At 26.5% G+C, this 66,388-nt stretch overlaps 3 protein-coding genes and 1 pseudogene across 16 annotated transcripts in view; 2 read left to right on the forward strand and 2 right to left on the reverse strand.

Moving 5' to 3' along the window:
- Positions 1–7,477, forward strand: part of LOC112599396 (zinc finger protein OZF-like) — an 11,166-nt gene extending 3,689 nt beyond the window's left edge. For 3 of the 8 annotated variants that reach the window (XM_025346294.1, XM_025346295.1, XM_025346296.1), the window contains exons 2-5: positions 1–106; positions 210–623; positions 3,249–3,500; positions 6,448–7,477. The exon at positions 1–106 is cut by the window's left edge. In XM_025346294.1, the coding sequence (XP_025202079.1) occupies positions 1–106; positions 210–623; positions 3,249–3,500; positions 6,448–7,376 (1,701 nt within the window). In that variant the 3' untranslated portion in view covers positions 7,377–7,477. Of the gene's footprint in view, positions 107–209; positions 624–2,530; positions 2,591–3,248; positions 3,501–6,447 lie in introns of all 8 variants that reach the window. The other 5 variants (XM_025346297.1, XM_025346299.1, XM_025346300.1 and 2 more) reach the window with 5 other exon arrangements.
- Positions 7,478–17,202: 9,725 nt separating this feature from the next.
- LOC112599337 lies at positions 17,203–27,450 on the reverse strand. Of its 5 annotated transcripts, none has more exons than XM_025346199.1 (6): positions 27,263–27,450; positions 25,946–26,134; positions 25,727–25,872; positions 24,236–24,571; positions 23,637–23,966; positions 17,203–17,724 (listed from the first exon to the last, which is right to left on the reverse strand). In XM_025346199.1, the coding sequence occupies exons 2-6, from the start codon at positions 25,950–25,952 to the stop codon at positions 17,524–17,526; spliced, it is 1,020 nt and encodes a 339-aa protein (XP_025201984.1). In that variant the 5' UTR covers positions 25,953–26,134; positions 27,263–27,450; the 3' UTR covers positions 17,203–17,523. The 5 variants fall into 5 exon arrangements, with proteins under 5 accessions (XP_025201984.1, XP_025201985.1, XP_025201987.1 ...); XM_025346200.1 differs by having other exon boundaries at positions 27,256–27,450; XM_025346202.1 differs by lacking the exon at positions 25,946–26,134.
- Positions 27,451–32,140: 4,690 nt separating this feature from the next.
- Positions 32,141–41,657, reverse strand: LOC112599401 (annotated as a pseudogene).
- A 3,448-nt stretch (positions 41,658–45,105) lies between these two features.
- On the forward strand, positions 45,106–58,543 carry LOC112599341 (protein yellow-like). 3 transcript variants are annotated; one of them, XM_025346211.1, is made up of 8 exons: positions 45,106–45,221; positions 53,628–53,856; positions 55,575–55,810; positions 55,876–56,002; positions 56,099–56,362; positions 56,444–56,727; positions 56,972–57,150; positions 57,789–58,543. In XM_025346211.1, the coding sequence occupies exons 2-8, from the start codon at positions 53,643–53,645 to the stop codon at positions 58,117–58,119; spliced, it is 1,635 nt and encodes a 544-aa protein (XP_025201996.1). In that variant the 5' UTR covers positions 45,106–45,221; positions 53,628–53,642; the 3' UTR covers positions 58,120–58,543. The 3 variants fall into 3 exon arrangements, with proteins under 3 accessions (XP_025201996.1, XP_025201995.1, XP_025201994.1); XM_025346210.1 differs by lacking the exons at positions 45,106–45,221; positions 57,789–58,543 and adding an exon at positions 50,682–50,787 and having other exon boundaries at positions 56,972–57,425; XM_025346209.1 differs by lacking the exons at positions 45,106–45,221; positions 57,789–58,543 and adding an exon at positions 52,957–53,108 and having other exon boundaries at positions 56,972–57,425.
- The last annotated feature ends 7,845 nt before the right edge of the window (positions 58,544–66,388 follow it).

A 66,388-nucleotide genomic window follows, 5' to 3' on the forward strand; every position in this document is an offset into this window, starting at 1 on the left:
CAAAATATGGATGGTCCACCACAGCCTGCACATGCTCATTTCACACCTCCAACTTCAGTGTCTGATTTAGAATTACTGCAGCATAGAGTTAATTGGGGTACATTCAGTAAGTTATTTTATAAAAAAAAAAAGTATATATTATTACTAAGCAAATATCTTTTCTATAAATTAAAGAACTATTTTTAATAAAGATAATTTACTTTTTTAAGGTGATCCCACAAAAGTATGCTCTAGTCTTATGCTTCAACTTGGAGGAGCTGCTGCTGCTGTTGGTTCAGGTCAAGGAGGTTCGTCTGGTAATAATCAGACTAATGGTAATAATGAACGCCGTACACACATCACAGGCTCTAGTCTCATGTTACAATTGGGAGGAGCAGCGGTAGCAACCGCACCGAGTAGTGCATCAGGTGGTACCCAAATATCGGGTTCAAGCGGTGAACGCAGAACTCATATCACGGATTCACCATTTCATTGTGACATATGTGGAAAATATTTCTCCAGAAAAGATCATTTCAAAAATCATGTAATGTGGCACACTGGTGAAACACCACATAGATGTGACTATTGTGCCAAAACATTTACACGCAAAGAACATTTGGTTAATCATGTGAGACAACATACTGGTATGTATAATTTAGAAATTCACATTTTAATTTTTTTTGCTTAAACATAATTTAGACACTAAGACCGTCCATTATCTAAATATATATATTTAATTATTTTTTTTATACAATTTTACTTAAAAGATAGAGTGTAAGAAACATGTTCACTTCAATGTTTTTCATCTTCGGATTCATGCAATTGGTCCAAAAACTTAAAAATTATACCTACCTACCATCTTATAACTCTTCAATATTTGTACTAAATCATTGATTTAATTATTTGTAGGTAATTTGATTAGCTAATAGTCTTCCAACCAATTGTTTTGTTTTTGTTTATAATTTTTGTGTGCGCATGTGTGTATACATATACATTACAGAAGTACTAATGTACATGTATATGAATTCGAGGTAAATGATGATATTGATATGTTATTTCATTAATTGTTGGTTCTAATTGATAATATTTTATTCTGTGATGAGTTAGGTAGGTGTATATAGATTTGTTGAATTGTTTTGATCTTCAATATTTGATATTTTTTTTTGATTATTCATCGATGCGGTATTTTTTTTTATTTAATCTTTTGAATTTTGTCATCCTTGTCAATTTATATTTGAAATTCAAGTGTAACAAATTAGAATTGCACAACCCTTGGTACTTATTATAAGGTATTTTCCTTAATTATGGTTTATATGTCCATTTGATTAGTTTCAAATATTTATATAATATATATATTTTAAATATGTTTTGCTCAGAGCAATTAAAGTTACCAATGCTTATATATAGTACAATAAAACTACAACATGTTCATTACAACAACAAAAAAAAAAAATACATGGAGACATTAATTAATAATATACTGTGAAGATGCTACATTTTGATATTGTTATCAAAAGTTGTTTAAAGTTTTAAAAAATATTTCATGAATAGTTATTATTTATAGTATTTATTAATAGACTTATAGTAATGCAAGATTATACTGTAGTTAACATAGACATGTAGAGTAATTAAATTTTTTAAGTCATACAATTTATCATACTTTCTGTTAAATATATATTTTTTATCCATTTTATGCAAAATCAATAAAATTATAGTATAATTGATGCATAAAAAATTTTTTCTGTTGAACTTGGTTATTTAATTATTGAAAAATTTGTTTAATTTTAAATTAAGTCTCATCAGTTAGTTATTTTCTTGAATTTTTATTATTTTGAGTAATAATAACTAAGGTATTTTTCATTGATGTTTATCTCAATTTTTTTTATAATTTTGGGAATCAGTATATATATTATAAGAATTGAAGACAAAAAGAACTTGATGTGCGTGATTTTCATTATTCTTACACTTAATCTGAATAATAATTGATTAAATATATATAATTAGTTTGTAGTTTTCAATTGCACTAGAGCGCTATATTTTGTTTGTTTTGTTAGTTCTTAAAGGATATTATGTTTGAATTTATTTCCTATGGTAATTTTAAGCATTATTCTGTCCTTTCAGTTCAATCAAATGATTGCACGTTATAAACAACATTGATCATTTATGTGATTTAGGATGATTACTTAAATTCTATGATATAAAAACATTTTTAAGATGAGATATATATTTCTTTTGCATGATTTTGTGTTAGTAAATTAGTTTTTTTTTTATTAATTTAATTATAAATATTGATTGATGAGATTATAATTTCATGACTATAAAATTAATCATATCAATTTTTTAACTTAGTGATATTGCAGAGTAACTATATATTTTCAAATTTCTATTTATTTGGTGCGTAGGTTTTAATATCATGTATAAAATAATTAAATTTACCCATAATAGTTCCAAGGGTTGTGTGTCACCGAGATACAAAATTTGTTTACAATTTTGATGTTTGATGTACTTACTGCAGTAGTCTAGTTCTTTGAAAAATATGAACGGTTTATAGGTGGTATACAAAACGCTGCCGAATATTCTATGAACATGGAGCCTGGTCCTTCTACTTATCGTAAGTTGTATTGCTCTTTAAGATAACATTCTTCCCGTTTTTTTTTTTATTATTGTTTTTTTTTGTTTTTTTCGTTCCATTGAGTTTTCTTTTCCGTTTTTTTTTTAAAAAAAATTTTTTTTATATTTTTATTGGTTGATAGTTTTTAATTGTTTCATTTTCGTTCAGGTGCCTGTTTGTTTTAATTTTGTTTATTTTAAGCGTATCCGACAAAAATAATGAACCAAAACATATGATGGTATTTTATTTGAGTTCATTTATTTTGTCTCACAAAAGCCTTATTTTATTAGGAAATATTGGTTAGTAACCTAATCAATAATGTTGTGTGCGTGTCAATAATATTTGTCTATGTCCTGATTTCTGAATTAGAATAAAACAAGCAAAATAGGTTTTTACAGCTCTTTGGTATTGTATTTTAAAAAAATATATAGGAAGTATTAAGATTTAAGTATTGATATAATTAGCGCTCTAGTGTAATTGGTATATAGTGGACCAATAAAAATTCATTAGTCTAAGTCTTCTATTTTTTATATTATTTTGAAGACTTATTAAATTTACATGAGGAATAAACATTTTTTTTTATGAGGTAACTTAAACTAAAAAAAGAGTTTTTTGTCTTTTGACATTTAGCTAATATGTTTATTGGTCCACTGTATAGGTGAAACTCCTCACCACTGCAATTACTGCCCAAAATCGTTCACGCGTAAAGATCACATGGTTTACCACGAGCGTCAACACACAGGAGAAACGCCGTTCCCGTGCCAGTACTGTCCAAAGGCTTTCACACGCAAGGATCATTTGGTGAACCACGTCAGACGACATACAGGCGAGTCACCACACAAATGCACTTATTGTTTAAAAGTGTTTACGAGAAAGGAGCATCTGACCAATCACATCCGCCAACATACGGGTGAGTCACCACACCGATGTCACTTTTGTCCTAAAACCTTCACGCGTAAAGAACACCTTACTTGTCATATTCGTATTCATACAGGCGAGTCTCCACACGCTTGTGAATTCTGTAATCGTACTTTTACACGTAAAGAACATTTAAAGCGCCACATGCGCCAGCATATTCCCGGTTCTGAGTATAATTGTCTCATATGTGATGAAACTATGCCCACCAAAGAGCAATTGCTTGAACATATGGCGTCCCATCCACAAGATTATCCTTATGTATGTACAGATTGTGGGAAATCATTCAGGCTTAAAGGAAATCTTTTGTTTCACTTACGTTCCCACCAAAAAGGTATGCCTATGGATCGTCCATTTCAGTGTGATCTGTGTCCTAAAGATTTCATGTTTAAAGGCCATCTAGTTTCACATCGTCGTAGCCATACAAACCCAAAAGTTCAATCTTCATTCCCAGCCACAATTCAAATAATTGGAAATAATTCATTTGTTATTAAGAATGGTAAAGAAGAAGGAGAATTAGTTAACATACATCAATTAACTAATCAAGCAGAACGATCCATACAATATGATATGTCTAATAGGCGTAATTCAGAAAAAAACTCTCATTTCCCTGCCACTATTCAGATTAGTAATGGTTCATTTGTACTCAAAGGTTTGGTTAAACAAGAGGGTGATGGACCTGAGTTAATAACTTTACATCAACAACAGCAAGATGGAACTAGCATTCAGTCTGCTCAGTTAGTTAGTGTGGGAACACAGGTTACTTTACCATCACCTCAGAATAATGAACACATAACTCCTCATTCTAGAGCTAGTTTACTAGCAGCTGTAACATAAATAAATTAGTGAACAATTAAACCTCATAAATAAGAATAAAATATAATTCTTAATTTCGGTAGGTCAAGTTTGGTGTTCTTGTTCGCTAAGGTAAGGTGTTAAAAGGAATAGGAAATTTCACATTATAAATATAAAAATATTTAATAAAAAATTAATGAAATGGATTTAATTATCTATTATAATTCTTTGATAATAAAGTTATCAATATATATTATAAATATATATTTTGTATCTATTTAATGAATATATTATTATCTATTTAACAACAAATATTATAGAATAAGCTAACATTAATATGAAATCTACTGCATTGAGTTAATGTTAGAAATTTTTCTTTATGTATAAGTTACAGAAAATTATGTATAATTTTTTTTAATAATTTCATGATTATTAACAGTTAAATATCTTTTTAGTCTTAAATTTTAAACTGTAAGTCCTTAATGTATATGTTAATTTATATTTTATCTTAGACTATTATTAATTGGTAAAGGTAACAATATTTAACATTGATTTATTATTTAGAATTATATTACCTTAAACATTTTTCAGTCTTATGTAAATATTAATAAATTATTAATTTTACTATGTAGAAATCATAATTTCTTTGGTTTTTATTTTTTAACTTTTTTATATTTTAGGTTTTATTTATTTAATTATTCCATTTTACACATTATTGTGAATCTTAGATATAATTAAGCATCAAGGATTATCTATTAGTTAATAAGTTTTTCATTTATTTTGTGATCGCACACAACATATATATTAACTGTGATTTTTTCCCCATATTTTTATGCCAGTTATACATTTTTATTGCACTTGCACACAAAATGTGTTTGATTTGTATATATATATTTTGTATTTATATATGTATACATATATATATATACACACAAAATTACATAAGATATATTATTTAAAACATGCTATTTATAGTTTTAAGTTAAATATATGATTTATTATTGAAAATCTCTCTCTCAAAAAAAAAAAAAAAAAATGTTCTTATTTTATGTGCCCATTTATGTCATGAAATTCTTACCAAGATTAGTGAAAAGAACTTAACAGTTAATATCTATCAATTCTCTATTTTAACTAGGGGGTTCCAAATTGTCGGTTACGCCTATAGGCAACAAATGGTACGCCTAACCAAATAGAAAATTAATTTAGTATTTTAGAGTGAAAATAGTATGTCATTCTAGGGGGCTAAAGATGATATATAAAGAGCATCAAATTTTTTATGAGTACTGTCTACTATTATCTTTATTTGAGTACAATAATTTACTTTTTAATTGTGTTGTGAATATATTATTTCTAAATCAGTATAAAGAAACTTAATCTCAAGTCTTGCATAATTTTATTAAACCATATAATATATTTAACTGATATTATGTGTATAAAATATTAGTTGTATTAAGTCACATTACCAAGGGGAAATAACTATTTTATATTAATTTTGTGGTTCTGTATCTCTCCCAAAGCTTGAAGTTTTTGTGTCTATTACAAATAAGATTTAACAGCCTGATTTTTGAAAAAGTGATTTGCAGGTGTACCATTGTTGTCTGAATAAACATGTTTTTTTTTTTAAACGGTTTCAATTGCTTTGCAAAATTATTAAGGCCCTTGCATATAAAATTTCTTAAACATTAACTAGTAGATCTTCTGCACAAAACCGTGCTAAATGTTAGTGTGGACCAAATCAAAACCCATTTAACTTAACAATATTCAAAAATATTTATACATATATATATATATACAAATTTATGTATGTATGTATCCATGTATGTAGGTATATATAATATTACACATACATAAGTGTATATATGTATATATATATTTATAATGATTATATTTATTTACAAATTTGGTGATAAAAAAAATAATAATAAAAAAGATAGAAGAGGAATGAGAGAGCCTTTTAATGTGACCTTTTGCAATTGGGTTGGTGATGTTAGTCTTAAGTGGGCACCAAAATAAGTTAAATTTTTTAAATAAATATATATATATATATACATATACATATATACTTACTTAAATGTTCAGTGTGTGTTTGCGTGTGTGTGCGTGTGTTCGATTGATTGACATGGGTTTTTGTTTGGTCCACTGTGTAGGTGAAACACCTCACCACTGCAATTACTGCTCGAAATCGTTCACGCGTAAAGACCACATGGTTTACCACGAGCGTCAACACACAGGAGAAACGCCGTTCCCGTGCCAATACTGTCCGAAGGCGTTCACGCGTAAAGATCATCTGGTTAACCATATCAGGCGGCACACCGGCGAATCGCCACACAAGTGCACATTCTGCATGAAGTCGTTCACCAGAAAAGAGAACCTGACCAACCACATTCGTCAGCACACTGGTGAGTCACCACACCGATGTCATTTTTGTCCTAAAACGTTTACGCGCAAAGAACATCTTACTTGTCATATTCGTATTCACACAGGCGAGTCGCCACACGCTTGCGAATTCTGTAATCGAACCTTTGCACGCAAAGAACATCTGAAACGTCACGTGCGCCAGCACGCGCCGGGGGCAGAGTACAATTGTATCATCTGCTCCGAGGTGTTCTCTGCCAAGGAACCGTTGCTCGAACACATGTTGACCCATCCCCGCGATTGTCCGTACGTGTGCACCGACTGCGGCAAGGCGTTCCGCCTCAAGGGCAACCTCCTGTTCCATCAGAGGTCCCATCAGAAGGGCATGCCGGCCGATCGTCCGTTTCGGTGTGATTTGTGCCCCAAGGATTTCATGTGCAAAGGACACTTAGTGTCGCACCGGCGCAGTCACACCAATACTAAACAACAATTTCAGTCTGGACAATTTACAAAAGACCATGGCACCAATGCCTCGTTCATGTTGAAACACTTGATGAAGCAAGAGAACGTGTCGGAAATGATCGGCCTGCATCAGCCCCATCCAATGCCTCAGCACTCTGTCAGTGTGGGCACACAAGTTGGACTGCCTGTTCTTCCTCCGCCTCCAAACCTCCATCTTCCCCCGCCAACCGCCGCTAGCCTATTAGCCGCAGTCACGTAAACTTCTTGCAGTTCGGACATGACGACTTATTTTATTTCCAATTTCGTTCTGTTTATTTTCGCTGAAATTTTTTATTTATTATTTTTCATATGAAATCGTCATTCATTTTTATTTATTTTGTTTTTTTTATTTCATAGATTAATAATGTTTGGATATTTTTTGTCAGAAAAATATGATTTTCGTTGGTTTTGTTTTATTTAATCATTTTATTTATTACTACATTTACAATTTCGTTTGTTTGATTTTATTCAAAATATGACCACCTCTGAGCAACGAACCTGTCTTGTTTGTGATCATTATATACTCATATATATATATATAATATATAATATATTCACGGTTATAATGGCTTAACTTGTATTGCGCGCAAAACTTGATAACATTATCAATATATTGATGATATGTGTCAGAACCGATGATGATCTCATTAAATTTTCAAACTTTGTTTTGAAATGATTGGAATTAATATTATTTTGGTGTATAATTACCATGATTTTTTACTTGGACAGTGATACTATTGTACTTTGGGTTTTTGGACTGTGCCTTTGAAGCATAATGGCACTATAATTAATAAATTTAAAAATATTGATTTATTATTCTATACTTTATTGGTAATACAAATAAATAAGTAACATTTTGAAGTCAAAATTAAAAGTTAATATTAATATTCTGTATAGTGTTCACATTTTTTTTAAACAGCATACATTATATTATATCTTATAAGTTAATTAATATTAATAAGTCTTTTTAAAATGAAAATTATTAAACATTTTGTAACTTAAAATTCTTATTTGAAGATAAATTTATCTTACGAAAATTAAACAGTATAAATTATAAAATATATAATTGAATATATTATTTACTTTATACATTTTAACTTATTATTATTATTAATAAATCCATTTAATTTAATGGGTCTCACAACAACATTGATATAGATTATACACTTTATATAATAATGTATTACCTAATATAACCTTATTTAACCCAAGTTAAAAAAAAAAAATAAGAAAATATTGAAACACTTTTTGTTTAAAATCATTTAATATGATTTATTTACAATTAAATGTAGGCTGATGTTATATTTAATTTACTTTAATACCTTAGTATTTATACTACTAAATAAATTCTTATAATAAAAAATTATGTGCCATTAATATAAATATGCTTCTTAGGCCCAGGTAAGTATGATTGATGGAAGTATGTCTGGTATTCATTGTAATTAATATTCTTGTGTAATTAAGATCAATTCAATTTTTAAATCTTAAAACATTAAAAATTTAATGAATGTCCATTGAAGGTTGAATGATTTTACATTAAACAATAAAAAACATTATTTTAATTTTACACTTTTTGTTGTAAATGTAGTAATGTTTTAGCGACATTTAAGAATTTTATTTTATTTGATTTGAATATATGATTTATCATGATTTTTCGCGTGTATTGGAAATTATACTTATTACTTTATTATCTTAAACAAAGTGTTGTCATAATTTTTTTAGCCATTTGAAATATAAAATTATATAAATCAACATAATGTTTATAAATGCTTAAGTGTGTGAGCGTGCCCTATGTATAGAGATAACTATTATTTTTAATCTATTCTAGAATTAGATTAGGATATTAAATTAAATATGTATTACACAAGTAATTTTAGTATATTTTTTTATGCTGAAACATTGTTACCAGTGTAGTTGTAATTCATTACCTACACTGGACAAATATGTTATAATAATGTAAATAACATTAAGCGTAAAAATATTGCCATTATATTATATTGTATATATTTTACATTAACTAATAAAATATTAACTTAAGTTAGTTATATTATATAAATTTTAGATTTTTAAATAATCACATCATAAAATGGTGCAATATTAACTAACAATTCTTAATAGATTTAATTTCAATTTTCATATTTATTTTGCTTTGTAAAATATTGCTTAAATAATCTTTTTCCTTACTTTTTTATTTCAAATGAATTCAAAACTTTTGAAAACCAACTTGCCATATAAAAATATTGTGGTCTTCCTCATTGTCAAAAAAAAAACCCAATTATAGCTTTTAGAATAATTCAAATTAGAAGATAGACTGATTACTTTTTTCTTAGTTTGAATAAAATATTTACCCATAAAAAATAAATTAATAATAAATTGTGTGTGTTTTTAAGTATTTTAAATTATTTTATTATGTTCATAAATTATAGCATAAACTTATAGTACATATGTGCTATGTCATATGTACATAATATATAACTATTTTAATGTTATTGTTAATCATAATGGAGAACTAGTTTTAAGTACATATTTCTTGTAGTCTTAGGGCATGTGGCTACCGAGTAATCTAGGCTATGATTTACAATTTTAATGCAAAAATTAAAATAACTACCAGCTAATTTAGAAGAGACTTGGTTTACCAAATTTTTTACCCAAGTTTTGTGGCCACTTGCACTATAAGTAGGTTTTAGTTATGAATTAATTATTTTTACAATTTATATTCCGTTTTTGTAATGAATATTGTATTGACGAAATATAGAACTTGTGTGAAGATTTACTATATAAAATAAATATTTATATTCTATTCCTTCTATTTTCATTATTCAAATACAAAGGATACAATCAATACATTTATCTAATCGTACTATTTGTATTTGGATAAAAGATTATTATTGAAATTAACAAATTATTTTTATAGGTGGTACATCGATATAAACTTCCTTTTTTTTTTAATAATTATTAGTATATAACTGGTAAGTAGAATCTCCCGTAAAAAGATAAATAAATCCATATTTTAAAGCCAGTTTATGTCTATTGGAATTCATGTTTTACCTTGGATTCTTTGGAGTTTTTTTATTTTTGTTAAAAATTTTAAATTAAGTTTTGTAAATAATGTACACCACTCTTATTTAGATCATATTGTCACTGCATAAAATAAAATATTAAAAAGATAAAAGAAATGAATAATTTTACTTATAACTTTGATGTAATATATAATAATGAAAAATATGCTAAAATATAAGTAAAGAATGTTTACTATTTATGAGTTAAATATTTTTGTGGTAAAGAAATTTATATAATATTTTATAGCTTGGAAGTAGTTAATTTTTCGATTGTGAACTATTTTAATTTAAGTCTTGATAAGCGTAAGTATAAAATACTTGTACTCTTGAAGCAAACATTGAAAATTTTATGTAACAAGAAAATAATTAGATACTATATATTATATCAAACAGATTTAATTTGATCTTAAAAATAGATTATATATCTTTAATTGACTTTGAGTTTCTAGTTTATTTAGTCGTACTCTTGATGTACGTCGAAATCATTATTTCTGAAATGAAATAAATTAAATCACAGGCTTTCTAATATTTATAGTAAAATTACGGAAACAAAATGATTTGGTAATTCAATTTAATTTTTAAATTAATAAATTTAGAATACAAACTTAATAATATCGCGAAATCTTGATTGACGACCCCTGGTCTATATGAATAGTCTTCTAGTGTTCCTATGGCAAAATTAATATTATATTTAATGTTTTTATATCTATAAATCATTATGTTATAATATCTATTTTTTAAATAACAAAATGCGTGTAGGTAATAGCATTACTTTATATTGTTTAACCGGAAATATGATAGTTATTTGTGTTATGTTTTTAATACTTCCGAATTTATTTTGTGCTCCATTAAATCGACGAAGTTATATACAGCGGTTGAAAAGAAATAAAATTATTCACTCTCCGGAAAAGTGTGCCGAAGAGATAACTGTGGCTCAAGTCGAGGTAAGTAATTTTTAATACAGATACATATAATTCACAAACTTGGTAAGGTATTATAAAAAAAAAATGGTATCACTTGCTTAGTTTTTGTGATGAGAATTGGTCACTTGACTTGCAGTGTAAAACATAGGATTTTAGTATGTTCTTGGATAGATGTATGAAAACACGCATACCTACACATGTCCATTTGATTCATTCGTGATGGGTACTGCTTAATGACGTCAAAAATTCGGATTTCGGATACTCGAATACAAAATTTAATAACCGCATATTCCAATTTTTCAGAGATGTAAAATTAAAACAGTCTAAAATTCATAAATTGATAACTAAAATTTAAAGTTTAAAATGTCCGGATTATTCTAACCCTAATTGGAATCTGTTGGCATCATTAGTACTGATAACTTACTTTTTTTGGTGGAGCCTTTGTGATGGCTAAAAAAAGAAGTAAGAAACTAGATCTGCTGTATAGGTTTCGAGAGAACCTTGTCATTATTGAAAAATTAAAAATTATGTTATTAATTAATTATATAGGTATTATATTTTATAAAAATATTGAATTATTGTTGTATAAATGATTTATTGAATTAAATACCTTCTTAACAAAAATCGATTCTATAGAAATGAGATATGCGTTTTTTAACTTTAAATATTTTTCTAATTGTTCTACTATACTTATAGGCTTATTATTAATAGGGAGGTAGGTACTTCATTTATGTTTTTATTAATAATATGGTTATGGGAAGGTTGAAGTAATTTTGACAAAATCATTAAGCAAGTACTTATTAAGTTTAAATTTATTTTTTATGATATTGTTACTAACAATTCTGACGTATATAATATTATCCTAAAAATTTTGAATTTTTTTTAAAACCGTACAAAATATTAATAGCAAAAACTTAGAAATTAGCGATTAATATTCTTGAATTACAACAAAAGTAGTTTTTAAGAGAGTACTACACAGGAATTTGTTGTCTCCGTCTTACAAGTGCGTAACATGGTAAATTTACGCTCAGAAGATGATCAGGTTTAACTTTGTTAGTTTAAAAAGAGTGAATTAACGTATAATAAAACTTAATGGTAAGATCATTTTCTGTATTTGTATGTGGTTTTTGTGATAATCAATTTTTAAATGAGTTTTGAGCATTTTTAATTTTCTATATTTTACATTCGCTTAACTTGCAAAAACATTGAATTATCGTAAAAACCCACGTAGAAACACAGAAATTGTTCTTACTATCAAGTTTCATTATAAGTCGATTCACTCTCATTAGTCTAATTTTTAAGCTAACGAAGCTAAATTTAATCTGCTGAACGTAAATTTGTTGTTATGCACTTGGAAGGCGGAGACAACAAATGTCTGTGTAGCATTCTCTTAAAGGGAAAAATTGTTATTTTATCAAATTTTGCTACTTAAATGTTTGTTTTTTAAAAAGTATTGATTTGAATAATTTTTTTTTAATTGGAAAATATTTATGTATTTATATAAAGATAAAAAAGATTGATAAGTTCATTAGACTATTTTAAATTGTCTTATTATCTAAAAATGAGTTAAAATATTTTTTGATGAATATTATATATAGATAATATAATGCTGGACTTAAGTATAAATATTTTGTAAAAACCAAATGTCTTAATGTTATTTGTTTATCGATGAATTACAAAAACAAATATTTATAATGATTTTATATAAAAAATGGTTTTGGACGACTATATCCTGTTTTTTTAAAAATAAGTTTCGTTTTCTCAGTTATCTAAAATAGTATTTTGAAATTTATTTTTTTGCCTCGCTCAGCTGAGCATTAAAACTTTACGATTCTATACTTCTAAAGTGATTGTAGATACGTATAAAAAAGACAATTCACTCCATGCATTTTATATTTTGATGTGTACATTATTTCTATTTCTAATAGGTATATTTAATTAAATTTTTATTATGGTTTAAGGAAGCAAAATCAGTTTATAATTCAGATAAAAACACTATCAATGTTCAAAACAACCAACCTGATAAATCTAATATTGCAGATGACTACTCTGAATTAAATGATAATACAAAATATAAAGATGATAATCAAGTTTGTGTAGTAAGTTTCATATATATATATATATAATTAATATACTTACATAGATACATATTCTAACTATCGATGTGGTGGTAAAATTCTATTGTCCTCTACAGTTGGAGTGAGTGTAGGCCTAAAGTCCTAATGTAGCTATAACCCATGCAGAAAGGGGAATTATTGATTCCTCCGTCACTGTTTATCCCCCCTCTATATTGTATATCTATGTATTTAAAATATGTTGCAGCGATTCTCAAACTATTTTAATCACCCAAAAAATAAAAAAATGAATTGCACCTTCTATGAATGAATAATTAACAATAAATATTATTAAATTTCAATTTAAAGTATTATAAAAATTTTAATTTTTATGAAAAAAATAATAACTATTTAATCTTAATGCAAACAATGTGGTCAAACGTTGGCTGGATGTAGTAACTTTTCGAACATTTCCGAATTATATGTAATACATTTACAATGCAGGGATAAACAGTAGCTGGCGGAATAAATATGTAGATATTATTAAAGGTAGTCGGCAAAATCGATATATGTCCTGCAGAACTACACACTTATAGTTGGATCCTATAACTATGTTGATGAATAGATGATACGTAGGAAAATGATTTATTAGAATTTGTTATGTTATCTAAATTTGTTGGGCAGGTGCTAGGTAGACTAAAATTAACAGCTACTTTTATGATAATTTTTAAATTGTTTGACCTATTTTCCTAATATTTTACGTCATACTTATTGAATTCATGATTTTTCATGAAGTAATTAATAAATATGTATGTTTATGTATCATAGTTACCTATATATCATTTTTTCAATCTTATTAATTTTACTCATATATTTTTTCCGCACTTGCTATGTATATGTGTATATTGAAACAGTATTAAATACAATACTTCCACCTATTTTTAGTGTGCAAACTGGTAGTCTATATATTATTATTATATATTTTTGATTATGCAATTTTGTACTTTTTTTTTTTAAAGAGAAGTATTAAAAGATATGTACGTTATCTTCTTAAATTTGTTTCTTAATAAATCTTAGTTTTTATCTACTTACTAATTAAATATGGATTTAAAAACTTGAAGTAGGTAGTAGGAACTAAATTTTTTAAAGTATCTGTATTAGACTATTTTAAGCCACTGAACTACTAGAGTTAGTAAAATGTAATAAGTCATAACTCTAAATAGTTTTTTTTTTTTTTATATACTTTTTACTACGAAGACATGAAGTATCAAGGTAATTTTTTTATTTTGTAATTCTTTTTCTTTGTAATTTTTAGACGAACAATAAATGGATTGATTCTCGATTAATTGCTAAGAATATTCGAAAAACTACTATTCATGACCAACTGGAAAGTAGCAGTAACATTTATATATATATAAATGGGAATTTGATTCAAAAACGAAATGTGTGGCGTTGGTCCTGTTTATCCTTGTTTGTGTCGATCATAGTTATGATAATTTTGTTGAAATTTTTTTATTACTATTTTGATTTGGGATTCTATCACGCAAATCCCGAAAGAACTGAACTTATGTCAAGTAATTGAACTATAGAACCCATAGTGATTAATATTAAAGGTTTGAATATTACACTTAAAAATTATAATAAGTTGGTTGAAGTAATATGATGAGTAACATTCGATTTATATTTTAATGAATCGTATGATATTTAAGTACATATAGTATTATATGAATCATACAATTGAAATTTTGTATATAGAATTTGATCGCAGTAATGCTGAGAAGATACATGTAAACCACTTTTTTTGCTATAATGGTGTTTCAAAAATTATTTTCAAATAATAGCAAATTCATTAGATTTTGGTTGTTTAATTTGAGACTATTATTCAGATTACATTGAGATATTCAGATTACAAATGTTCCTGTTATGTATAATATTATTTTCATTTAAAATATATTGCTTAACGTTTATTGTTTTTACTATTCATAGAATAAGTTTTTTTTTAAATGTGTACTATCAATTATCAAACTATACTCTTACCTAAACTAAAAAGTTCAAAGTATATACTTAAGTTCAAAAAGGTAGTACATGGTATCTATTGTGTTATTTATTAATTTTGATTAAGTAACTCATTTTTATAGTATTGCTTGTTAATTAACATAAATAAATAATCTAATTATAGTTGATAATTTTTGGATTTATCGAATTAGACAATGCAGTTTCCAACTTTTAGTTTTATTTAGTATGTCGATTATTTATTTTCGGCAAGAATGTATGATAATTATGGCATTAATTTCTGTTTTTGTTAACACGTCATGGCGTCATGCTATAGATGAAAAAACTATATTTCCAATATAGCTTCAGATGTCAGCTAAAATTAATTTTTTACTTTTAAAATAATATTATGTAATTCATTAAAATATTTTTGGGCTGTATACATATTTCTTAACCAATTTTGTATGTGATCAATTTTATTAAATTTAAATTATTTGTGCTGTTTTTATTATTATTGCAGTTTTTTAACCGGAATTTTCGTGATGATACTCCCAGCTACTTACATTGAATTTAATAACGGTCACCTCGTTGAAACGTTTTTTTAAATTATAATATTAAAATCAAATATATGATTTAATGTTTTTCTGTGTAGTAGAGAAAATATTTTGTGTTACATTTCTTTCATTACAAAATACTAGATTTCACTGAGGATACATTCGATTTTGTCCCACGTAATTAAATTTGTACATTTAGAATTAGAATACAATTAAGTCATTGGCTTTTGAGTGAAAAATTGAACTATATATAATTTGGTGTAAGTAAGAATAAAAAAATTAGGCTGTATTACGTATTCGCCAATCTAATATTATAATATACCTACCTGTTATACTCAACGTATGACATGAGCACTAAAGGTATGGTTTGATGTTTTGATTTTATAAAAAATTTTCAATAATATACATACAAATAAATAGAATTTTAATTGATTGGTTGATTTTTTTTAATCCATTTTTTTTTTTTTTTACATATTCCATTCGATTTATTTCACTATCTTGGTATTTCTTTCATTGTACAATTATTATTTTTATTTTGGTACACCTCAATGACACATTACTGCTGGCCATTTCTCGTAAAAATCTATATTTTTGATCTTAAAATAAAATGCACGCAACATCTTTATTAGTTACAGTTTTTGTAAAATTCATTTTAAGGAATGACGCTTACACGAATGCTTACGATATAGATAGTAACAATTAGTTGTGTAACATAAAACTGCTCACACACTGTCTATGCCAAAATCTATCGTAATCAGAGAATAAATTTGTTGATTAAGATTAAACATTGGAGTTTTTGAATTATATACTTAGTTCTAAATTTAAATAGCCTACCTAAGCTACCTAGGATTTTGGCACATTTGTATGATATAATTTTGGTGCTTTTGTACTATACGACTTATTTTGTTCTTGTTTCATTTTAGCGCTTATGTCATCCACTGAAAAATTATACACCTACATTTTTACTTTTTATTGATGTTTTCAAATATAAATTAAATAAATATTTATTTTAAAAATTTCTAGTAGCTAGAATTAGGTAATCCTGATCCCAAATTCTATTTTTATTTTTTATTATTTGGTGTTATCTCTTACTAAATATTAAATTATTATAATTCATTTTATAAGATTAGGTATTGCAATAATCTTAACAGTGTGAATATATTAAATAATTTGTTAAATTTGTTCAAAAATTAATTATTTGTGCATAATATGTTTTATATTATTATAATAGATAATAATTAACAATCACATTTATATTTCGTGACAAGTTTATAATTAGATGCTAAATTGTATTCTTTAAAGCTGAACTAATATTATGTGTACCAATCTGTAAATGATGCATGTAGGTTATATTGTCATATTGGTAATTGATTTGGCAATATTTGTAATATCACTGTTATTACTTGTGTAATACAAAAATTATAAGCTAACATTACAGAATTAAAATATTGTTTAATTTTTTAATTCAAATCTAATTTAAACGGTATTATAATATCTCACACAAAGTGTACAGTGTTAATATTCTGTATATAATATGTGTTATTATATATAGACGTAGAGGTACACATGTACAATTCATACATTTGCTATAGATGTACTTTCGTATAGTATTTTAAAAATACGTTTTTTAAATGAACACTTAAGAGGTTTTCTTGTTTGAATAAACATTTCCATCGGAAATATAGTAGGCAAATGCGTTTCAAAAAGATGATACGCCTTTTTAATTGTATACCTAATAAAATGTTCAACCCGCTTATACTATTAATACATATAAAATACACAATATCAGCTGTAATGTTTTGGGTCCATAGTGACAGAAATGAATTCTTCAACAATCTCTCTGTCCATACCCGTGTATGCCCTGTGCACGTCCGCGGCGTCGTTTGACGGTCTCCTTTCCCTTCTGTCTGGTCTTGACGGTTTCAGCTTTGGCGCCGTTCGGTGACTTTTCCACTTGGGTAAGGTTCTCGTTTCGTCGTGAACACCCTTTGAACAAGACAATTGTATTGTGTTTATTATAATATTATACAAGAGCAAATTCTACAACGTAGAATAGGTAATTTAACTGTGAACTCAATTTATTATTTAGTATATAATAAAGTCAAGCGCCAAAGCGTGATGATGTAACATTTAAGGCATTAAAACGGGAAAAGTAACGTAATTTATAGCGGTCAGCAGATAATCATTTTTGTTAAGTATTTAAAATGTATTAGAATACCAATTTACTTAGTATTTTATATTAAATAAAACCGAGGTCGCTCTGCAGTTTACCTTAAGTAAATTTTGATTTTTTGTGAGTACTTTCCTCGTAGTAATTGAAATTGGATACCAAAATAGATGTGTAATGTGTTAAACTAAAATTCAATGATAAAATTATTGTATGCAAAAAATAATTCTGAGTGAAGATGGACACGCCGAATTTTTATATTACTATTAGTGATATGGTAGGTTAAACTAATTTTTGTCAGAAATATCAAATATACCTATATTTTATATTAATAAAAATATTATTTCTTGAAAATTGTTTTTTTACGGTTATTCATTTTTGATTTATAAGAAAAACATAAAATTGATTTAAGTTAAATGTTACAGTTTTTCTGTAATTTTGTTTTGGTTAACCAAAAAAAAAAATAAATAAAATGACCTCAAATTTCAAAATAAAAAAATACACCTAATTTTCTACCAGAAATCACTTTCAATTTTTTGATAAAACAATTTTCTTAGGACAGAAAAAAAAGAATTTCAAAACCAATATTGTTTCATTCAGAATCTAAAATACAATATTTTAAAATCTTGGGTATAAGTAATAATTATACTAGCTGTTATGCTAAATATTATGTTTTACTGTTGTCTTTGTACTTAAATTAAAAAAAAAAAAAATACTAATTATGTTAATTTATGTTGATAATTTTATAACTGTAACTTACTTAGTTAAATTCATGTCCTAAAGAATCTCATATATAATCTAAGTCTAATAAGAGTTTAAGAGTATATAATAATTAAATACCTTTTCAAAAAATAATTTTAAAAATAAAAGTTTTATATGTATAACACATTTACATAATTCCTTTTACGAATTCAGCTTAGGTATGTATTTTATCTACCTATTTTAATTATTTTTTACTCTTACATCACGACTCAATTCTTATGATGTGCTTATTTGTTATACATTTTTTTTACTAAAACTTGTTTTTCTATTAGGTTTTTAAAATTATTCACAAGTTAATTATACATAAATTATTTCTCATCGATGTTACTGTTTTTCATATAAATTTTAATAAAAGTTACATTTAAAAAAGAGTTTTTTAAAATAAAATATTAATAAGTAAGTATTAGTAAGTATTAATTTATTTGAACCAATTATTTCACAATAATTTAAATTTGTGAATGTACGTCATCAATATTACATAATTTTATTTAAAAAAAAAAAATAAATATTTTTACTATACAAATATAATATATGTATAACATGTATTTTTTTTAAATAGGTACCTACCTAGATGTATTTTTCTTATTTATTTACATACAAATATAATGTGGGAAATGGCAAGCACTACTTTTTTTTTGTAAATGATTTTCTATTTTTGAATTAGTGACACCTAGATATTTTATATTGATAAATTATGTATAGCTACTGTCTATTATTCAAACGTACAAGATACATACAAATCATATTAGGTTTTATGTTATACCTACTGTTTTTTTGTTTGTTGCTTTGTTAGGAGTGTGTGTATGATAATTGTAATTTTTTAGTTGTTACAATATTATTATATTAATAGATTTACATTAAATGTTTTTTAAGTTACACTAAATAATGTTAGTCATTTTAATAATAAGAATTTGGTGAGATATTTATTACTGATTTACATGTAAAACACTTAGCTATGGTATTATTTTGAAAACAAGTAGATACTTTTACATGGGAGGAAGAATATTTATTTTTTAAATAATAATAGTGTACCGGATAACAGATCTGAATCAAAAATTTTAAATTTTGATCAAATTTGAAATTATGCAAAAAACGTTTGAAGAATTACGTTATAAATATTGTTAACTAAAAATTTAATTGGCCTTATTTATACAAAGTTCATCTGTTTACATTAGGTAGCTTGTAGCTAGGCACAATTTTGAGTTTGAGAAAATGTCTAATTTTGCATGCAGTAAAATTCATTAAGTGTAAGAAATATTTAATATCACTAAATGAGTTATTTATTTATGACTGAAATATAATATAAGTCATAACACTCATAACAGAGCTAAATTTTTATTTCTTTAGAAATTACAAAAACTATTAACAAAGGGGATAACAAAGAGTAGGTAGATAAAGATAATTAAAAAATTTAATAAGTTTTTTTTTTAAATTTTTTAGTGTTTTAAAATTAATCACTATTAATAATTTCAATGATGTATGTTATGATTAAAAAAAAATCTATGTTCGTTTTAAATGAAATTACATTTATTAGGAATTGAAAAAAAAACCTAATAAGTAATATTCCTAAGTGTATGATATCGGATATAACAAGTTTTAAGTGTCGTTCATCTATATAATATATTTTATATATATATGTTTACCGTAGTAATATATACGTATGATTAGACTACGAATTTGTATAGTCGTATAAAGTTTAATATTTATATAATCTGTTACCATTGGATAACACAATTTCATTTTGAACCATATAAGAAATAAACAAACAATGATAAATACAATATATTATACGCCTAAATATTTTATACGAAATAATAATAACAAAATTAACAACCGTGCGATCGTAAACTTGAATACCTACCTAACGGTTTCAAATTGCGCGACCAAAACGCCGCGTATATTTATACTGCACAACACACGTCAGAATATAACTACGACGACATACATGTGTGACAGTTTTTTCCCGAACGGCAATTATTATTTCATACTGTCATTACACATTGTTCGCTTCGTACACGTCTACACGATATGTACAATATACATGCACGCACATACGTTTATGTTCTTAGTGCTTACACTATAAGCCATAGTCTATAAACGTTATAGACAATATAATATGATATATTTGTCGGGTATTTATTGTGGTCTACAATGACTTCAACGTTCGTTTTAACATACGCACGTCAAGGACATATTATCTATGATGATCTATGCTTCGGATCCTATCTGATTCGACGACAGACGATGAACAGGTCTCAAGAGTGGTGTCAACGTCGACTACTCGCGGTCTCTAGATCGATCTGAACTCATGGTTTTCATTGTCCACTTGCGAGTGGTACAGGACCTAAGGGCTAAGACATTCGGCGTCAGGGAATGGGGGCTGGTAAAAAATAAATCGGCGTCCTTTATTCATAATTTTTTTTTTTTTTTAATTCGATTTATTTTATGCTTAAATGTCGAGGTATCCTTGAGCACATACCGTTTTGTGGGCAAGTAATCCCTCCTGCCCCATAAGATTTGGTAATACTTGTGACCATTGTGCTACCGTCGTCAGAGGTAAATACCATATAAAATAATTTTTCTCTTATTTGATATGTCACTCCAAGTGTTCATTTCTCCTTAATAAAATTTTTACCGGCCTACATTGCATACAAGTATAGTGTTGCAGTATTGTACTGACGCGACAACTGTGTTTTTTTTCTTTATATTAATTTGTGGGGTACCTACGGGCTACGGCTAACGCTGACCATACATAGACGGACGCGTAGGAGAGAATAATGCCTGTGTGTGTTAAGGAGAATGAAAAGAAAGAGATATTTCCATCCAAGCCACTAACTGGGCTGGAACTAATTCCTCCATCTTTATTTCGTTCCATACCAGCTTATATACATAATATATTTATTATCGTAGTTATTTATATTGTGTATATACGCACGCTGTTAATGTTGTTATTCTGCTGCTGTTGCCGCCGCAGAATAATAGTACTATCTATAATATAGTGTGATGTATGTGTTAGTGTGTAGGGATACTTTGAAGGAAAAAAAGATCCAATTATATAGATGAGCCCGCAACGGAACCACAGCCATATAGTTGCTGATGGTTTTTATAAGAATAAAAGTATGTAAAAAAAAACCACGGAATAAAAGCGTAATGCAAAAAAATGTTGTATAAAAAAAAATAATAATAGTAAATAAATAACTATTTTCATCATTAATATTTATTTATCTAAAGAATTATCTATACCAGCGGTTCTCAAACTTTTTATTTCGCGTACCACTTAAGTATATTATCAATCAGTCGCGTACCACTGAAGATTAAAAATCCTACTACCATGCGGCCTTCCGCAGTTCCGCGTACCATCATGTAGTCTTTCGCGTACCACTAGTGGTACGCGTACCACAGTTTGAGAACCGCTGATCTATACGATTACACTATTATGTTTTTCACCGTTGTTCGGCAATGACAAAAAACTGTTTAAATATGGGTTCCACGTTTGTTATATATTATTATAGCTTATAAATATTATATACAAGATGGTTCTTTTATTTCAAAATCTTTTAACGTTTTTGAAAATATTTTTTTTTTCAACAAAATTTATAGTCTAAATAAAACGACAATTTTTTTAAAAAAAAATTATTTTTCAAGTTTTTACTTTTATGAATGAAAACTTATTTAATTTAATATTTTGAAACAGAATGTTTTTCGGAGTATTTCGATATTAAAAAATCGAAATTCTGACGGGTGACGAGTAATTTATGAATTATTATACCTAAGTTGTGATGAGCGGAGTGGAGAGTTACTGCTGAGATAATCCGCAAAATTTTGGTCTGCTACTTCGCTTGCCTAAATTTTAATTACTATTATAGCTACAACTCGTTTGAATTTTGTCAATAGATTTTGAAATAATGAGTGTTTATCGTAAAAGAAACACTCAGTATACCGTTTGTCGGCATAAAAAAAGTTATTGAAATATCTTATGTTTCCTACCACGAATATTTAATCTTAAAGAAATGTTGCCATACTGTATCATAGTGTATCTGTGTATGTGTTAAATAGTTGTAAATGTATTGTTAATTGTTATTTTCTATAATTTGGGAAAGTGCGTCTTAAACGTTTATAACTGTCATAAACTGCTGTGATAAATGGACACAGTCTATATTGGAGTTTAGGTACTCTAGTTGGATTAAAATTAATTACAGTCACTTATTTTTGAAATATTATTTGGATCAATGAACACGACAGAGAAATATTTTTTGAGTTTTCAACTATATAATATCGAGTACATTTTTACATGTTTTGCTATCATAGAATAAAATAAACTTTTCATTTTGGAAAATATTAATACTTAAAGTATTATATTTTGGTAGTACGTATCATAATAATTATAGTTAAAATAAATAATAAAATATTATATTATACTAACAAAAACATATCAAATACTATCTTAAATTTTTTAAAGAACTTTGTTTTTCGTGTGTCGGGTTTGTCCTATAATTGCAAGCTCATTTCCAATCTTTTTTTATCCAATTTCTTTTTAAACACGATAACTACAAAATTATTATTATTGTTTGTTGAAAATATAATAAAATATGTACACACTTTGATTTGAAAACATTTATTTAGGTTTGTCATCGTGACACGAGAATTATTATTGTTGTTACTAACGGTTAGGTATTATTCTGGCATTGAAGGTAATAACTAATATGTTTATCCACTAGTCACAGCTGATACAGGTATGTTTATATTTCTAATGTAACTAACTATAACATGTGTAAAAAAAAAATTAATCTATAGGTAACTGTACCATATGTATTTAGTGGTTAATGATTATATTGATGTGTAGAAAATTAAATATAATAAATAATATTATTTGACAACCTTATTTAAAATAATTGATTTCTATTTTTTTTAAATTTAAGTTGATTATAATTTTAAGTTGTTAAAAATTAATTTTGAAAAAGTTACTTACCATTTTATTACCGTAAACTTTTCCAGAATAGTTTGTATGTTGACGAGGTAGGTCTAGTTGAGATGGTGTTTGTTGCACTAACCATTTTTGTACAAGTTTCTGTTTGCTTCCAACGCTTGAACTGCAACACGACGAACTCCTATATCTTGAATTTGACCATGAAGTTTGTTGTTCGCCGGCCACAATCAATTTAACGAGTCGGTAAAAACGGAATGCGGCTAACATTGTGGTTAGACATTGTACAGACGTGGCTAGCAGTAAACCTAAATTCGCCAACACGGGAGCCCAATTTGTCTGTAATTGATCAGCTGTCAAAGTTTTATAATGCGTCTGCAACAAACGTATATAATTCTTACCAACCGTCCTCAAACTTTTTTATTACTAAAAATTAATCTACGGATTCTTAAAAAACCAATTTTTTTAATCTATTTAATAATATAGTATAATCACTATTAACTTTAAGTATTGTTATTTCCAAACGTTACGGTCCAAATAACATCGTATTTAACTATGTAAAACAATGTTTTGATCGGATTGACAAACCATGAATATTTGTAGTATTTGTACACATCTTTATATAATTTTAGTTTGAACCTAACCTTGTCTTTTGGAATGATGTAGTATGGTTTCTGTGAGTCCTTCAGGAGTCCAATAGCTGTAAGTATGATGGCCAGATTACTAACACCCACAGACACTAAACACAGAGCAAGATAAATTGTAACGGAGAGTGGAGACAGTGTCCTGTCTGGCGAAAGACATCCGTTTAAGCTAGCCATCAGTCCAACTACTCCGTTGCCCATGGCCATTGCACCGCTCCAAAGGCCGGCGCCCACACTGGACAAGGACGCCTCGTGTAACATCGACATCACTCCAAAAACGACCATCAGACATCCAGTAACTACTTGCATCAGTCCAATCAGGCTAATGTATTGTATCTAAAATCAATGATTATTTTTCTAGTAAATAAACAATTATAATTTAAGTAATTCAATATTTAAATGTATACTATTATTAGGTAAGTATATGATGAGTGAGTCAATATAAAAACCAAGTTTAAACAAAATTGAAAAACGAATATATTTATAAAGTTATAATTAATTGTAGGTATGTATGAATGTATATATTGACATGTATTGAAAAAACTTATATTTATAAACCAAAAACGTAATTTATTATTTGACGGTATATTTTATTAAAAAAAAAAAAAAAAACATATCCATGATAAAATATAACATTGGTTAATAAAATGTTGATTATATTCCTGTACTTTTTGTTTTTTTATTTATAGTAAGTATAACCGAGTATCTAGTATATTTAATTTCTAATCTAATTATTTTTGATTTGAACACTATATAAAACAATTATAGATTGGTAGTAGGTACAATGTACATAATACATTGAACATTTGGTAAGGTGTTTTAAATTAAGTTATACACTTTATTATTTTGTTTTAAATTAATTCAATTATATGTGAGATAGTATTTTTTTTATATCAGAATAAAAAACAACTCTATCTTTTATATTCTTAAGTTCTTAAACAGAATTAATGTATTAAGCAACTATCTACATATTCTTAAATACATAAGAAAAAAAATTTAAATGCTTAAATATTTTAATAATAATAATTAATACATGTTTTTAAAACATTCTTATCGCGGTAATTGTGTAATAAATAATAATTAAAATTTGATGTAAATATAGGAATTATTTTGCTTAATTGCTTATTAATTATTGTAAACTAAGAAAGAAAAATGTATTTTTAATAAACTTTGTTAAAATTATTTAATAATTATGATTTAGTTTTATTTTAAAATGTCATCCACATTGTATCTGACTTTGACCTATAATATAAATTGGATGGATTAAAATAACTATAGTTGAATTGTTTCTTAGTTATCGACGGCTTAACCTAAACTCGTTTTTAAACAATGGGAGGTACAGCTAATTGATCGCTTTATATGTATATTTTTTTTGAAAATAAGAAACTATTTGATTATACAATTAGATATACGATTTTAAATAAGCATTATACTGCGTTATAATTTTTGTATAAATAAAAATTAATTATCTAATAAATTGTAGATTCTTACTTGATCGGAATGGTGGCGAGGTTTACAGGCATCAACTGGCTTCTGAGGCGTCTTGACTACGAAATCGGCCTCGGATGGGTAATATGAAGGAGTCGAAGCTCCCATTTTCCTGGACATATTGTCACTGAACCATGTGCTCGCTGCTACTATAAGAGAAACAGTAATGTGAGTCTTCTCCTTTGGGTGTTAGTGGTGTTACCCCTTCCGGAATACACGCACAGTGCATCTGACTATGTATATGTTGCAGTAACGATAATGCTGAAGACGCGACGCCACCGGACGTACTTCCGTCGTGTTAGCGATAATAATTATTTATTTGTTTCAATGAGCGTGAAAATTACATTTTTCCAATACGGTATCGTTGATGGTTTATGTTCTAGTCTGCAGAGCTAATTAAAGTCACCTAAACTGTTTATAATCAAACTTCAAGATAATAGACATAATTCTAATAAATTATATTTCAACTAAGGAGTACATGTATATTTGTTAGAACTTTATAGTAATCACTATTAATTACATATTATTATTTATTCAGTGAAATCTATACAGTTTTTCATCAGTACAATGTTCATTTATGTACTTAATTTAATCATCAATTTTTAATAACTATTTTACCATGCAAGCATTAAAATAATTATTTGTGTATATTTGAGCACCTATCCAAATAAGGGAATATAATGTATTGAGACATTTATTTCATTTTATATTCATTTCTTAATAATTGTTTGTTGTGTTCTTTTTTTAAAATGTTTGCGTATAAAATACAAAGTGATTACAAAATGTGTTTATGGCTTACCCATTTTTATCCTTAAATATTGCACTTATTATAATTTTGATTTTGGGAACTTTTTTCTTTAAAGATTATAGAATGTATTCTCAAATATTTAGATTTGATATCTAATTTAAGAAGTTACTATAGCATAACAAACTTATTTTTCCTGTAAATTGTGAAACACAACATTTTTTGGACATTTTGATGCATTTAAATCAAATTTTAAACGAGTTCTTTCTCTGCGAACTATTTAATATAAAGATAATAAGTAGTTATTAATTATTGATTTCTATAAATGTAAAATATGCGTAATTTTAAGTATTTAATACCGACCTACTTACTCATTAAGTATAGGTGTAGGTACTTGAAAATTTCAAAAATTAGAATTAAAATAAATGCATGATAAATGAACAAATCAAGGATTAGTGAATCATCCAATTTATCCGGAATAATTTAATATAGTTGACATAGTTTTTTCTTTATTAATAAGAAATTACAAATTTAAATTCAGAATGGATTAGTTGAATAAATATTTCTTTTGTGGGGTAACTACCCCTTTAAATTTTATTCCACTTAACAATATTGTGTTATTACAGTTTTATATTCATACTTGATAAAAATACTTAACTCGTTTAAGTGTGGTTTTATACTTTATTTTTAGTTTCCATGCAATAAGTTATAGACTACAAATTTCCCAAAGACCTTTGATAAAGTTTATCTATGAACTTTATACGCAGTTGATATATATTATACGTACAACTTACTGTATTTGCTAAATTTCTGACTTCGACTTCGAACGAATCTTAACGTCTAACGAGCAGCGTTGATGCATAGGATTTCTATAACAATTTAGATTTTATCTGTGCACTGTGGGAGCTATTTTCGTACGGTTGAAAACACGATTGAATTAAAATGAGCTATGTAATGATGGACGTTCGTGACTGATCGTCAATCGGCGCCGCGGTGTAAACGACAACGGAGAATTTCCTTAGTGGCTATTACCGGCGACGGCTGTGGAGCCATTGACATTGACCACGTCCCCCACTTCTCTGTATAGTCCTAAAGCTATTATTTCATTTCCGTTATATATCTTTCCTATTTTTTTTTTTATTTTTTCCTCTTCCTCAGAATTTTTAAACGGTATCCTCTTAGGTATTTTTTTATTCGTAACGCACCATAAATACCCTTGTGATACAGTTTTGTAATTTTATTTTTTTCAGACCGATTAGCGATTATATACTCATTCATAGTTATGCGATTCTATTATTTTTACACATATCAGGATAAAATTGTATAGTCTTATAGTATATAATTATTATTATTGTTCAAATAAAATGGTATTCGTATATTTTGTATACTTCTTATTTTTTAGTTGTAGCCTGTAGGTATATGTATGTTATATTATTAAATTATAAGTTATTACTTATTACTTATTACTTATTACTTATATTAATTGTATATATAACATATTATATTACATTATTGCAGAGATCTAGAACATAATTAGTAATAGGTATAGACTGGCCATTGCTATTTTATACATAATATAAAACTAGTAGAAAAACGATTTGGTATGTCTAATTTTCATAGGAACGTTAAAGTCACGCAGCCGTATTCGTACAGAGCAAAGTTAAAAATATATTACTACTGTCAACTGATAAATTATTATAGGAAATATATGATTGTCGTTTTGGTATAACATTCATAAAGTATCAGCCCAAAATTTTTGCAATGTCAGGTTTTAAGATTTAAGTTCGTATTTTTAAAGATTGCAGGGATTATATATTTACTTTTAATTAAGGAAAGTTAGAATCACATTTTAAATTTATAGAGAAAGTACTCAGTTGTATAGTGACTTTTGAGTGAACCTCGTTTTGAGTTTATCGCTGTAACGGGTATCTTAAATTTGAATTAAATGATAAACATGAATGTAGGGTAAATTACTGTATACTAAAAACAATTTTCAATGTAGCTGCAGATATGCAGCCTGTTCGAACGCGGTTCAATTGCCGCCTAATAAGCTTTGCTGAGAATCTACAAGTGTGGCGGATTGATAAATTAAGTCCTAGTAAGCTCTCCACTCTAATATCCGGCGAGACCAGGCCGTTGACGTTCGTGTCGGCCGACAAACTTTGTTAGCTTACATACGTGTGTTTGTATTTTGCCAATGATCGAATTTGGCGGTTCACGTGAATCGCCCGTTCACCCTTTTGTATTTTTATTTATCCGGGCTGACCTCGTGGTCAACTGTACCACCGTTTTTTTTCTTTGGTGTATATCGTTTTATATGCACGCTGTCGTAAGTCCCAAGATATTTTAGACTTGACGCGTGTTATTGACGCCGTGCCTCTTTTCTGTATTGTCATCGAAGACTTACCAGCTGAAGAACTTGATGTCTTCCTGAATGCCGATCAGGTCTTATATTATTATTATTATTAACTGACCTGATGCATTTATTATTATTGTGATATATTCTTTTGTTATTTGTGTAAAATATAGACGTAATATATATGTCTGGCGCACAGCGCCATATTATTATAAACATTTTGTTTATATTTGTATAGTACATAATATAGTACTGCTAGTGACCCTCCTCCTGTCCACAGCATTACGCGAGTCGTTGTCGCTAACCGCGATATAAAAAAAGTAGGAGCTACACGGCGCACACAGCCTCTAATTCTATAAAGATAATTTATAATATATAGGTACTAATATAAATTATTTTTTTTAGCAGTTCTGCAGTACATTGATCTTTATTTTCCAAAAACAGCGCATTCAAATGTATCATATAATGAATTATTATAATATTAGTCATTATCTACTGTGTACGGCGATGTATCATAGAACTGTATAAATAGATTATCATTGGTTCATAGTATAATAAATAAAACACAATTTAAAAGTTTAAATATTTTGAAAATCATTGTTATGTAAAATAAAAATTTATAATAAAGTAACAAATTTCAAATATCTATGAAACATATGAATATTTATATGATTTACAACATGATAACTAAAATTCAGTACACGTTTGGCAGTCGACTAAGCCGACGTATTCTGTATAGTTTTTATCGCGTTAATTTAACTACAAACAAAATAATCGTCACTACATAACAACATATCACATGATACGCCTTTGAACAAAACTTTTATTGAACAGCATACTATACATTGTCTCACGATTCCCCTACCGGCTACCACCAATACAAATAAAAGCCCTGTCCCCGACGACATACCTTTCAGTTTTATGAAGAATCTTCCCAAAGAAGCCATGAACTCTCTCCTTGCAATCTGAAATATAATTCGGAACAAGAGATTCTTTTCCAATCAATGGGACAAGCACTCGTGGTACCAATCTCAATACCAGAAAAAGATAAATGTAATATCCTTAACTACCGATCAATTTGACCTATCAGCACCCATAGTAAGCTATTTGAATGATGATTAACAAACATTTTGTATGATACTTAGAGACGAACAAAAAAGTCATCAAACAACAATGCGGCTTTCGTCAAAATTACTTAAACCTAGACATACTAGCAACTCTTCACGCATACTCGTATATTACTGAAGCATTCATAAGAAAACAACATTTAATCCTATAATAGCTCTTGACATAGAAAATCCGCTATGATAAGGTAAGGAAAAAGAATATTATACTCTTAATACAAAAATAGAATATAACAGGAAACATGTTAATTTTTTTTCACAACTTTTTTCGATCGCCAATTCTGGGTAAAATTAGGGAAGATATTATCTGAAAATCTTGGCATTAAAATGATTTTCCCCAGGGCACATCAATAATAAGCTTCAAATTGCTCCTCATTGCTATTTTTAACATATTCAATAACTTACAAAATCCGATTAAATACGCATTATTCACTGACGACTGTAATATATATTGCAGAGGAGACAATATCAAAACCATATTAGAATTCCTATAAACCGCGATAAATTTAAGCTAAAGACTAGAGACGTTAAAAAAGATGTTCTAGAATTAAATATCTTAAAGTAGACAAATTAAAAGTTACTCGATGTTGCTGTTATTCACTAATGTACAAAAGAAATTTTATGATTGTCAACAAAAGAATTATTTCGATATTTAAATAAAAAAGAATTACTACTATTGAATATTTATAAATTATACGTAACGATCGAACGAACCTAATGTAATTTAATCGATTTTATTACTTTAATGACTCTTATAAAGTTATGAATGTTTACTAGCGTTATGTTTAAATATATTTTTCGCTATTTATGTTAGTATGTTAGTCGTTGGGTACTTAATTATTATCATTATAGTTTTTAGCAACAAAACGATACACAGAGGTATTCGTGTAATACCTATATATTTTCTATTTACTTACAGCCGTAACTTATAATAGATTTTTTTTTCTTAATATTTTCTTTAGCTTTTATGTCTCATGATTGTAGGTCAACAATTGTCAACTGCATCTGTGATAAATCGAGGATCTGGCCGAAACCCATTTTGCGCTAACATTGTTGCTTAATCACATCGATACGAGTGTAGGTATAATAATATGTCGAAGTGACATCGTACCAACTAGTGTATAATATTGTGTACCAATTTAATATAAAATATTGTCACAATGTCATCACTCATCAATACACTTCTAATTCATAGTGTATTTAGAGACATTTTGCTTTTATTATATTTATATACCATTTTATATTATCGATCAACGTGCGTCTAAAATTATGACCGCGGACCAGTTACCTACTCACAAAATAATGTTCTTTATATTGTATTGATGTATAAGTACCGCGACATCAATTTGGTTTGTCAATGTTTTATTTCTTCGCTATTTCGGTTTATTAATTTTCGGTTTTTAAGTAATAGTCAATTGTGATGTGACATCCGTTACGAGAGTTTGCGAACGGGTTTGTGGTTTTTACGAGATATTTTTGAAACCGCGAATGTAATATACCAGTAACTAGTCAGTGGTTAATATTTTATCTAAATTATGATTATAGGTATATTTTTAATATTATTGTATAATAGCTGCATATTATAATATATTATATTACATAAAATGGGTGATTCATTTATCACAGAATCCTTTAAGCATTAAAAAAAAATAAAATAAAATATTGACGTTATTGAAAATGTTTTTTGTCAAGGAATCACCGTGTACATAAGTGTCTACTACTATTTAACCTAACTATAACCGTGTTGCCCCAAACCTCTGCTGCAAATGAGCATTGTGAATTATTGCATGAAGGAATCCAGAGCGTGAATAATTTTCATGAAAACTTAAATTTGTTTTATTATTGTTGTAAATAGTATTATGAATGGTGTGAAAACGTATTCCAATTTCCGAAACGTATACGAAAACAAATAGACAATGCCGAGTATCTAGGATATCATATTGATGTATTGAAATGACTGTATATAATCATAATATAGCAATACCACAATTATTAATACCTATTTAATGTGCTTAAAATATTTACGTTTCCACTCCTTTTAATTTTTTATTCGTTTTCATATCGACTGTAATAATTTATATATATATATATATAGATTATTCTGTTGGATTTTCCGAGAGTGGCAAATGAGGTTTGACGAAAAATTGCATCGACGGTCGTGGCATTACAACTTATTTTCATTAGAACTTTGATTACCTGTTTAGCCGTAGTGCCACCAACTTTTTATTAACACTGTCCATCCACCGGCGGTGGTAGTCAAACGTAAACGGTACGACGGCCGTTGACGAATTTGATTGATTGCAGCTGTCCACCACGACCGCCGAAGCTGGTTTCCATTTTTCCGGTACAACCTTTACAAATAACCCCGTGTCGGCGTTCGAGTCTTTCTTGTAATCCACTGTCACTATAAAAGTACAATGTTAATCTTCAATATATTAATATCTATTATATCTGTGTATCTCCTAATGCTCTTTAAAAACGGACGAGGTAGGATAAAATACAACTTATTCTTTAATAATATTTTTAATATATTTTACTCGTCAGCCTGCTCAAATAATCACAATATATCATGGTTATAATTTATAGGTCATGCATAACACGTATAACAACGTATACATCGAATTTATACTATAACACCAACGCAAATAAAACATGTTGGTCATTACTTGTGTTAAGATTTTCCATGAATGGTAAACGCGTACATATCTGGTACCTATACGTTTGTAACTGTCATAAGATAAATTATATTTATACCGAGTTGAATAAAAGAAACAGTTCAACCATAAAAAATTAAGTCTGTTATAAATTAGATCAGTTATCAGTTATCCACTAAAAATTAAAAAAAAAAGTTAACCTTAATATAAGAAATAAAATCACAGCATTTGATTTTAAATACATTTTTAAAACTTGAGAAGTGCTAAATACCTTGTTTAATATTACTAACGCTTTTTGGAAAATTTAACGTAGTACTTAGATTTTTAAATTCATGTTTTCAAACAGTTTTTTTATTTTTATAAATGAATTGTTCATAAATTAAATTTTTTAGGTACCTATGTAATATCTCTCCCTATCTTCAACCAAAAATATATATGTATATATACGTATATATATATATTTTTTTTTTTATTACAACTTCAGGCTATTGTCTGAATGGTAAAGTCTTTTACCTGATTTCTCCAAATCCCTCCAAGGGATTCTATTGTTAGCTTCTTAGATAGAAATTGTTGTTTCATCTATCTGATTTAAATTTATCTTTAATCGATCAAAAATTTAGAAAATATAGCTAATGTTGTAATTTTTATCTAAAACGTTGTTAATTCACAAAAATCAATTTTTTTTTGTTTTTTGTTTTTGTTACACTTTATGTTTTGAATATATTATCGATTGCAGCTATAGTACATAACCGTGAATACGTAGACAATATATTATAATATTATCGTACTATAGTTATTGTTTGCAATAAAAAATGCAACTTTGAGATCCTTTTAGAAAATTATACCGTATATGCCTATTTAAAAAACGTATTAACTCAGTATTAAAATACACTAAATTTAAAGAATTTACAACACGTACTATGTACATAAAAAATATTTAAGCACCTTTTACAATGTCACTTAGGAGCATAGGCACCAAGTTAGCGATAACGCTCGTAGATGGATTAAGCCCTGGAGTGGAATTTATCTCGATTAAGTAAGGTATAAAGTTTTCCGTGATTAAGAAATCGGCTCCAAACAATTGAAAAGTGTTGTCTCGATAAAACGAAGTGTCTGTGGTAGCTTGTAAGACAGCGTAAATGCTCTCGCTCATTCCGGGAAATATCAGTTCATCCCATATGTATTCTTGTCCAATCTTTCTAAAATAAGTATGAAATTGTAGTACCTACTATTTGACTACACTAAACTATTATAAACATTCAGTTTAGCACAACAAAGATTAAAATTGTGTGTAGTACAATAATTTTTGTGTAATACCAAATTTCGATTATATAGTTTTTTTTTGTTGAGTTTATTATAAATGATTTGACAATATTAATAATGAATTGTTAAACGAGTTTTGATTAATAAATATTTTAACTTAACATTTTTCCATCACGTTTATAACAATTCAAAGGACGATAATAAAAAATAAATATAGCTCGGTTATTTTCTATGCTTAATATCAATTACACGTTGTACCTTAAATGGTTTTGTAGTTCTCTATAATCCCACATACACTCTTCAGGTACTTGTGAATTTCTATTTTTTCGATACTTAATTTGCAGTCTGACATTACTGAGATGAATGGATTCGTGCATGTTTTCCATGGAAAAACTGTTGGCACAAAATCGGACGTAACCCTCTCTGAAAATGTATTTAAAAATTTTTTATGTTAACTGTTGTGCACATGTAATCCTTCTTATGATGCGTTGTTCATTAAAAATTATGATAAAAATAAATATAAACATTTTTTATTAGTATATTTACCTGTACATCCACACAACCACTGGAGACATATTGGTCACTAAAAACCATTGTCGCAAATCAATTTTACACGTATAAACTAAAAGGGGTCTTTCTAAAAATAAAAAATGATTTTGATAGTTTTTATATCTTAATTATTTTTTAATGTTACGGATTATATTTACCTATATATTTCTGTAAAACATGATTATTTCTAAAGATACCAGTTTCTGTAATTTTTTGTTGTATCGTCTTAAAATCTCTTGACAATATAATGCCGTGAGCAGAACAGCTCGATGTAGGTTTTATGATCCATGTGTTAGTAATCCCGTCTATATAGTATTGAGGACGATACGGTTTTATTTTTTCCAATAAATATTTCAATTTCGCATAAACATCTAGCTGTAGCATAACACAAATTAAATATTCTCATTATTACAACATCCAAAATCACAATTCTACTGATAAATTAATGTAGTATGTATACCTGCATACCTTTACTGATTTATTTTTAACAATTAAGTGTGAATACAAAATCGATTTGTTATAAGTTACCTCAAGCTATATACTTTTCGGTAAACTTTTTATTATCATTAGAGCTATGTAACAATGTTACATCAATTAGTTTCTAATTATTAAAAAAAAAAATAAACCACAAACGTCTCCTTATTAAAGTCTTAAAGAGTTATGTTTGGCAATTTTTTGTTACACATGAGCACATCTTGTCTCTATGTCAATGTGATATTGCATAGTGTGTAATAATAAAAAATTATCATGAAATTGTATGTATTGACATTCGGCAATATAAACACTATACAGTATCAATAATATAGTTATTACGGCTTGTAAACTGCACAGGATTTCACAAGAAAATTTAATTACGGTAGACCAAAAAATTTAAAAATAATATAAAAACGTAAAACAGCTATATATTATATGCGAGGTAAAAATGTTTAATTTAAAAATTAAAAATATTTTTGAATACATATAATTTATAAGCTATATAGAAAACATATGTATCTATTATTTAATTGTAATGAATTATCAATAAGAATAAAATGTTTTAAATATTATAAATTTGTTCATTATCAATTTCAAATAATTAAATAACAACTTTTAATACATAAAATATATTCTGGTCGATAAAAAGTTAGCTCATAAAAATATTTTTTTTAATTTAAATAAAATCAATGACTTTTCAATGAATTCAAAATATATTTTAATTTAAACATATATAAAAAAAAAAATAATAATCTAGATAAAACACTTCAATCTGTATCTACTTTTTGGATCCTGAGTCATTTTAATAAAAAATATATATTATGTTGTTTACAAGATCTATGCATTCTTGGAAAAATGAACACACAACAGTGGTGTAGCTAAAGTAGCCTATCAAAAACGCCGTGCAATGTGATCATAAATTGTATCATTTAAATATATCAAAAATATTAAACATGATATTTGAAATTCAAAAATAATTAACCCCAAAAAGTATTGCTAAGATAAAAAATGGAAAACTTAAGACAAATACAAGCATAAATGATGCAAAAAAAAAAAAATCATGAAATATTGAAAATATTTTTTTTAAAACATAACTTTTAATTAAGGCATATTGTAAAACAATATTTTTTACTAATATAATAATATTGTTTATATTTATTTAAAATCTGGAAATAATAATAATGTAAAAGTTATAATTTTAAGGCATTAAACGATATAACTTCATAGAAAAATGCTTTAAAAAAATTATAATCACTTAGTATAATATATAATTCAGTTACTATTTTATTATACAAGAAATAATCTAAAATATGAATTACACACAGTGCACCTCAGTATTTATAAGTGTATCTCGCCTCTTTTGGAATATTACAAAGCCCAGAGAACGGAGAGAAGGTAGTTGTTATGACACTAAATCTCTTAACTTCTTATACATTTTAAATTCTGAGCGGAGCGATAAATGTGCCTATTCATTTTACAATGATAAGTTATTTTTTTCTGTTTGTCACCATCTTCGGGATCAGTAAAAATGTTTTAATTTTTAAACATCGTACCTTTTTTGGAAAGGAAAGTGAATCTAAGTGGTATATCAGAAAGTCAAAAGTCAAAATTTCCAGTATTTTTATGAATAATGGAAAAATACATTTTAATATAAAAAAATCTTATTTTTTTTTTTACTCAAAATGAGTTATTTTAGAATCTTGATACTAAAATTTTCACCGAATTTCTATAATAAAATTTGATTTACGATTTACATTGTATAATTTCCGAAATACTTAAACTATAGTTATAAAAGCGTTTGAAAATTAAAATTTTCTAGTTTTTTTTTTTTTTTTTTTTAAGTTAATAATAAATTATTAACTTTTAGACTTAGCTAAAAAGGATACAAGATCCACGTAAATTGTTCTTTTAGAAATTTAAAAAATGTATAGGGAAGAATTATGTTTTATAAAAATTGGAATTTAAAATTTTGACAGTATAATGAAAATGTTCAATATTTTCATAAATAAAGTTTAAACATTTAAAATTCTTTCAATAATATATTTTTATGATTATTATCGTATTTTACTACAGGCGATGATATTTTCAAAAAATTTTGAATTATTTTAAAATTTTGCCAAACTATACAATTTAATTAACCTAACCGTATTACTAAAAATAAAATAAATCGCTAGAATATCAACATAGATATTTAAGATATACTTTTATATACATATTAGTTAATAGTTAGTACCTATTACTAACTGATAGATTTACTCCGCTCAGAACCTTTTTTTGTGTACATCATGATACTAATAATTTATCAGTGACCTTACTCAATGACGAAATACACTTGATACCTACTGAATAAAAAGAGGTTACAAAAATTTTTTAAATTATTAAAAAGATATTGTTATATAGTTGTTAGTTGTTACACAATATTGATTTACTTCTAGTTCATTTGTATACTCTTGATTAAATTGAGCGTTACTATCGTTGATCAATGTAGTGTAATGATTCATAAATTCATTCCATACTTCTTTTTGACTCTTAAACTTCCATATACTTGTTTCTGTACTATCAGTTATTTGTCTATTCAAAAATTTTATAATACATTCTTCCACAAAATTGATAATTTTATATGGTATCTAGTAAGTTAATATGGAAAACGATTTCAGTATTTCTGTACTTATATATATATCATTAAATCGAAACTTACATTGCCATTTGCATTGAAAATTCTTTTATTATTTTCGATCGCTTTTACAATAATTTTCAGTGTGCTTACTAACGCTGTTGTAATGTAATCTTCTACAAATGCATCACTGTCTGCTTCATTTAGAATATAATGACATCTTGGAAACATCAAATTTGTGTCAGCATTTTTATAAGATTCCAAACATTGTGCCAAACCGTTCTGTATTTAAAAATATAATATATTTAACTACATGGATAATTAATCAACAAATTAATCCGTTATGTCGTTATATTTATTGAAGTATATTAAAAAATACATTGATGGCCTTATATTTAATATAGTTGTATCATTTATGGTTTTAGGGAAATGTAAACATTTTAAATAAATAGTATTGTATTTAAGAAGATAATTATTTTAATTTTTAGTTATATATAATTTAGACGTTTTCCAAACGGCTCCTGTTGAAAAAAAATGTACATACAGGTATAATTGTATGATTTTACATTAATTATTAGAAATATGCACGCCTGTCTGATCGAAAAAAAAAACAAGTGTTCGTCGAAAAAATCATTTACGAGTTTTCATCAAATAAAATAGCACGTATAGACTATATAAAAAATTGTGCCTAATAAATTTACCTGATATATGATTTTTTTTAATATTTTTATTTAAACAAACATTTTTTACATTATTTATATTTTTTAACGTTAAAAATTTAAAATTTCATATTATACTATATGCTTTTTTTTAAAAAAAATTTAATAATTTATTTAGTGTACACCAAGATATTTTTAACCACACTTCTTTTAAAACAGTCCTAAGTCTGTATAAAGTGAGAAGAAATTTATATTGTAAAAAACCAGAACCGTTTAAGAATTTACCTGATCGTTAGACCTTTTTTGACAGGAGCCGTTTGCAAATTGACTTTTTTATAAAACGGGAGCCGAATGGGTTACGACCTATCAAACAGCTGTGACCTATAATGATGTGATAACAGTGACATTATTTTTCAATTTCAGCCCTTTCTCAAATTCTTTTAGGACAGCGGATTGCGGAGATGACGAACTCGTCTTTGTCACTTTTGTTATCGCCATCTTCAAAAGCAATATTCATAACTCGTTACTTAACACGATGCATTAAATATGAAATAATAATTGCAGGCACTACAACACCGCTAATTATTTCAATTTCCAAGTTTTATTTTAATTAAAAATTAAAAATAAAACGATTTTTTTATCAAAAATATTTAAAAAAAAATAAACAATAACAAACAAATGATAACTGATAACTTAACTTCTAACCGTCATTAGTAACGCTAATCGGCCAAAATTTGTTGGTTATTTCTTAATCGTGATTACGCAGCTGTTACGTTTAACCGTGTTTAATGAAATTTAAAAACTCTGATTATTAATATTAATCACGATTAACAGTGTTGGAAAAATTGGTGAACATGAAAATATTAATTTATTCGAAAATAATAACAAGTATATTGTATGTAGAGGTAGTAAAAAATATAATTCAAGTAAGAATATATATTTTTTAATCGTGATTTTATTTTTATTATACACAAGTATCTATAGCCATATAGCAGTTAATAATCAAGATAAATAAAACTAGTATAATAATAAATAGTTTACAATCTAAATTACTTTCAGCTACCTCTTCTATGCTGCATTTCATTAATATGCTACTTAATACATAACAAAAATAATATTTATGAAACTAAGTTAAAAAAATTCTATTCATAAGTACATAGGTATGTTTATGAATTTTAGATATGGTATTTTATTACGTTTGTTTATGATTTTAGGACTTAGAATAACAATCTATAAGGCGTTCCCAATCAAGTGCCAGGAGGTTGTAGCTTTAGTAGGTACCTAATTAAAAACTAATTCATTTAGATAAACAGATTTCAAGATAACTTTAATTTTTCAATAACAAAAACAAATATTTAATAACTAAAAAAATAAATGTAAATAGGTATAAATGTATTGATAGATACTTTAGTACAAAATACGTGTCTTGTCATCTGACTGGTACATGTAAATCTACTTAAAGTGGACCAATTAATCAACTGTTTTCTAGTGACGAAAATAAAATCAGATCTTTTGTTTTTGAGAATACTCCACGATTGTAAGCTTTTCAAACGCTCCATGGCTCCTTCCTTTTCATTGATTGGCGATATTAGCGGAGGCGATTCGATCCAATTAACCATATATGCTTAAAGTATAAATTGTGTATAAGTGGGTTGGTAGGTATAAATGAAAAATGCAATTGTTCTGCGAATGCAAATGCTGGTAAAATATTTACGTGATGATTTTGAACACTGCAAATAATTTATCGGTGGTCTGTATGGATTTCGTTTTTCCACCCAACCACGGTTTTTCAGCTCTTTAGAAATTATTGGAAAATATCCCAGTACCGAAAATACTTGTTGATCCTGAAAAATAAAATAAAAACTCCCAACCTTAAATGTAAATTAAGCAGGTATGTTAATAATATCATTAGAGCATAATTAGAACTATGCATTTTAATAAAATGTAATTTACTAGTTGTATACATCTTAATATTATTCTTTGTGTGTATTTAATTCTTTAATTTATCCTAAAGTACCTTAATAGCTTTCAACGTTCGATTAGTGACACTCGTCAAGGACTCAAAGTCTATTGTTGTGTTTAACGAATTTAAATCTAATAAGTTATAGTTACACTCTTTTATCAATGCTTTATAAAGTTCTTGAATATAGTTTTTAAAATTTAGTTGGTATCTAGTGTTGAGACTGCTCATTATTGACAATCCTGAGGGTTGGTATTCTTTATTTAATTCCGGAATTTGATTGGACCATTTGAACCTATCTTGTTTATCATTTGTTTTAGTATTGTTTGCGGTCGAATATCGCTTTACCTCATTGAAGTCGGAGTTAGTGTCTATTCGAAAATTATTGCACGTGTATTCAATAATATCAACAATAAATAATGTACTTTAAACAATAGACATATTGAGTAAGTGTATAGGATTTAGTTTTATTTTTTTGATTTAAAAGTGATTTCTTACCATACTGAATCAACAATAAGTTTCTTGTGTTATTGTTAGAATACATTAAGTGTTTTTTTCGATTTTTGTATTGAGTTGGTTGTATTGTTTATGTAAATTTGTTTAAGTATAAATTTTAAGTTAATTTGTTAAATGTGTAAATGTGTTATTAAGATTTATTTTCGATGTTGATATCTATAGTAATATACACTTGGTTACTGATATAGTTAACCACATAATTGATTTATTATAGTAGTACTTATTATTGGCGAAAAACTTATGAATCATTGTAGATCCATGTGAATTATAGGGAATATTAACTTTATTTTTAATTATTACAAACAAACAATGCGTTCATTATCGTTATGTAATAGATATATAGTCATAGTCTCATAACATTAAACATCAGTGTTATAATACTGTACTAACTAGTATATTCAAGGAACATACTGTAAAATGTAGTTTGGATCAACTTTGAACAACTCTACTAACTGTTTAAAAATTATAATTCAACGCTCTAATAGTGAACTTCGTCTTAAATTTGTGATTGTTCACAACATGTAAAAATGAAAGATAAATTGAAGCCTTTTAAATTTTGATTAGAACGGTTTACAATGATGTGCGTGCAATCGTATGTGGTATATGTATTATACCACATTATGAACTTTTTATAATCTATTTATTATTTATTTTGTTAGATAACTCTTTCAGTTTTTATTTAATACTTAAATCCGTTTATAGAGAATTTTAATAATATCTTGAAACGGAATTGACCATTTTTCAGATTTACAAACAATTATTATTATTATTATTAAAGCTGTAAAATTCACTTAATAAATGATAAACCTACACTTAATTTGTTATACGTAGTGACAACGAAAATATTAAATTATTATACCTGACAATTACAGACGATTGAATATGTCAGTCATAATACGCACTCACATTTTTATCAAATTATATCAATATAACATTGTATAAATAATATTTGAGTCAGTTATTGTTTCATTTTACCCTCATCTCACCTGTAAAACCTTTCAACAAGCTTATTGCATTCATTTTTATAATTATTGGTTTAAACCAGGGGTCGGCAATCCACGACCCGCAAAGCAATTTTTGATGACCCGCACAAAGGTGATTAATTTTTGTGTTTTACTTTTGTTCAATAACATTTTTCATATAATTTTCAATATTATATAATTCTTTTTCCTTTACAAATAAAATCTAATCTAACCGTTTCATAATATCAATACAATTATAAGTATTATATCATAATATGTAATTTTTTTTTTTTTTAATGTGGCCCTTGATGAACAATTGAAAAAAAAAATGGCCCGTGTGGTTAAAAAGGTTGCCGACCCCTGGTTTAAACCATTTACACATATAGTAATTATTACAAGTCATACAACTTTCGGACTATAAAATTATAATATGATTGTACATGTGTGTGTTAGTAAAAATATTGAACTCCCCACCACCCGAAATTTTTTTTATACGCACGCCCCTGATTTTATTGTTATTGAAATAATTCTATTGTATATCATATACAACTACATTTATCTACATAATCGTGAATATAAAAAGAGTGTAGTATTATTTTCATTTTCACTAACAAAATATTATTTAGACGATTATGATAGATCAATAAACCTATATCCTATTTTCATCGTATAGCTATAAAGTATGAATGATAAAATATATTAGGTACTTAAAAATTAAGTTTATTGGTTATTTTATCATTTACAATAATTTAGAATAAATTCAATACTTTACATTTTCTTTATTTTAATTGATTTATAAAATATGATATTCAACAAGGACAACACTTGTAAATATTCATCATTTCAGATAAATAGACTATTCTAATAATTCGTTTTCATCAACTTAATTTTAATTTGTACAAGTTGACGTTTGCCAACATTAACAGTTACGATTAAAAACGTTTTTTTTAATTATTTTAATTACAATTTTTTTAAATTTCCCTTCTGCTATCATTGTTTTTGTATAAAATACATATTTATTATTCTTGTTATACTGGCGTAGCGGCGTATAGTACTTTCACTATTTACTACAAATTATATTATGTATACAAACAATTAGACATAAATATATTTGATTATGTTACACTATTCTTTATTGAAATATAATAAACACTTTAAAAGTAATTTATGGAAATATTTGTTATATTAAAAATATTTAATATAGTTGAACCGTTGAACGTCTAATCAATCAATGAATAAAGTGTATAATTTTGTAATAGTTGTAGAGGCATGCAATTATGTGAATTGGGTTAGCCGGGAAAACATAAGTACGTGCAATATAGAAAATTTAATTTAGCCATTCCTTAAATTCATCGCTATTTTTTATTTTAAACATATCAAATGCTTATGAATAATAAAAGTATTTATTTATAAATTAAATAATATAAAACATGAATTAAGGATGTATTACTCACTGCAAGAAAAAATTTTCTTTTCCGAGATTTAAAAGAGTAAAAATGTTTAAACTTAGCATTGTACCTACACTTATAACACCCGATAAAATGCTCCCGAAAACGAAAGTTAAAAATGTTAACTATGTTATTTTATTCAATTAAAATTTAAAAACATTACCTATGCTTTAATCATGATATACGCGTAGAGTCATGTGTTTATAAAAGCGTGTCATTAGCTAGATTTTAGAAATAGTCACCTCACATTAGTGAAACAACTCTATTATTCTTTTAGAATATTTATTTTTCCGCCCTCATGGATTCTCCGCTCTCGAGCTCGAGTTTTCATTAGATAATAATAATTACTAATTACTTTCACAGAGGACGAACATTGTGTATTAGATATAGATTAATTCTATTATCTTGCGTTGATCATATAATTATTCGTAAATAGACAATAATTATAATGAATTTTTTTTAAAAAACATTAGTTTTTAATTCCATTTTAGTAGGTTTAGTATAAATAAATAAAAATAAATTCACTCAGCAAACTAAGTTTTAATAGTTTTGTAAAATTTTTTACTGTAAAAATGTAAAGTAAATGTAAACGATTTTGTTCAAATTCATATTTTATACATAAAATCAATTTTAATTTAATTTTAATGAAAATCATCATCGTTTTGTTTAACAGTTAGGTAATTATACATTATCATGGGTATATTAAATATTTCGTTTTTAACTCATAAACAGCAATTATATTGAGTGATTGAAGCATTTTATAGAAAAATATAATATATACTATTATAGGTACCCACTATAATAATATAGGGAAAATATTAAAATACATATAGATATGTCTTAAAGTTGGTATAACAGTTTTTTTCTTACCAATTTTGTGACGTCACTTTAATTTGTTACATTTAAACCACGCCTACTATTGTAATTATTATTATTATTATTTTTTAATCGAAATCTTCGTAAGATTACTCCTATAGCAATTGATAATTAATATTATTACTATAATCATACTATAATACTATAATTTAATCATATGGGATATGATTTTTGATTTTTTCAATATTTTTTCGTGTATTAAAGAAAATGTCAACAAGTTTTTTTTTATTAAGTAATAAAATTTTGTTATTCAATATTTTAATTAACCAATAAGCTATTAAGTATTTTTAATCAAGTTATGTCTTAAGTATTTGTTGATCACATAAGTAACGTTATTGTTTTTATTTCTAAAAGCGTTTGTAGCTTAAACATTAATTTTATCGTACCGTAACATTAATATTTATTTGGTAAAATTAAAAATATAATCTTGTATTTAAAATTTCTATTATTACTTATTGTATTATTTTTTTTTTTTTTTGAGTTGTTCATCGTAGAGAATTAAGATATGATATTTTTCAATATAAACTTATTATATGCTCAAAAAATATAGGTTTCAGATAGAAAGTCGCAATTATTATTTTTAAATTATTGATTATATTCATATACCACATATGCTTCAACAACTTATAGACACAGTTTTACATTTATTTACATTTTGATTTATTTTATTTCACCTTATTATATATATATATATTATATATATGGCGTAAAAGTACATTCAGTTAGGTTAAGTATTTGTGCATAAACTACTTTATTCCGAATAATTATATGTATATATGGTGTACACATGTATAATAGCATATTAAAATAATTTATAGTGTAAGTCCAGTATGTAGATTAACAATAAACTGGTATTATAAAAAGAATTTTTCTAATGAACTATTCGTTAATATTTATCAATTGTTAATTATTGATCATAAAACGGCGTAGGTATGCGAATAGTTAAAAGATGTTTCGAAGAGATCAGGTTATAAAGTAAAATAATATTAGTCGTATACACAAACAATTGTAACATAAAACAGGCCCTACTCGCAAACCGAATGTTGATTAATTGGAAAAGGAGGGAAAATACTTTTTACGTTTCGCTCAGGTTTCAGTCGGAGTTAACGGTCATTTAGTACTATGCAATCAACATCGTAGTAAACATAATGTGTAAATATAACTGGAATAAATATAATTTAACTAATTTTATTGGCTTTTACGAAATTCAATAACATTTAAATTTTTTTTTAATGAGTAGTGTTTAATGTTTATTAATAGTGCCACACGTGATAATTACAAGAACGAATTAAACAAATGTAAGTCTACATTAATTTAGGATTTAATTGTTTATGCTTTTGCTATATTTTACAAACAGGTAGTTAATTAAAAAAGTATAGATAATTATTTAAATAAAAATCGCATTGTTTGTAAGTAAAAATTAGCATTCAGTTATTTTTGTTGGCTTTGCTTATATTGTTAATGATAATTTTTTTTAGTTTGCTTTACTTTCGTATAAAAAAGTTTAAAAAACGATAAAATAACGTATTTTTTTAGCTTAAACATCGAAATAAAATAAAAATTACTTATATACAACCAAATAACACTTATGAGTTAAATTGTGTGAAAACAATTTAAGTACCTATAAAGAATAATATACTAATATATTATATTGTGTAATGTGTATTACAAACTCTAAAAATAAACTTATTTATAATCTATAAAATAGTAATTGCCAATATTATAATATAGCTTTTATAAAACTATTATCTGTAGTTAAACCTACATTCCTAAAATAAGCATTAACATTTTTAAATTGTTTTATGACTAGATATTTTGAAAATGTTCTTATATTGTTTTTAATATCATATAATATTTCTAAAATAAGTATTTATCAATTGAAAATATGTATAATAACTACAAAAAAAAAAAATTATTACTAAATTACTATTTATACCTTTGGCACTCATTATTTCTTTCTTTTGCAGATAACTTTATGGATGTAATTACTTATCTTATTATAGTCTAAACTCTAATCTTTAATTATATTATATACGTTGTATAAAATAAACACATTTGACGAGGCTTATATAAACAAAATTGTCTTTTTTATGCGATAATATTTCTTTTCACATCGTATTTAGAATTTAGATATATTATGAAATTTACTGATATAAATCAGATGATTTTTAGTTTATATTGTACTTGAACTTGGTTATCAATGAATAATTATATCTTAATTTTATACGTAATTTTTTATGATAATACTCGTATAATATGGATATGGTACCTATAGTAGTGGCGATAAACTATTAAAATATTAATATTCATAAGTAAATACACAATACACAAATTATATGTGTACCTATACTTACTTATGCCTGTAACATCATGTATAATAAATGAATTCAAGAGCTCTCTAGTTATTGTTACAAAAATAATACTTAATAACAGCGTAACGTTTTACTATTACTTCTTATGACGTTTGTATGATTATATATGAGTTAGTCTAGCCGGTTACAGGGTTACAGACTTACACTAGTATAGTTTTCAAGAGCTATTATTGACTATTGTATTATACTATACGTAATAAACGTTCAGTGTTTTCTAATTTATATCATAGATTTTTATATATATTACAATTGTTAATTTATTTTTCTATTTAAATCCAAGTATAGGTCTAGTTAAATGTATTTGGTCGTCAATAACGGAACAATTATTGAGACAAATATTTATTAATCAAAGTCTAAACTATTATTAACTATCTTTACAATTCATAGTGGTTAATATTTTAAATAACTTACTAATGCAATTATCTACATACTGTGAAATGGTTTTAATAAATCGAAATATATTATATATTATACCATGTATACCTATATAAGTAATGTTACTATAGTCATAATTAATCACTATTCTAATATTGATTAATATAGCCAATCATTTTTCTAATTTTTTGTTAACTTATTCTGTTTCTCAATTCGTGTATTTCTTCACTTAAAATAAAGTGTTATCAACAATAAATAAGGAAGTATCACGATTATAATAACTTTGATTTTTAAATCATAAGCTCGTAACTTAATACCTATATTTATTTTCATACAAGATATAATTTAACTTTGTGTGGATTCGTGATAAGAAGTTATAAAAATAATTATATTTAGCTTCTTTTGAGGTGATGATGTTTTCGCAGTGAATGAGAAAAAGTGAAAGATAAGATTAAAGTGTTTAAAAGTTAAATTGCTTCTTTTGTGAATGTAACTAATGAAGGATGATTTCTGTTACGTTTGGAAATAATTTATTAATATATATCCCTTAGAATTCCTTATTAGTTATTTGTTATTACAATAAAATTAAAAAGTAAATAGTTGTTGAATTTTAACTATTATGAGCCTTTAACCGTTATTATTTATTTTATAATTTTAATCCTATGCTTTAAATTGATATAATACACATAAACAGTTTAACGTTTATAGGTCACATATATATAATGTAATAGGTATATAGTTAGGATAATTCATATACGTTTTAATGTGCTATTTCCTTGTAATAATATTATTCTATCTGCCCGCATGTCAATGTATAGTTTCAATTATACGGGTAACAACATTTAGGTATAGTAAATCAAAAATAATAACAAAATGTGAGATCGATTTTTTTAATTTCGCAATTTCAGAATTCAATACAAATCTTATTTTTGTGTTTCCAGTAGTGGTGTTGGTTTGTTATTATCAGTTACACTATTTTACACGTTTTGTGTACGCGAGAGCATTTTAATATTGTTGTAACCACAGCCGATTTCGTTTCATGTAGCTCTGACCAGCTTTTATTCATTAATATTAAATATATTTATTAGTTGGAAAATTCAAAATGTGATTTATTATTTTACGATTTCCATTTGTAACGCTGTTTATGCAGTAAAACTGGCAAATTATCCAATTGCTGTTACTGTTGATAGAACTAAAATCAAAACAGAAAAAAACCAAGAAAACCATCTCACGATGATACGATGTAGACATTTATTGCAAATGGAAATACATGTATCATATAATAATATGAATTATTCCATTGATCGACTAACATGCATTATACATTATATTATGGTTTTGCTGTAGGTACTTGTAATTATAAGACCTATGAATATATACATGGACATTCACAACAGATTTATTATTATAATTTATCTGTAATATGAGCTAGACCTGTATATGTATTGATAAATGTTAAAATATTATTTTATTCACCGTTTAAACTTACAACATATACCTGCTGTAGAATAGCCGCGTACCGCATATTTAGATACCTACACAATAACTTTATTGTTATGTACATGCTAAACACAGCATGAAATATATATATTATTGTAATATCATGTCGTGTTTAACTGTTGTCTGTTATAGACTGTAGTGAATATATTATTATTTATTATAATACTAGTTATTCGTTATTTTTACGCGTAGAAAAATATTTCGGGAAATCAGATTTCCTGGTCAGGATCCGCGATCATTGGCTCGGAATATTGTCCTTCAATATAAATGTGTTTTCTATGTCTATGCAACTAAGGACACATGTGAGTTATAACATAAGCGGATCAAAACTAAATGGCCCGGAAAATTAAATATTTTTATAAACACTGTATAATACACAAAAATAGTTAATGTTTTTTTTAAAACTCATGTTAGCAAAATGGTGTGCATTAATATTTATGTCCTTTGACATTTTTCTTCAAAAACTACTGAAAAATTTTAAAAATCTTAAAAGTCGTTAAATTTTAAGTATATTATAGCACTTTATTTAAACATATAAATAGATATTATGTTTTGTGAATGCTTTCCCATTTTTTTTTTTTACTTCTCTTAAAGGTATTTTGTGAAAAAAACGTTGTCCATGTACAATCAATGTATATGTACTTACATCGTTTGACTCAGGGTTTAAAACCATTAATATTATAATACAACTCATGTTGATATATCATTTTACTATAATTTATAATAATAATATGAAATGCAACTCGCTATGGGATCCGCTGCATTAAAGTAAACATATTTTTGAATTCGAATGAATTATAAATTCATACATACATGATACATATAAATATAAAATATATAATTTTATATACTATATTAATATGGATAAGATGTGACGAGAATAAACGAAATTGACGCGGTGCAATTTCAATGATTATTCTTTTTATATTTATGCATTATACGGTGAATTCGTTTTACGGACATTACTCATACTCATCAGAGCGAGTAATATATAAAGTAGTTATACAGACCAAATGGTACTCATATTATTTTTATTTACGGCGTGACGCCATTCGAACTTACGTGGCTACGTGATCGCAAATAATCATTGTAACGTTAATAATGCCGAATATAAACATGTGATCAATTTATTTTGTATTCTGCTGTTATATAACTATAACTAAATAAGTACGCATATCTAATCAAAATCTTATTAACGTGTTACGAGATGTGTTGATTTGAGGTAATTTCTGAAGACGTTCAATTCAAATTCTATCTATTAAAAACCGTAAAAATCAATTGATATAATCTATTAAATCTACATTTCTAAAATATATTCGAGAGTAAGTATTATTGTGGAATTGAAGCATTGATTTATTAAATTCATCTTCTTAACATGTTTGATCGTGAAATCGATAAATTCCTCTTTTGTTAGAGACCTTAACCATGATTTCAACTATCTACCAAATAAAAAGTAAAAAGTCTCTAAATAAGTAAATAGTAATGTGTATTAAGTATTATATATTTGTATCAATACTATACTTAATAAAATATTTATTTATTTTTTATGATTTTATGGAAAATTCCTAATCAGAAAAACAATTTTTTTCAATGAATCCAGGATTAGTTACAGCCGTTACAGGAGTGGTATAGTATTCCTAAATAGATGTTATATAAATTTATCAATAACAGTATGACATTGACTAGACAATTTTCATATATGAACATAATAGGGATGTACCAAAATTGGTTTACAATAAAAGTCTATATTCCACTGGTCACTACCAATTACTATTGAAGTCAATCGAGATAAAACTAAATATACGTTCGTTAGCAGAAATTATACCTTTCAAGCAGTAACAGACTTTATGTACCTTGTATACTTATGAAATATAAAAATAAAAAACTATTCAAATCCAGAATCTTATTTAGAAGGTTGAATACTTTGATTTATACCTACTCAAATTATTTACATCTGACCTATCTTATGGATGCGAAACGTGGTTGGTAACAATAGGATAAAGAAATGATCTTAGAAAAAAAAGTAATTCGCTATAGGTACGTGCGTATGGCTCTGTCATTGAAAATAGAAAATATCAAACTAGAACAAACTAGGGAGTTTATCAGTTATTTCAAAAACTTAACATAGAAGCATTTATAAGAAGCAAATAAAATACCAAGAAAAAAGTATATTTATGTATAAATAGATCAAATAATTAAATTCAAAGTAATGAAATAATGTATTAACCTGTATTAAATTACTAACTACAATAACATAGATTCAATAATGATAAATAATACAAATGCATTAAATAAATATATATCATTCTAAAATTAAAATAAATTTTAACGTTCATTTTATTATTTCCAATTACTTATTCAGTGCTGAAACGTTAAAATTTATCTTTATTTTAAAACAGCCTTGATAAACGTTTTTTGTCTAATTCAAAAAAATTAATTAAAGGTCATGCTATTTCACCGGATTGGTAATCAAATTAAGTCCAAAACGTTTTGATGGTGTTACACATAATTCTGAAATTCAAATTAAAACAAATATTTCATAATCTACTATTTTTTGCATTTTACTACAAGCGCATTTATTGGTCACGGACGTCAAACACAAATAAGTATATTAAATGTATGTAATAGTCTATAAAACATAATTTAATCAAATACACGACGAATTGCGTTTAATATATTTAATTCTAATAAAACGATATTATTTACAATTGTTTACCTCATATCTTATTTTAAACTTAACTAACATAAGATTGATGATCCTAGGTCTGAATAAATCAACAATACATTTAATTTATTATATATTTTAATGTTCAATGATAACTGTTTTTAGTGTTTTTATTTTATTGTTATTAAAACCTAATAGTTATTAGAGCGATTAACTGATGAATTGGTGAAACGTAAAGATTTAAACTTATTAAAAAAATTTCATCTTTAGAAAAACTTCTCTAAAACAAATTACGCACATGCGTTTGCATACAGGAATTTAATGTCATGATATTGTGTATAGTTGTGTATAGATGAATAGACACATTAAATCACATATAAGTATATTCGTTATATACATATTTAATCAAATATTAGGAAGTAAATATAAATACATAAATATATTCGAGATAATAGTTAATTTAACAAAGATTTAATTTTCCTAACGGTTTAAACAAATTATTCCTTCCTTATTATCGACTAAATAATATAAAAAAATAAAAATAAAAAAATCGGCACAACCATGGTCTTATTAAAATACTTTTTATGTAAGTATATATTTTCATATATGTATACATAATATGTAATAAATACATGTTCTCAAAAATATTTGTCTACTCCGTTCTACTAACAAAATAATGTGCGTGTCTGTGTTGGTTTTATCATTATTTCCTATTGGAGTTGATTTTTAAGAATCCGTTACAGCAAACACGCCCAGATAACTAATTATTCGCTCACACATGCAACATCATATGCGCCTAAGGCCGTACTCAGAAAAAAATTTCGGGAGGAGAAGAGATTAAAAAATCTTGGTTTGTGGTTATAAATGATTTAAAACAATTAAGTATATATATTAAACACCCATACATAAATTAATTAGGTTTGTTAATAATTATTTAAATACCCATATACCTATAAATAATATAAAATAAAATTGAATTCACTTTTACAGCACAGATTTTAATTTTTATTTTTTGTTTTGAAAAAATGATTGATTTCTTCCTCAGGATCAACATGAATATTTCTATGTACACTAAGTAATGCTAAACCGATCAGTCTATCTTCAGTGGCAGTGTTTCGAAAATAGTTCTTAATCCTTTTTAGAAAAGAAAATGTCCTTATTATGACCTTTACGATTAGATTAGATACCTTAGAACGTGGGTAATAAAGATTATCAAGGTTATTGTTGCTAAAGGCTTTAATATAGATCCCTGTCTCTCATTGAGAGATAAATATTGATCTAGAAATTTAATGTATACCATATTAATATTATATTGCAATTTTTTTTTTATTTATGCTTTAGCAACTACAGTCATTAGCACTATTCAGTAATTTCGTTCAAGCACCAAGCCACACTATTCCCCTATTGCTCCATATTGCAGCTGTTTGAACTATAATGCTATATAATTAATATTATATTAATAAAAAAAAAAAAACCCGGATATTAAATTTCTAAGTTATCATATGCGAGAAAAATTGGTGGGGAGAGAGGGTGAACAACATGCTAGGTATGGCCTTGCACGTGTCACATCATTATCATCGCATCGTTTGAAATAGTACATAACATTATATTATGCAAAAGTTAATTAAACGAATTCGGCCGGGGTATAGCTATTTAAATTTAAAACCGCTTTCGTATTATCGACTTGTATAATAATTATACACGATTCGCGAGACTGACGCATTTATTAATTTATTTTAATATACTATTATGTACATGCGTAAGAAAATTGTTATAAACACAAGTGTTATGATGTCAAGTGGTCAACTCTGTTATCGCTAAGTGTTTTTTTTTTTTTTTTACAGCCCATCGGCCATCACACACACATACACACATGAGCACGCGCACGTGCGTCTAAATTATAATTCCATTTTAACTTTATAGATCTAGTCACCTTAGCCCATTGTATTTTCGTACACAATTATAATAGATAATATAATTGCACGTCGATGATTTCAGTGGTCTTGAAAGTACTAACACAATAATAAAATTGATATCCGAACCTATCCGCCCCTTGCTCTACGACTGTACATAGTAATATAGTATAATATACACTATTACACATTCAACACACGCCATAAGTACACCTACCATCAGTATTCAGTACCATCTATAAGGTACATATAAAAACGGCAGGTACACTATACGATGCTCATTGTCTGTATAGTACATTTTTTTATACATTAAAATACGTCGTTAAACTTTCCGTTGCTTTGGACAAACTATTTGATAAGGCAAGTAGTAGAAAATATAAGGTAAAAATAAATAACATCTAATACACGTGCATATAATAATATATAAACAAAAGTCGAGTTCACACATTTTCAGCAGTTTCTTCAAAAGCCAATCTTGTTTTCATACAATATTATATTTATGTACAGAATACCACTTTGTATCCGTCTTGTCGGACGGTTTTCAGGATGGATACATAGCGTTTAAGAACTTGCACGCATATAATATAATGGTGATGGGCTGAAAAATGTTATTTCTTCGTACATAAAATAACGTATACGATAAAAACCAAGCAAATTATTTCATAAATAACGTTTAATACGAAATAAATAATTATGTAATTTCACGCGTTTTGCTGTTTTTTCTCCTCGTTCTTCACGGTTTGCCGTGTTAATTATTTTTGGCTGCAGTACCTATAATAGTATACTTACACAAATCATTATATTATAAACGATAGTCTACAGGTTAACTATATTTTTATTATAACGAATGACGTCTGATAAAATTGTTTCCGTGTGCAGTAAATAACTACTACGATGGTGCCATATCGTTATTGTTGCGGCGGCGGGTTGATTTCGACATTGATGATGACGGTCCTAGCGAACGCGGCCGCAGGAATGATGAAGGTCGAATACAGTTGGGTATTCGTGGACTACACATTCGCCAGCCCCAATCACCGAGAATCAGCCATAAAATCCGGCAAGTTCATTCCGGAAAACTGTGTCATACTGGATGTAGACACATTTTATGGTGAATATAATATAATATAATATAATATAATATATTATGCTGCACGTTTTAATCGTAAAATATAAAAGACAATCCGACACCCCGCAGACACAGTGATAAGCATTTACATATTTGTTTACTATACACTTATTCTCATGTCATTTAATGTGTTGATGAATACACGTTTACCTCGTTAAACGCATAATTATATATTACTTACACTTATATAGTATACGCAATAATATCTTTGTTTAGTCAAATAAATTTATTAGAATATTAAAAACAAGCAAAAAAAAATTTTAAATAGATTTAGGCTTGAAAAAATAGTTGGCATTAATTAAGATATAATACATAGTACTGAGAATTTTCAAAAAGTACCAAATAGATCCAATAAAGGGAAACTACCCTCAAATTGAAAATTAAAGCACTATTTTTTTTTCCATAAAACGTATACACATACGAATAAAATATAAAAAACCAAATTATTGTAAAACCAATACATTTATCGCTGAACAAGGTCATAAAGTAAGAAATACTTTTAAGCAAGACCTAAGCCCTCCTTCACAGGTTATCATTTACCAGCCCTAGTTACGCTCAAGTTAACCTACTATAGTAACATTAGTAACCCATTTTATCGAAATCTTCGGAATATGCCTATAGGTATGCATATTATTATGGTCGTAGCTACGGAGGGGGTTTAGGGGGTTTAACCCCCTCCCCAATTGACTTTAATTTAATTATTCAATCAACATATTTTGAATGACTTTTTTTTTTTTTTGCTATACCATCCCTGATATATACCTAAACCTAAATCCTCCCACCCCCATTCAAAAATTCTAGCTACGCCACTGCGATATTGTATGCGTATTAATTTAAGCGTAGCTGAAATATACACATTTTTTTTTTTTTTTATTCACTAAACCGTAGGCACTAGCACCTAAACCGTTTGTTTTACAATTAGTTCAGTAGGTATCGCGAACATAGGTCATAAAATGCACACAGATTAAACACTATTATTATTTATATTAACGTGAAAAAATTGTGTTTACTTTTTTTATACATATTATCATATGCACGTTTTATTTTATTTCCTGGGCGTAACTAAATCCACTAGTATATCACAATATTTATTTTTCTATCTAAATCAATCTTTATTTTATGGATACAAAATCTATTTCGTCACACAAAAATCAAGTATCCGCCATTGTTATTGCATTGTTATTACTTTTTTATCACAAAATATTATACTTTTTGACATACGTATTCTGCATTTAAAATTGATCCCGGAACGTTCGGAGACGAGTTATTGCAAAGAATTCTATGGAAATTTTTTATAATTTTAATAAATTATGGAGTTAGTGTAAAATAAAAAAATTAAACTCAACAAATAAAACATCATATTTATCTAGGTACATTTATAATTAATATAAAAATTTATTTAATTACTATATTATTAAATTAACAAAATTTAATGATTAAATGTTTAAATTTGATATCATATTAAATAATTGACCATATGAATTACAAAAATATTAATATTACGATTCAACCATGTGCAACTCTATAAAAAATAGCTTAGATGTTTATTCTTTATTTATAAACGATTTTATGATTATTGTTATTAATTTAAAATAATCATATGATGCATTATTCTTTATGTGCATAACAAATGCCTTATATATTAATGCAAATAATTTGTAAATAATTTTAAACATTTTACTTTCTCTTCTGAGTTATAGATACATCTGATGGAAAATTATTATTAAATATGGGTTCAAATACTGCTCCCAAACAACGAGTGTTCGTAACTATTCCTCGTATCAAGCCAGGAAACCCTGCATCGATCGCAGAAATAGTTCCAGGGGATAGCCCTAAATCTGTACTATTAGCGCCCTACCCAAATTGGAAGGCGAATACTATTTCAGAAAACAAACTCAATTGCGATGATACAATTGTTTCTGTATTTAGAACTAAAGTGAGTGAACTATTTAAACGTAACTATAAAAAATATTTCAAATTAATTGACACGTACATTTTTAGATTGACCATCTCGGTCGATTTTGGGTTGTTGATGTCGGTACAGTGAACCAATTTGAGAATACCATTCACTCCGTGTGCCCCCCTAAACTTTTAATATTTGACTTGAAAAATAATGATAGAGTTATAAGTAAGTCTAAATAAAATGATAAAGTCTAAGAATTGTTTTAATATTTTTCTTTAATACACTGATGTCTTTAATTGTATCTCATTGTCGTTGTTATAGAGACATATCAATTTCTATCGTCACATGTAAAAGAAAATTCGTTGTTTACTAACATCGAAGTCGATGTCAGAGATTCAAACGGCCGTAATACATTTGCTTATATATCTGATACTACTGCATTTAAACTTATTGTGTACGATTTTAAAAATGACGACAGTTGGATAATAGATCAAGCCTATTTCTACCCATTTCCAAATAAAGCTCATTTTAAAATCAATGGTGTTAACTTCGACTTAATGGATGGATTATTGGGACTAGCTTTAGGTAATAAATTTGGCATTGTTATTAGTGACTATAATGACTATAACATATAATTTCCCGATGTTCAAAAACGTAATTGTTTAGGTCCTAAAATACAAAACGATCGAAAATTGTATTTCCATGCATTCGCTAGCATTAGAGAATCGTGGGTGTATACCAATACATTACAAAATAAATCACTATTTCAAAATGGTTTAATCGACGGTTCCGGTACATTCTTTTTATCGTCGGAAGTCAGAGAAACCCAATCTAGTGTTGAAGTAATGACAAATAGTGGAGTACTTATATACGCATCAATGGACAACAGTTTATCTTGCTGGAACAGCCAGGATCCATTTACATCTAAATACACTCACATGATATATAAGGTAAATAATAACTTACTACTCTCATACAACTAATTAAATTATAAATAATACTATAATATAGTTATATTTTGTATACATAACAATTTAAACATGCTACTTTGTATATTTATATATTTTGTGTTAAATTAAATTTTATGATTGAAGCTTTGTAAAAGATACTAGTATTTAAAAAAGAAATTAAGCATTTGTTGAGCATTTAGTGGAAAATCCAAATTTATAATCGTTTAAATTTGTTATATTTTAGAATGATGAAGATTTTCAATTCCCTACTGGTATGAAAATTGTGGGTGACAAACTGTGGGCAGTGTCATGTCAACTTCAAAATCATTTCACAACTATGGTTACGAATCGTAAATCGATCAAGTGTAGGGTACTAGTTGGTCGAATTGACGATTTAATAAGACGAACTGGATGTAATAAGAGGTCGGCAAATCTCGATATAAATTTAACAGATGACCCTTCAAAAGATCGCTTAGTATTTAGTGGTTAAAAGAAGTAAATACGGTAAAAGGGATGCTTGCTTTAATGTTTATTTAAAAAAATTAAAAATTTAGTTTGTAATACATATTAGTTAATGTAGTTTTACACTTGAATTTGTAATTACTGTTGAAAATTGGAACACGATTACATGCATATTTGCACAAAATAATTTAACCTTGACACAATTATTTATTTAAACGAATCACATTTTTTTAGTAGAATTTATATAATAACTAACAAACCTTAAAATGTTTCAAGGATTAAAAATTATTCCCACGTATCAATAGACAAATTATAAAACTGTTGTTATATTATTTAATATTTATAATCAATATATTGTACATATTTATTTAATTTATTAAAAATATTTTTCTGTAAATATAATATGTTGTATTACAGTTGATGTATGTTGTTGTAAAAAAAAGGCTTCATATCTATGAATTGGTTTCTCTGGCTGTGGTAATTTATATAATCCTTTCCTCGTTAAAATCTACGGGTACACCTTAGATTGTATCATATATTCATATGATCTAAAGGGTACTCATATAAATCAATATAAATTAATTTTTTTTTCAATATAGGACAATGTTCAACGATTATAATGACGAGGTTCTAGTCGATTCGTTTGACAACAACATATTGCATGAATGGCCCGGCGTACCTACAGACACAGAACCGTGGAGCTATTCAAGAATGTCTAGGGTATTCGAAAACAAAAATGGCATAAAGCAGTCACTTGTAAAGTCGTTAGTGTTGACCGGAAATGTAAACGTACACAGTCACAGTAAACCGAAGTCGCGGTCTTACGATTGCCGTATGAACATGATCAACGGTCAACTGAAAAGCCACGACTGTTTGGGCAAGTCTCATCGGAAAAGCCGAGTGAGGCGCAGATCCGGTCCTCTTAGGTGACATCAGTTGTAATGTTATAATTGTTGCTCGTGCGAATCATTGTAACGTACAATACGTACAACGGTTCATTTTCATTTTCAGAGATCACTTATTATCAACTTCTGCAGCATTATAGTTATTTTTTTTTTTTATAAATATATATGTATGTAATATAAACCATATATAACCTCATAACTATAAGATAAGTACTCTAGTAATGCTACCATCTTTAGTTTGTATATTATATTTTTATATTTAGAGATCACGGTTGCGTAACGCGCGTACAACGGAAGAAGTCTCGCGCGTTTTATCCTGAAATTCATTAGCTTATAATTACGTAGATACGTTCGTATATGTGTTAAGTGAAAGACATTAATAAGTGCGTACTGAATAATAAATTTTACATTCTAAATGTGATTAGAACATGTCCATAAACAATTTTAAGAAAACGAAGTGTTTAAATAATGATAATTTTGAAATAATTTAGTTACATAGTTATATTTTAAATACTCGTACGTAATACATAGGATACACGCACATAACTGAAACTTATATTGATAATTTAAAAATTTAATTTTTAATTTTTTAATTTTAAAAATAGCTTATGGTATCTTCTATAAATATAGTTTATTCTATAAACGTATCCATAAAATAAATTTAATGACTAATTTATAACATTGTATGTATATATTCCTAAATTTTTTTTTATTATTACATTGATTAGGTAATAATCATGATTTATGAATAAATTTCACACTGTTTGTTTAATTCACTGTTATCTCCAAAAAATATAATTAAATATCAAATAAAACAAGAATAGGTAGTGATCATAACTGATAAAAAAAATTAGGTTAAATATTTATCATTATTAGTAATGACTTATTACTAATTATTCATTACCTACTAAATGCTAACCCATAGTAAATATTAAATTTAAATGTACATTGTAAATTAATAGGTAACAAATTTTAAAATCTTGCAACTACAACATAATGCTCATTTAACAGTTCAAACAAGTATTATTTAATAGTTATAATTTTAATCGATTAATGAAAATATTAATAATTTAAGCTTAACATTTGAATACAATAAAAGTCTAACTAAATATTTAACTAAGAAAACTGTATAAAATTGTACATAGTATGTACCGTGTTTTTATCTACTTACTCAAGTAGATAATTTAAAATATAAGAATATGTGTCATATATTATTTATACGTTTTACTTATATTTATAGTTTATAACAAATGTATTATTATTAGTTTATTACCAGTTGTGTAGTTTTAATATGAATAATAACACAAACGTATTTTATAGTATTTTATTGTTAACTCTCAAAATCGTAATGACTAAGTAGTAAATGTGTCTACCTACAAAACATCGATGGACAGTCCCCACCGATCATGTAATATGATATTCATAGTATTATTAATATAAAAACGTGTAATGTACATAAATGCTAAGTATGCAACATCTCTTTTCTTGTAAAAAAAATATATATATAATTATAGTATAATTTGCTTAATTTCTATGTTAGTATTTCTTACATAATAGTATTATTTAATTATATTTTAATTGTAAAATTAATTGTAATCACTTAGAGAATATCACTGAGACGGTTTTCTAGATCTAATTGATCTAGATGTTTTATTTATGGATATAGAATTTAAATTTTGTTCTATAAATATTTAAACATTTTCCAATTTTTCATTTGTTTCACTACTAGCCGGTGTAAGTGAAATAAAATTATTTGGGGCTGTCAATAATTTATCAATGAGTAATTTGGCCATTGTGACGTTTCCGAATTGTACCGACGTTTAGTTCTACATCACGCACGTTGTTACTAATGCATTAAATAATGTTACCCTTTTGCCATTTTATATTATTTTCTCTTTAATCTCTAGGTAAAACATTATCGCTTACATTAAATAATATTATCCTATTACTGCCATTGCTTACTTGAGATAATTGCCGTTCAATGACTACTTCGCTTGTATTCAATAATGGTGTGTTAAATTGTAAACGAGTGGATTGGCCTAACATTAACTGAGCTGGCGTTTCTCGTGTTGTTGTATGCGGTGTATTACGATACATTAACAGAAATTAATTTAATTGAGATTGTGCTGTCGAATATTTTTTACAGAAGTTTGTAATTGTTTTAACTGCTGTTTTGGCTCAACCGTTCAATTCTGGATTAAATGGTGCGCCTGTGGTCTGTCATGTGTCTTATACCTAGATTTTTGCGATATTATTGAAATTCAAAACTTATGAAACATTTTACGCTATCTAATGTAATTGTTTTTTGAATACCAAATCGTGCTATTGTTTCCGAAAGTTTATTCATGATGATAACTGCTTTCATATTATTTACTGAAAATACTTCTAACCATTTTATAGTTGCATCAAATATGATAAAAAAATATTTATTTTGAAATTATGATATAACATAGGCCAATCGTTGTAATCAACTTGCGGCATTAATTGGTATCCATATAAATAATCATAAAATTTCGTAACACTGTAAATTATTACTAAGGCTTCCTTTTCTATTTGTGGAAATTTACACTCGACTCAGACAATATTCTTGAAGCATAGGCTACAGGTTTTTCTGTGCAATCTAGGTATATTACATGTGAAAGTAGTCAATAGTTCATTAGAGTGTCATACTCTACATCGTCAAGTGTGCTTGGAACACATAAGCTGAAAAGTACTTAATGAATTTCTTCACTAACCGATGATAGTAATATGGCCCTTTTTTTGAATGTTAATTGAATTTGCCTAAAAAAAAAAAATTGTTAATTTTGATTCAATAATGGTAATGTCCATACCTGTTTCAAACATTCCTGGTAACCCAATTGTTTGATTGAAGTTCATTTTTGTGTTCGTCTTAGAATTCGCCATTTTATATTAGTATGAATACAACACTTGAAACTTCTGATAAAATAACGATTACAACTTATAGGTAATAAAAAATGTATTATGATTATGTTAATAATTATATTGTTAATTTGATTTTCTTCGTCGCCAATTTGTTATGCAGTATTAATATGAATAATAACACAAACATATTTTATAGTCCTTTATTGTTAACTCTCAAAATCATAATGACCAAGTATATGTGTCTACTTACCAAAGACCTATAGCCTCCTATATATAGTCCCCACCGACCCCACCGATCATGTGATATAATATTTATAGTTATTATTAATATAGAAACGTGTAATATACATAAATGCTGAACATGCGACTTTACCTGTTTTCATATAATGATAAATTACGACATGAAAAACTTTTAATTTAATTTCTTATATGCAATCCATATGACCTCACTTAACATTATATATATACCTAATATAAAATGTAATAAATACTCATTATTCATTAGTCATTATCTATTACCTATAAATATAAGATATTACTTATTATGCTTATTGACTTTACTCATTAAGTATTGCTGTAAATATGTGTCAAACTTACACAAAAATAAAATGACATTTTTTATCGTTAATCTTAACTTGTTATGACAAAATAAATTGTGTGTACACATATTTTATAAATTATAAAAATACGCATAGTATACAAATTAATTTTACATGACCATGCCACTATATTTTTCAAAAGATATTTTAAAAACATTTCGGAGGAGGGAGTGGGTTAGTCCTTAATCTCCTCTATGTAAGACTAAAAACTGAAAAGTCCATTGTTATCAAACCATTTACGTACTATAGGAATATGCATGATGTCCATTGGTCCATTTATCTATTTACCATTATAAGCTATTCAAAGCTACGTGACAAGTTTCACTATACCTGCATTTTTTTTTTTTTTTATTAAAGCTTTCCTGACATTGTCATCTTAACTTATTGTTAATAGAATTAAATATTTTTGACATCTAGAAAATACATAACATTAATAGTATAAGTCAATAAAGATGATAATATTACAGTGTAAAGTTTCACGATACATTTAAACTTCGAATTTATTTATCTTGAATAAGGTTTTTACATTACTTTGAGATTATTTTCTAAAAATTAAATTAATTAAATTAAATTTGAATGATCAACTGGTTTTTATTATGACTTTTGCTAAAAATATTCATTATTATTTATTAGTAATATTTAAACAAATTATACAAAAAAATTTTCGTGTTCTTAAATTTCAATGGTAGGTAAATTATAAATTTCATAAAGCAAAAATTAAATATTGATATGCTAATATAATTTGTACCATTAAATATAAATTATATCATTAGGTATAGTAGGTACCTATCTTTACTTTCAGGTTTCAAGAAAATAACTAATTATTTACTTGTCTACGTAGTTTAATAATTACATACGGATGTTTTATATCATTATGTTTTGTTTATTTGCTTAAAATTAAACAAACCAATTAGTTATACAATAAATAAAGCTGAATATATAATTTATTATGTAGGTAACTGAACTAATTTTAATTCTTTAATATGAACGAAAAACTCAAAGATTAGATAGTTATACAAGTTTTGAACGTTAACAAATCGAACCGTTTAAACCTTCAGAATGGAATCTATTAAGACCTGTAAGTTCAATATTGTCAATTTCGTACATATAATGTATGTAAGTACGTATTATGACATTAGAAAGTTGCGTCCAACAAGTCTTGTCTTCGTGATAAATATAAATAGAATATAAATAATAAATGTTTTTACTTGTAATTAATAAATTTAAATATCATGATTGTTTTATTCTTATAAAAATATGATTGACCCCACTGAACATTTTTTTTTGTGAGGAAAGAGGGCATAAGTTTTTAATTTGTAGGTAATATAACATATGTTGAATATGAAAATATTTGAAGTTAAATAATTTAAAAAAAAAAATTAAACATAGTTATTTAAAATAATAATTATATTTGAAGTCATAGTCAAAGCTTTAAATTTGTTACAATAAAATTACAAAATTCATATTTTAATTTTTATTGCATTATTTTAATAACTAATATGTGTATGCATACAGTAATATACAATAAATATAGTAAATACCTAAAGTAGTAAAGTATCTAATAAATACATAGGCCTTTTCATATATTTTACAAATTTACAATGATAGTATAAGTAACACATAAACGTAATTAATTCAAATAGCTGAAAAGTTTGTAATATAAAATTAGTTGCTTATCTTCTAAATAAAATTGAACTTTCAACTTAGTAAAATTTTATGTGCACACTCATATATTATATTTTTATCTAAAATTGTATTACTTATTAGTTATTGTATTAAACTTTAATCAAAAATAGACTAATAGCGCTCAATGATGGAACCACTTTAATACTTAAATACCATACTCTGAATAAGAATAAGAAACATATTTTATGATTAAACCCTCCAACAGGCTCCGCGATAATTTAAAAAAAACAACTTTAATTTTTGATAAAGTTTTGACATTTTTTATGAATATTTAATTGATATTTTACATTTACAATTTACTCTTAAATACATCATGCGTCGAGAATGTAATAAAACATCAAGTCATTCGAATCATTCAATAATCATTAGAAAGGCCAAGTGATATCTAATGGAAATATATCACAAAAGAATATTAGAAAGGAATAATTTTATCAAGATGGAGCAATTTTAAGAAACTTATTAAAGTATTGGAAAAGTACAAAACATTTTGTATACAATTACAATTTATATCTAATAATTTTTTTTACGACAATCATATTTTTTTTTCATTTTAGCTCTTCCATATTTATTAATATATTGGGTGGCTCACAAGTTTCTTCTTGCTTTTCACCCCTGCTATATAAATATTTACATCTACCTATTTAAAAATTAATTAAAAAAAAATAAACAACCAACCATAAAAAATGAATAATTTCAACATGCATAAAATAGGTATTCTTATTGTGACCAGACATACTTTTTTCGTAAGCTAATTTTTTTTTTTCGTTGAATTGTCCTAGCGTTCTAAACAATAGTGTTAAGCACATACAATTCTACTATTTTATTTTATTATTTTTTTTTTAATATCAATAAAGAAGTAACATAAAAAATGTATTTATAATATAAATAACATATTTTTTATAGTAGAAAAGCTATAATTTAAAATTTGGTCATTCTTTAGATTTTTATACCTTTACATTGTCACCATAATATTATGTTGGTACCGTAGTTATTCGTAAATCAGAAAGATTACAACTAAAAAGATATCTACTTATTGCAGTACATAATAAGCGGAACGAAAAATTCGATCAGGTATAGCTAATAGTTATATTCAGCTATAGATTTTATGATACTTTATCAAAGATAACTTTAAATTAGTTTTATATAAAAAATGTTTAAGCAATTTAAAAACACACGCGTTTTATTTAAACTAAAAAGTAAAAATAATAGTTTGTCATTCTAGCAAAATTTTAATAAAAACAAGATACCAACAAAAACGAAATTATTAAATATTATTTTTAAATCACCGCGTCATGATATGATTACGTTTTAAAAATAAAATAGAGGTAAGACTATAATAATTGGTATACCTATATACCACTATATTTAATACAATGTTTCTATACTTTGTACATATTACATAATAGTATATAATACAAATATGTGTCTAACATTCGTCTATTTGAAAGACAGAATAAAACTGCCTGCTGTGGGGTTTTAAAATAAATTTAATATTATGTACTCGTATGAACGAAATATTTTAAAACCGTGTCCACGCCCCCTTGAGATTTCAATATTAAAATGTTTTCACTCTATTACAATTGAGTCATTACATTTATATTATTTAATAATAAATATAATTTAAATTTTATTAAATTTTAACATTACCTAATGAATAAGTTGACATATTTTATTACAAATATTTAATAGCTTTTTATATACATAAAGCATGCTTATAACTTACACTTAATCCGTTAGTTATAACTAATAAATTAAACTTATAGTACACTTAAAACCAAATTAAAAAAAAAAGGAAAATTAGCCCTTGCTGTTCAATATTATTCGAGTGCACTTCGTCATTGTGTATTTAGATTGGTCATTATAATGGATGTGATGTTAAATTTAGTGTCAATAAAACTAATGAAAGAAAAATCATAGCATACGAAAAATGATTCTAAATAGCGACGGTTTGTCAGTCTATGCATTTTATCATATAAATATATTGTTATGGTTATTTATTTTACGATTAATACTACTGCAGCAGTATAAAATAACGAGTAATAGCCTAAAACTAATCTAAATATTTAACTATATATTTAAGTATTTTTAATATTTTTTAATTTGCATATAAAAAGCTTACGAAGAACTTTGTTTTAATTTCCAAAGATTTTGACTAAATGAACATTTTTTTATCAACATTTGTAGAAAAAATAATCAAATATTTAATAAAACGACAAAATATTTTAAAAAATTTTCATATACTCATGTATAGAAAATGCTATTTTAAATATTTAATAAAAATTTAAAATATCTAAGGTTATTTGTTTTTGAGTTGCAATAAGAGAAAATATATTGTTCTAAGCTAAAAAAAATTGCCGTTTATTATGTAGGTAATGTGAATAAAATATTTTCGGAAGATAGCATTTTACGGTAGGTAGCATACTATACGAGTACCAAAACAATAAATTTTAAAATGGTCATGAGAGAGGCTCTACCGTTTTTATCTTTTGCTTTCAACATACAGTTTAACACGTTTTTTTTATACATCGAGTAAATAGCTTTTCAAACTTTGATGGCTGATATAAATCTGATGCCTTTGTGTTTAATTCTTTTGCTTGATCTCTTTCTACCGCACCAATGCTGCTGCGAAGTAAGTTACCGATAACCACCTATAATCCTTTGTCCTCTTTCAATACACCTCCTGCAATATTTTCCATGTCAATTTCGTTCATCATCGATATCATTACTCGCCATTTCACCTTCTATTCTCTACAATCCATCAACATATGCATCGTCCAATAATGTATCACAAGAGCCGCATTCCTGTGTTTTTGTCTTTCCGATATTTATCGACATTTCCGAAATTTTGTCATAAATTGAATTAAATGAAATTACACCTTACCGTGTCTTCCTGAAGCCCATATTTCTATATTATGAAATCCTTTAAATTTTTATGAACACATAGCTAAAATAATGTTATATTAAAACAATTAAAAAAAAATTCGTTCCAAATAAATTTTGATAAATGTATATTTCATTGATTTGTTACAATACTCAATTAATATTCTACAATGCATAGATTTTTTAACGAGTAATCGACAACTATTAGATATAGGTACCTACAATTTTCACTAAATCACCCAAAAG

The sequence above is a fragment of the Melanaphis sacchari genome, unplaced genomic scaffold (genome assembly GCF_002803265.2).
Source record: "Melanaphis sacchari strain LSU unplaced genomic scaffold, SCAv2.0 Contig50_pilon_pilon, whole genome shotgun sequence".
NCBI classification, from domain to species: Eukaryota; Metazoa; Arthropoda; class Insecta; order Hemiptera; family Aphididae; genus Melanaphis; species Melanaphis sacchari.

Excerpts from the sequence above, each read along its gene's own strand:
- LOC112599337 (XM_025346199.1), bottom strand. Across the intron at positions 24,572-25,726 it reads CTCGCCACCATTCCGATCAA|ATACAATACATTAGCCTGAT; the intron begins GTAAGAATCTAC and ends CATTGATTTTAG. Across the intron at positions 17,725-23,636 it reads AAGTTTACGGTAATAAAATG|GGTGTTCACGACGAAACGAG; the intron begins GTAAGTAACTTT and ends TCTTGTTCAAAG.
- LOC112599341 (XM_025346211.1), top strand. The coding sequence starts at position 53,643 with ATGGTGCCATATCGTTATTGTTGCGGCGGCGGGTTGATTTCGACATTG. Across the intron at positions 53,857-55,574 it reads GGATGTAGACACATTTTATG|ATACATCTGATGGAAAATTA; the intron begins GTGAATATAATA and ends TCTGAGTTATAG. Across the intron at positions 56,003-56,098 it reads AAATAATGATAGAGTTATAA|AGACATATCAATTTCTATCG; the intron begins GTAAGTCTAAAT and ends TCGTTGTTATAG.